We start from the raw sequence: 72,089 nt of genomic DNA, 5'->3' as shown, positions 1-72,089 counted from the left end.
CACTGCCTTCTGTGAATGAGATATTCTGATTAATATCCTGGTGGATACTCTTTGAGCCAGCGCCCACACAACTCCCATGAAAGCTGAGGACCACAGGCCCCTGAAGACAATCACAGGTCTCTACACTCACAGCTCGTGACTGTCCTCTGCAGACACGGCTTCTCCCGAGATGGCTGAGGGTAGTCATTGGCTATGTCCTTCCTTGTGCCTGACAACAGGAGACACAGAAGGTCTGTAAGCAGCCCTGCAAGCCAGGTTCCTCGAAAGCCTTCCTGTGTGGGGTCCTCTTACTTGGACATAGGTATGTAAACCAAAAATGAAACTCTAAGCTCCCTGGCCAACTGAATGAACTCCTCCTCTCAGCCAAGAGCACACCAAAATCAACCTGAAATACAGTACAGTCCATGATGGGAATGGATGATTGGATATGCCTTAACTTACCCTCTTCCCTTTAAAATTCAGACGCAACTGACAATCACTTAATATTAAGACAGAGACCTTGAGACTGACAAAGCAAACTCTCTGTTGCAATAAGATACCAACATGACAGATACCAGGCCCAAGGAGAAATCAAAGTATTTTCCCCAAGATATTGTTATTTGGTGTATTTTAAAAATGCCTCTGCAAAGCTGTTTCTTGTGGGGAAAATCTGCATTTGGTAGAGATTCCCAACCCTTTTAAGTCTCTTTCCTGACCCAGAGCGATTTAACTGATTTAATTAAGAGTTTGGCACCTTTTACATCTGCTAAGAAACAACTACAATCTATTCTCGCTGAAGCCTGCTCCCTGGAGGCTTCATCTTCATGATGAAACGTTGGCTCCAAAACCCTTTTTCTAGACCCAGAAACTCCCTTCTGTTGATTACAGGTCATTAGATAAACTCTTTCCACCGTCTATGAAATCTTTGAATCCACCTATGACCTGGAAGTCCCAAACACGCCCCCTCCTTCAGGCTGTCCTGCCTTTCTGTATCAAAGCAATGTACAGCTTACACATATTGATTGATATCTTATGTCTCCCTAAAATGTGTAAAATCAAGCTGTAGCCCGATCACCTTGCGCACACGTTCTCAAGACCTTCTGAGGCTGTTTCACTTATATGTCTTTAACTTTGACCAAATAAATTTCTAAATTGATTGAGACTTTTCTCAGATACTTATTTGTTTATAGGTATCACTGTATACACTTAAGGAAGTGAAGAGATTTATGACCTTGAGAAAATGAGGAAGACAAGATGTGTGGGGAGAGAGAGAGAGTGAGAGAGAGGGTTTGAGCTTGTGATGTGTGTATAGGACTAAAACTGAGACCTTGATCTATGACGGTGTAGTACTGAGTATCATCCCCAAATAGTGAGGTTTCATTCCAAGAAGCATATGCCTGTATCTTCTTTGGGAAATGGACTTTTGCTGGTATAAATTAAGGAACTTGAAACAGGGAGATGATGTTAGACTAATCAAGTGGGCCCTAAATGCGAACACAAGTGTCCTGAGAAAAAAAGAGGTAGAGAGACATTTACCATAGACTGAAGAGGAGAAGGCAATCTGAACACAGAGATAGACATGGCAATAATGTGTCCACATCCAAGAAGAGCTGGAACCACCAGAAGCTGAAAGAGCTAAATCAGACTCCTTCCTAGAGCTTCTGAAGGAGCTAGAAGATGTCTCCAAGATCTTAGCCCATTGAAACTGATTCTGGACTTCTGGTCTCCAGAACTGTGAGAGATTCCATTCCTGTTATTTGAAGCTACCACATTTTTGAGAACTTGTTACAGTAGCCCAAGGACACTAACACAAATGGGGCTCTGGGAAAATCCAGACTACAGGTGCTGTGGTGGTTTTTCAATCTCCTTGCTTAACTTTCTGATATTAGACATAAATAGATTGGTGAAAAATTTTTTTGTTCATGAGAGCACCTGGCTGATTTGCATAAAAGTCACTTGGTCAGCAGTTGTTGAAGCTGAACTTGGAATCTAGGTCTGTCTGACCTTAACTATGTTCCTTCCACAGAGCCACATTCATTCCATAGAGGAACCCACCACCTGTAAAACCAGAGAAGAGACAAAGCCAGAAGTGCAGGGTGGAGTTCTTAACCCAAGCTCACTGCGACCTCTAGTCCTCATCACACTGACACTAAGCTTGAACCCAGACCTTTCTACAGTTTTGGCTACAAAGCACAATTTGCTCAAAGCCTTTACAAACACCAAGAATGTTTCCTTCAGATATGGCAGCAGGGTCACATCTTGCATTGCCCTGACCACATTTTGTCTCCTCCGCCATCCCCATCTCTCTGACGCAGTCCTCGCTTCTCAGATTGGGTCCTGTACATCTAATTTGCCCTAGGAATGTTAAAAAAGCAAACCCACAGCTCCCTCTTCTTCTCATGTGCTGTGAGAGATGACCTCCCGGCTCCCAGATACCAAGATTGTACAAGACCTAACCCACAGAATTACTCAAGACACTTTCTACGTAAGAAGAATTCTGGTGCTAGCTCTCCTCATAGAAAAATATTTTCTGTCTCTTGCTGAAATTGACAGCAAAAGACAACAACACAAAACTATTTTGGAGAACAAAGGACAGTGATACACTAGGGAAGTAAAACACACCCCTTCCCCTTGCACTGGTTTCCTGTTGCTGCTGTAACAAATTACCACAGCCTTACTGGCTCCACATAACACAAGTGTATCATCTTACATTTCTGGAGGTCAGAAGTCTCAATGAAGTAAAATCAAGGAGTAATAGGACTCTATTCATTCTGGAGGCTTCAAGAGAGAGAATCCAACATCGAGCTTTCCATCTTTCTGATGTTCCCATATTCCTGGCTCCATGGCCCCTTCCTCCATCACTCCAGCAACCCTCTCCATTGTCCCAGCTGCTCTCTGGGTGTGACCCTTCTCCCTCCTGATTATAAGGACCCCTGCGACTATGGTTTCACCCAGATAATTCAGGATACTCTCCTGACCTCAAAATTCTTAACCATGTCTGCCAAGTTATTTTTGACATATTCATAAGTAATGATCATAGATTCCAGATATTAGGACAATGATGTCTTTAGGAGGGGCATATTCATTCCACAAACAATTCTCATCATCCCCACAATGGTCTTCCTCTAAGGTAGAATAAAAATATCACAAGGCAATAGATCTAGAAAAAACCTGAGACTCTAGGACTCTCTGATGTGTGGATGTCAAATTCTGGGGGATTCGGACTCTCTGCTCTATGTGGACTCCATAGTGTGCAGTCATTTATGGAAGGCGTCTTTGATTTTGTGACCTAGAAAAAATGAATCTCTGCTAAAATCAAATCAAATCTAAAGAAGACTGGCAAAGGGAATTTAGAGATTTTTTAAATTTTGGAATTTCCCTATGCATTAAAACATGAGAATTGACAATAATTCAAACTAACAATGCCTTCCAAAAATGAGGATTTTTTCTAATGCATTAGGTTGGGCCCCCTCAGTGAAGATACCAAAGATGCAGGCAGTATCTTTACAAAATGCAGGAAACAGGCAAGTGAGCAAGGGAAGAGAGGAGGGAAAGGGAAAGTGAAAGGTACCTCAGCAAAGAGCCACCTTTGAGGATGATGAGAGCTCAAGCCCACATAGAAACACAGGAAAAATGTCTCTGTTATTCCACCTGAGAGGTGAGGGAGCTGGGATGTGTGTACACCTCCCTTGTCATCACTGATAGATAGCCGCCCTAGGGGATGCTAATTCCAGGCCGTGAGATCTGCCTCATATGCAGCCTGAGCTGCCTTCCCCAGGTTCAGATAGAGCAGTGAAGCGGAGAAAGGGCCATAGAGAGTCAGCTGAAGTATAATGACTAGAATCCCCAACGTGTAGTAACGATGACTGCTAAAATTATGCAGAAACAAAAAAATGCATTTGAATCCAGAGATGTATCTCTCTGAATCTGGATATCTGGATCCTGGCAACCTGTTTGGTAGCCATTTCCCAGAAATCCAGTCCCCCAGAAAAGCAGCAGGAGGTTTGTGCACAGGCTGCACTAGCTTGGTCTGGCCACTGGTAGTCGTGCATGAGAACTTCTCCCTGGAATATTTCTCAGTCCACTGATACTGATGTAATCGACCCCACTTCCCCTATTGCTGAGCCAGGCCGACACGCCCTGGGCAAAGGCAGCAGTGTGAGGTATTGAGGTTCAAATCAGTGCTTAAGATATATTTGGATGCAAAAACTTTTTCATCCACATGGGCAGTGTCTTGGCAGAAGATGGAGACTCTCTCTAAACGGATGCGAGACTGGGAGGCTGGCATCTGGGTCAGGATGATGCCCTGGTGCTTGGCAAGAACATGCGTTGGGCAGCAGCCACCCTTACTAAGGAGAGAAGTTCACTGACCTGGCCTTTCCCCAGGGCCTCTCCCTCAACTGCGCTCCAGAAAGCCAGGCTCTAGTGCAGATGCTCCTGAGACCCCAGGAACAGGCTGGTGGGGAGCGCAGCTCAGAGCATTACTCAGGGGATGTGGCCTTTGTCATCCTACTTTGAAACAATAGATTATTTGAGCAAAGATTCAGAGGCTCCTGTAGTGAGCGAGTGAAACAGATATTTTAGTTGAAATAATCAGACCTGGTATCACTAGTCAGCTCTCCATGCTACAGAACCATAAGAAATTATACCAAAGGCGGGAAAGGGGATAGAATATGGGGATTGTCACGCCAAGAATAAGGTGCAACCCATTTAGCCCCTGGGCCTTAAAGAGACCCATAGCTCTGGATAACGGCAGATCTATGCATGACACAGTTATCAACTTTGTGCATCTTCAGCGAAATGTTTTTCCTTGTACTGCTAAGAACAATGTCTTAAGTTTATTAGTAAATTCTATTGAATTTATTAAAGATGCTTCTGATAAATTCTTTTTATATTCATTTCAAAAAAAGAAGCAATGTCACACTGACAGAGACATTGTTAGTATCGCACTAAATACTTTCACACTCATCACATTCCTTTGAGAGTAACTGAAAGTTCTGACAGACCCACATTCTATGACTTTATTATGAATTTTCTGCCAAAAATAATGCTTTCCTATACACTCCTAACACAAGTATAAAATATATCATTTAATCTAGTGGTATGTTCTTTTAAAATTTTGAAAATTCACTCCAAAAATATGTTCTGTAACCAAATGGCCCCAAGGAGAAATGTATTCTCTCAAGGTAAATCTGCACTGCCCTGGTCAGACCTGGGACTCTGGGGATACTGCCCCTGTGCTGAGTTACTGAGCTGAGCCAGCCCTGCAGCTGTGCTCAGCCTGCTCCATCCCCTGTGGATTTGCATGTTCCCAGAGCACAACCCTCTGCCCTGAAGACTTTTTTATAGGCTGGTCACACCCTGTGCAGGAGTCAGTCTCAGTCAGGACACAGCATGGACATGAGGGTCCCCACTCAGCTCCTGGGGCTCCTGTTGCTCTGGCTCCCAGGTAAGGAAGGAGAACACTAGAAATTTACTCAGTCAGTGTGCTCTGTACTGTCTGACTCTTCAGGTAAATCCTCTGATAACATAATTAACTGTAAGAATATTTGTTTTTATGTTTCCAACCTCAGGTGCCAGATGTGACATCCAGATGACCCAGTCTCCATCCTCCCTGTCTGCATCTGTAGGAGACAGAGTCACCATCACTTGCCAGGCGAGTCAGGGCATTAGCAATAATTTAAATTGGTATCAGCAGAAACCAGAGAAAACTCCTAAGCTCCTGATCTATGCTGCATCCAGTTTGCAAAGTGGGATTCCCTCTCGGTTCAGTGGCAGTGGATCTGGGATGGATTTCACTCTCACCATCAGCAGCCTGCAACCTGAAGATTTTGCCACTTATTACTGTCAACAGAGTTACAGTCACCCTCCCATAGTGTTACAGGTCATAACATAAACCCCCAAGGAAGCAGATGTGTGAGGCTGGGCTGCCCCAGGGCTCCTTCTAGTGCCTCTATCTGCTGAGGGAAGTTCTCAAACTCAGTCAGGTTTTGAAAGTCATTGGGAGATTTTCTCAGAGGGGGCCAGGGAGGTTCCCCTGAACCCTAAGTCTCTTTTGCCCTCATCCCCGGGAGAAAAGACATCACAATGCCTGTCCTGACTGAATAAAGAGGAGAGATAAGTCCACCTGAGGAGTTTGTGTTGTGGGATAAGTGGACTTTGTACAGCCAAGGAGAAGCTATTCTCAGTATTTCAAGCAGAAATTGTTCAAGTTGAATAAATTAGAGTCTAAGTCACAGTCTTTCCGAAGCCTACCGTATGTTATTCATGAAGAACGTACTAGAGACAGGGGATTCTCAGGTGGCTGCTTCAGAAGCCAGAGTGCACCTGCTCCTGGTGGTATGTACTGAGTACCATGTGATGATCCTCAGACCTGTCTTGGAAGCCCAGGGCAGGGGAGCTGATGCTCTCAGCTGCCTGCAGCATGTCTCCAGGTGATTCTCCAGTCCACACTTAACTGCATGTGTTTTACTTCAGGTGTCAGTTTACATGACTCCACCACTCTGACTTCCCAATCTCATGACAGTGATAAGTTGTAACTTATTGCAATCTCATTGAGCAACTCTGAATAAACCATAGAGAGAAAAAGAGTTTTGGAAAATGTGCTCCCAGAAGTGATAGTAATGATGGGGAATTGACAGCTGTCAGGGAAGTAAGGTGACTCCACAAGGCTCAACATTTTGCCAGTTACAAATTGTCGCAAAGTACATTTGAATGTGCTTTCAAGAATTACCAGTTTGGGGTCATAGCTGGAAAACTTATTAAGTCGCAGACAAAATGGTAAAATCAGGAAATTGTATGAAATATACAATAAGGCTGTGTGTGATGGCTCGGGCCTATAATCCTGTGATAATTAATACTGACTGTCAACTTGATTGGATTGAGGGATGTAAGCATTGCTCCTGGGTGTGTCTGTGAGGGTGCTGCCAAAGGAGATTAACATTTGAGTCAGTAGGCTGGGGAAGGCAGACCTCCCACTTAATCTATGGGCACCATCTAATCAGCTGCCAGTGAATATAAAGCAGGCAGAAAAAGGTGAAAAAGTGAGTCTGGCCCAGCCTCCCAGCCTACATCTCTCTCCCCTGCTGGATGCTTCCTGCCCTCAAACACTGGATTCCAAGTTCTTCAGTTTTGAGACTCGAGCTGGACCTCCTTGCTCCTCACTCCTGATGCCTGCAGACAGCCTACAGTGGGACCTTATGATCCTATAACTTAATATGTAATAAACTCCTCTATATATATGAGTGTGTGTGTGTGTGTGTATATATATATGTGTGTGTGTGTTTGTCTGTGTATGTATATGTATGTGTGTGTGTATATATATGTGTATGTATATATATATATATCCTGTTAGTTCTGTGCCTCTAGATGTCACTGGCTAATATAGGAAGTTTATTAAGTAGTAACTCACTCAATCACCAGGTCTCACAATAGGCTATCCGCAGGCTGAGGAGCAAAAAGAGCCAGCCAGAGTTCCAAACCTGAAGAACTTGGAGTCCATGTTCGAGGACAGGAAGCATCCAGCACAGGAGAAAGATGTAGGCTGGGAGGGTAGTCCCGTCTCTTTTCCCAGCCCACTGACTCAAATGTTAATCTCCTTTGGCAACACCCTCACAGGTATACCCAGGATCAACACTTTACACCCTTCAATCCAATCAAATTGACACTCAGTATTAACCTTCACAAGCCCACCCCTTATCAACTAGAACCCATACACATCTCCTGAGATCAAACATAACCTTAAAATACAGACAATAGTAAGGTCATGGTTACCCCTAACATAATACAACTATCCTTCCTACAACTTGAAATGCACCAATCCCCAAACAAAAACTATTAGGTAAAGTGAACAATACTTAAATGCTCATATGAGGTCAATAAATCTTATGTCACCTGATAAAGAAACGGAAATGAAATGAAGATATTTTCTGAGTACAAGTGTATACATGCACAAACATGTTTTTAACAAAAGAAGAAGGAAATACTCATGATAGTTCCAGTCCTCCTTTCTGCAGCTGGTCACATGGTCGTAGCTGGTATTGATGACTACCTTCTTCCACTATTCGTTCTGTATTGCCTTTGCCTTCAGCAAGCACCTCAGCAGGTCGTGGCCCGGACAGGATCTGGACTATTTGTAGTCCTACTTGGATTGGGTATAGCTTCCCATTGACCTTAATCAGAGTGCATGATAATACCAAGAGATGCCCTAATGGATATCCTGTATTCCATACATACTCTTTGTCACTTCCATTGTGGAGTAGTGGACTGAGTTCATCTTGATAGTCTGGGCCAATCACCACAGCCAACACTGTAGCTCCATTCGTAGCTTGTTGACTTAAAGGTAGGAGAAGTCCAAAGTGTCCAGGTGGCCAACTTAACTTCCGGTTGAATGGAATCATTATTGTGTCTACTGTTGGCAGCGTTCTTCCCTCTAGAACTAAGATGTCTAGCCCAGCAGAACATAATATCGCGGGAACAGAAAGCAAACATTTTGCTAGTGGATCACTAGGTATGATAGTGAATGGTTGCACTTTCACTTCCACCCCTTGAATCCTGGATCTGTGAATCCTGGCTATGGGAGAAACAGTACCATACATTGGGTGCTGATTCAGAGCATTCATGGCCTTCTGGAGTACCTTGCTCCAGCTCTGCAAAGTATTGTAACCTAGTTGACGTAATTGTGACCTCGAAAGGCTGTTCCACCATTCTGTCAAACCAGCGGCTTCAGGATGATGGGGAATATGGTAAGACTAGTGAGTTCCATGAGCGTGAGCCCACTGCCCCACTTCTTCACCTGTAAAGTGAGTCCTTGGTCAGAGATAATGCTGTGTGAAATACCGGGATGGTGGATAAGACTTTCCTTGAGTCCATAAATGGTAGTCTTGGCAGAAGCCTTGCGTGCAGGTAGGAAAATCCATATCCAGAATAAGTGCCTATTCCATGGAGGACAAACCTCTCTCGTTTCCATGATGGAAGAGGTCCAATATAATCAATCTGCCATCAGGTAGCTGGTCAATCACCCCAGGGAACGGTGCCATACAAAGTGTTCACTGTTGGTCTCTGCTGCTGCTGGCAAATTGGGCACTCAGCAGTGATCACAGACATATATATATATGTGTGTGTGTGTATATATATATATATATATGTAGGGGAGTCTATTAACTTAAAGGATCGTAAGTTCCACAACGGGCTGTCTGCAAACCGATGAGAAAGAAGCGACAGTCCGAGTCCCAAAGTGAAGAACATGAAGTCCAATGTTTGAGGGCAGGAAGCATCCAGCATGGGAGAAAGATGTGGGCTGGAAGGCTAGGCCAGTCTCTCCTTTTCACATTTTTCTGCCTGCTTTATATTTACTGGCAGCTAATTAGATTGTGCCCACTAGATTACGGGTGGGGTCTGCCTTCTTCAGCCCACAGACTTAACAAATGTTAATCTCTTTTGGCAACACCCTCACAGACACACCCAGGATCCACACTTCGTATCCCTCAATCCTATCAAGTTGACACTCGCTATTAACCATCACATTCCCATTCATATATATGTATATAGTCCTTTAATTCTGTCACTCTAGAGAACCCTGACTAATACATCTACACTTCTGATGGCCTGTTTCTTTTATTTTAGGTTATTTGTTTTCCATGGGTTGCCTACACTCTCTTCTTCCCACTCCCTTATGAAGGATATATAAGCCTCTGGACCTCACTGGGTGAGGACATGTTCCTGCCTTGCACTATCAATGAACACTTTCCCTTTACTCTTTAGCAATGAGGGAACGTCTTCCTTACCCAGATGCCAGCCACCTGTCTCACATCCAGGACAGAGATTCTCCATCTCCTGTCCACCAAATACCCATGCATGTGGGCACTGTGGCACGCCCCTGTGATCCCAGCTACTCCATAGGCTGTGGGAGAATCACTTGTGCTTGAGAATTCAAGGTTGCAGTGAGCCATGATCACACCACTGTACTTCACGCTGGGTAACCGAGTGAGACCCTGTGATTTTCCCCCTGCTTTTACAGAACTTTTTTTTGTTGCCTCTTTCTCCTATTAGTTTGTGTTTTGTCCATTCATTTTCTGCAAACCTTTAGAGGGCAAATAGGAAGTTTCCATTTTTCCCTCTAAATGAGTAAGTTCCTCAAAATTCAGGCCCCTCAATAGGCAACATGAGGGTCTGTGCAGGGGATCAGCCACAGTGATTTGACCACTCCCGGTCAGGTATCAGTAATACTCCCCAGAACCCAGGCTGAAGCCCACTGATGCTGATGCTGTTCAATCCACTTCCTCTGCTACTGCACCAGGCTGAGATGCCTTGGCGCCTGCTAAAGGTGTGAGACACAATGGGTGCATATTGTGTTCAGTTTTATTCAAATCCAAGTGTTTTCCTACTTTTTCAACTTCCTTGTTTTTCTATTTGACACTCATTGCTCACTCCATAAGACAGTAGAGATGGTATTCTCCACTAGTCAACCTCAGAGGGAGCTGGCTGAGGACAATTAGTAACAACTTGGTTGTCAATGTCAAATAGATTTTCTAATTTCATGTCAGATGCAAGGTCATAATACTAAATTCTTGTAGAGCAATAGCCTCTCACTGATAGAAAAACAGAGATTTTGAAATTCCAAAAGTTGTTTTTAATAATAAAATGCAAATCCTGAAAGATGCAGTATATTAAAGATGTAGTATTTTCCATGAATCACTAGGAAAATAAAGGATGATATAAACTTTCTATTCCCCATAGTGCAGAATTCAAGATTTGGCAGACTGCAGGAATGGGAGCATGAGGGGAATACAGGAGAGGTCAGCTATTTTTCAATTAAACTGCCTTGGCTTATGGTGGGTGGGGATGTGGATGGTGGTGGGCATAGCAGTTGATGTGGACCCACAAAGGAGCCAAATACGATACTTGGGAAGAACCACAGAGTTGAAGGCATTGCTTCTGGCTTCCTGGATGAAGCCTGTGTCACTGGGAGTCTCACAGGAAAGTAACGACGTGAATAGAGCTTTAGGTCTGTAATCACCAAAGGTTTAGTGAAGACCCTGTGCAAGGAGACCTAAGGTCACGTCACTCAGTCCTAAGCCAAATCATGGCAACCAAGCAGAGCTTCTGAAACTCATTCTGCCCCTAGAGGAGGTCTAGCAGAGACCACTGGTTGGTTCTGGAGATGTCATAAATCCTGACATGCTGAGCAGAAGGCCAGGCAGGGTCTACACCTGCAGGGAGTCAATGGGTGTTGAGGTTGATGTTCATGATTCAGACATGTGTTCAGGATGCTCTGTTCAATCTTGTGGATTCAGAAGGACATGCTGAGTCTGTGGGAGTTTTATGTTCTTCTAGCCATCTCCTCCAGCCTACCTGATGAGTCAGACCTCAGCAAATGCCCCATGGAGGACACAGGCCATGTATAGAGGCTGCCCTGTGCAACCGCTCAGGGTCAACCTGATTCTCCATTCTCAAGAGAGTTCCTCTGCTTGTGCCAAGACAGAGCTTGTGTCCACATGCAAACTTGGCAGATATGGCAGGAAGACAAAGAGTCAGGCCGGCGCCGACCGAACTAGAAGGGGTGCTTTTCACTTTGGATTTTTAGGTCACTTAGTTCTCATTTCTTCTCCTGTTCTCTGATGTTATTAATATAAACTTTTGCATTGTTTTATCTCCAGCTTCTTGCAGTGGTTCTTTTAGCCTTTCAACCCCTACATCATTGCCCCAGAATAGGAAGATTCCTTTTGAAACTTACTAGTCACTTAGAAATGACAGTTTGGGTATGAAATTATCAGAAAATAAAAGGTATTGAAATAAGTAAATGTATAATTTTTACACAATATGATCAATATCTGAAAATATGTCTGACTCCAATAGTCTAATAGTAATGGGATGGAAAAAGTATGTTTTATGTGGTGTCACTTAAAATAATTCTTCAGAAATATTTATGAATGTCATGGACAAATCAGTTCCATTTCATGAGGTGATATAATCAACATGTAGAATTATTTGTACCCAAAGGACAAAATAGCTTTTTTCTCGTTAAAATAATCAACCCCATTAGAAATGAGTGTCTATTCTAGAATGATCCACACCATGGTAAATGACATTAAAACTGTATTCCCCAGGAGAAATATCAAAAATAAGTGAATAATGAAAGCAAGGAATATAGGAAAGAAACTGTTACACATACAAAGATAGGCAAGTCTTCAGAGGACTTCTCCACACATATTGCTGAGTGATAACACACATCCAACCAAAAATACATTGATTTCACTTCCACAATCAGTAGTGTGGATCTAAAGATAGTATAATTTAAATTACATTCTTAACACAAAAGTCCAAAAACAAAGAATAGACAGTTTACAGAAAAGAGTTTGTAAAGCACAGAATGACAGGTCTACAGAAGGTATTCACAAGTGAGAAAACACATCCAACCAAAATTCTCAAGATTTCACCATCACAAACACCGTTTTGGAGCCTGGAGATGCTGCACAGCCTCCTGTGAGCAGGACACTGACCAGGACCCTGCACAGTGTGATGGCCCCAAACACAAACCTCAAAGGAAGTTCAACCTCTCAGTGTGGCAGGAGCAGCTGTGGTGCCAGGGGATATATCCCCAGGAGTTGGAGTCAGGTGGGCTCAGGGAGATGACTGGAAAGCCTCTGAGGAAGGAATAGGCCATGAGGCCTTAGTCACAGGCATAGGCTCCTCTTCTATGTGAACAGGGCCAGGGTCCTCCAGGACACCTTCCAATGCCTCCTCTTTCCTCCACACATAAGGCCCTGAAGCCCCACTGATCTTCCAGTGTCGGCTGCCACTTCATCCCTGGATCAGCCCCTAACGTTCCCTGCTATTCTCATGACTGTAGGGATGCTCAGTCATGTCACTGTAGGAGGACCCTAGTGTGTCCTGCCCTCACCTGCTACCACTGATGACCTTCACGGCATTTTCCCATGCCTTTCCCAAGTGACCCCACTTTCACCAACTATCAGGAGGATGGACGGTGGCCCGCACTCCATGATGGTCGGCTTATGAGTAAGTCAGGGCTCCAGGTAGTCTCATGTTTGCGCAGCTTATCACATAGGAATGATAGAAATATCACATAGGAATCCTATTTTGACATTCCCTGGCTCCTCATTCTCTCTGAAGAGTTACTCACTCTGATCGTCCACTCTAAGACTTTATTCTTGTGCAGCTGCTCATGGTGTTTACATTCGGACTCTATCGTTGGAATACCAGATGTGTGCTTGTCACATCCTCACATTTTTAAGAATAAAAGACCCTTCTTTTGAGTAGCATTTGTTTTTTTCTTCCTAGTTTGCCAGGATTACATTTCCGGTGATTGATGTGAAAACTTCTTTGCTAAAATGCATTCATATTGCTATAAATTAACTGCATGTTTTTGAATCTCATAAATTTGGATATGTGATATTTACTTTCAGACCAAAGTACTCTGTAATTTCCATTTTTGTTGTTTCTTTGCCCCAAACTACATTTAATAGTACTTTACTTATTTTCCAAATATTTAGATTCTTTTGGCAAAATTTTAAAATTAAATTTACTATTTCAGTGGGTTTATTTGTACGAGTGGTTTTTGATTACAGTGATGAATTGTGTAGTAGTAAACTCTGGGCTTTAGTTACCCATCACCCAAATAGTGTACCTTGTCCCCATTGGCTAGTTTTTCATTCCTCCTTCTTCTCCCACCATCCCCCTTCTGATAACTTTCTCTTTCTGATTTGTAATACAATCTTCTCAGTTATGAATAATTTATTGTTTATTATTTAATCAGCTTGATTTTATTGAAATATCCTGTTGCCTAAAATATAATGTATCATTAGCCAATGTTTCCAAAGACCATGGAATCTGCTGTGGTTTGGTGGAGTGTTCTCTAAATATCAGTCTTGTCCAGATGGTTGATAGCGTTGTTCAAGTCATCTGTATCTGCACTGGCCCAAGGGGCTGGGCTGTTTGCAACCTGGACCTGCTACAGAGCCCTTTTGTGCCCTGAGTCCCAATCAAGACTGGCAGAATTTCATGTCTCCTGATGGGCCAAACCTATATTCCGAGGGGTAGAATATGTAGCCTCCAGAAACCAAAGTCCTATTTGTGGCTTCCTTCTTTGAAAGACAAAAACACCTATTAAAACACTGGAACAAAATAAATATTCCTGTAATTCTGAACTCTGATTCACTCCGTCTTTATGTTACATGCATTACAATGGTCTTACTAATGGGGACACCATTTAGTGGCATTTGATGGCAGTTGTAGAGACGAATGCCCAACTTCAAGGTGCAGGGCAATACCAGCCAGGGGAAATCAGCCTCCCAACCACAGCCACGATAGGACTAGGCAGCCACAAAGAGTTCCCAAGTCATTTTCTGATCATTTACCTGGTCGTGGTGCAGTATCTGGACTTGCTCTCTAATGAGGAGGGTCTAAATTTAAAGTTATGATGTCCTTGATTCTATTGCACCAAATTTCATCTGGTCTTTCTGTCAACCACTCACAAGGGCACTCAAGTCAAATTCTCTGAAGATATGATTGTCTTCTTACAAACCTAGAGAAAAGGTTGATTTTAGATTTGCCTAGCAAATTAAATGTTTTAATGCCATCAATATGGTCATTTAAATGGTATCCTTCTCTTAGTCTCTCTGCTAATGTTAAGTTGGGGCAAATTTCCCGACAGATTTCTCTTTATTTTCATTTTCCTCTACAATTTCTGAGTAAGATGACCTACTCTGAGAAAACCTATGAAGTTAGTTTTAACCCTAAACAAAATCGTTATTTTGAAATTTAATACCATCACAAGCCAGAGACAAAAGATAATGCTCTCGCTTTATGGCTTACTTAGGATTGTTTTTTGACTCGTTAAGTAATTTGCTTCAGTTGTTCATAGTCCAACAGGGTTTTCTTTCTTTATTTTGTCTTACCATGAATAATTGTTTATAAACAGTTTTCCTAGGGTAACAGGATTTGTATACCTCTTGTTTTTCAGTTTAATTTCACCTAGGCTGCTAGGTTCCAGATACCAAAGAAGCTTTATCTAGTTCAAGGATGTTTGTATTTAATAGGTAAGATTAATTAACTATAGTGAGATCCAGCTAAAAATCCAGTGGTCTAGCAGAGATTATGTCCTCTAGTCTTGTTAATGTGGACAATTTTTCTCTCTGATGGCTTCCTGGGAGGTCAGGTTTATTTCTTCTTAATACTGATAGTCATTGTTCTGCATAGTAGATATATTAGAAGGGTTGATATCTAGAAGTTTTCAACGTAGGGCAATTGGCTCCTCATAAAGAGCACTTAAAACTTTGGTGATCTTAGTCCTGCCCAGTAGACCAATATTAATAAAGGTTCACTACCGTGAGTGAAGCTGCTGCTTCCAGAAGGGTAGAGTCAAATAATTCCAAGGTGTCAGTGCAGAGGCTGTATATTATTATTTTATTATTATGAGCAAGAAATGGAACTAAATACTTATTCAGCGTATTTCAGGTTCAGTGCGGAGGGTTGTATTGTTATTATTATTTATTATTTATTATATTATATGAGACAGAAATGACTAAATACTTGTATTCGCCTTGTCTGTTTCCTTTTCTGTAGTTTTAATTTTTGCTACAGGAACGTGAAAAGAAAGGCAGTTTAAAAGAGAAATTCAACTTACTTTAGAACTCAGTTGATTAGTTGATCCTAATTTCCTCTAGACCTTAAACATTATCTTAATTTAATTTTATAATACTTGATTGTTAAATGTTAACATGAAAAAACTATGAGTCTGAGAATTTGCAATTCTACTTCCTTTTTTTTCTACAGGTAAACTATCTTTTTCTAAGTTAAAAGTAAATAAGTTACTCCACATTATTTTCTTGTTATATTCATTGAAGTTCTTATATCAACTGCAGCTTCTACAACAGTTTAAATGGCTAGAATCTCCAATTCAGTCTCTAGAAACTTCGTGGGATCTTCATTTCCCATCTCTCAAGTCAACCAGGTTTTACTATAAGGCTTCAAGGCTAACTTCACATTCAAAGAGTAGAAAAATTTTACTAACTCTCAGGCAATCAATGGTTTTACGGAGTTTTACTTTTGAGGACAGACACCCTTTTTTTCAAGGGTGAATTCAAAGGGAACCTAAGAGACACAGAAGGCTCAGGAAGAAAACGGACTCATGCCTTCACTTTGTGCAGTTGGTGGGTGTGGTGGATTCTGCAGAGATATTACCAAGAACAGAGGAGAAGCCCACCACTTAATCCCACAGCTGTGTGGATAGTTTCATAGGATTGCTGAAAACCTTTTCCAAGGAAGAGTAAAGACCAAAATGGAAACATTTGGAAACAGGTTCAGATGAAACAGATCTAGAATAGGGTCTGAAGATTCAGAAAAGTCCGATAGGGAAACAACGCTGTTTCTTTCAACGTTTGGAGACAGAGATTCTCAGAAGCAGATGATACACATTCATGGAGCCTACATTCCCTGTGCTCTCTCCGTGTGTTCCAGAATATTTATCCATGAACCTATGCACCAGTGAGGGACAATTTCAGCTAGTGAGACAATGCAGACAGCTTCAATCCCAGGTGCTGAGAGCCAGGAATCCATTCTCAGGACCTGCAGTTTCACAGATGGAAGCTCCATTTGTGGGTGACTTGGTCTTAATTCTCATCCAAGAACATACTCTCACCTTTAATTGAAAAGAAGGTTCATTGATGCTCAGGTAGGGAACAAGCCTCTGTGTGTCTCAGCCTCATCCACAACAGTGTGGGTTTGCACTATCTGGACTAATACAGTCTGTAGAACAAAGTCTACACGATGTGCAACAGTGATCTATAAATGAGAATGTTATGTTGTTTATTTCAAAACTGTAGGCTTAGTTCTCAATACTCTGTGCCAAACTCAAATTTTAAAATGTAATTGTTTTAAAAACAACCCAAATAAGAACACTTTTAACCTTTTAGGAAATACCTACTCTACACATCCAGAAATCCTCACCCACATCTGCTAGCAGTAGGTAAGATAAGCCCGAGTTTATGAAAACCTTAAACTTAGTACTGTCCTCTGTAATTCTCTGACACAGAAACTCCCCACTGTGCTGCTGTGTGGCATCCCCTAGATGCATATCCCTTCTCCAGTGTCCTGCCCATTTTGTGAAACAAACTTGGCACCTTAATCTCTGGACCACCTCCTGCTGTGAGGGACTTCTCGCCGCAAACCTGTTCAATCTTCACCCAATAGAGATCACATGTGCTACTGCCGTCTGTGGTCATCTGTTTTTCCTTGGCGTTGGTCATCCCACAAATCCCTCAACCCCCCTACAAACAGGATCACAGTGTCTACCCCATAAACACTGATTCCCAGTAATGAACACAAACAATTCCACTTTCAAGACTCTCTTCCCAAGTCATATGAGTAATACAGTTGCTTTCAATTTTATGGATCCCAAACTAACTGCATCAGGAAAAGGAGACACTCAACCCTGCCTGTAGAAGTCCTGCTTCATTTAGGTGACCATGGTTCGGATGAGAGACACACAGAGGCCTCCTCCCACCCTGGTTCAAATGTAGGCTGCTCTTCCATCTTGTCTGTGTCCACTGTGGACTGACCAGCTTTGTCTGCTGTTCTGAAAGCCCTGGCATGATGTGTTAACAGATAAGAGAGGGAGGTTTCTGTTTAGAATTAGTAATAGTGTTCTTTAAGTCTACAGGTTATATCAGGTAATTTCAAAGCCTTTTCTGACTGAAAAGGATTTGTACAATTTTACATTTTCTGGATGTGTAAGGCGACACATCACGAAATTTTTGTTAAAAATCCCAGGGGTAGCCTTTTTAATGGTTTATTCATTCTCATATAAAATAGCAATACTTTCTTAAATGCAAGCCATCTAAATATTTTGTGAAAATAACATTTTCAAGAATTGGCTTATATTAAAAGAAAACAGGACAAATTCTTTTACTGTTATTCACTTTCCTGCAATTCAAATTTTCGTATTAGATAACTGATAAAACTGATTATTCATTTAACGCCCTTTCAGAACAATTATTTAAAACTCACAATAAAATAGACCATTTTGTCCTATTTTAGTTAAGCTGTTGATGTTTTATGTCTCCTTATTCTATTCCTTCAACTTCTGATATTTCTGACTTTTTTCACTATCATGATTAAGAGTCTGACCTTTTCAACGCCAAGAAGTAGATCAGAATTTGCTGACATTATAATAAAAAAAGTTGTGTAAACAAAATTTGCAAAATGTAGTAAGAGAAAAGAGTAAATAAAATTTTAACAGTGACATATGAGATTTTTATTTCAATCCTACCTCGTAGCTACTGTTTGATATCATCAGCCCATATTATTGCCACGGAGTTCAACACTTGAAGGTCAATATCATTTTTACTCAAGTAGGTTTTCCGATCTTATTTAAAAATGAGATTTTAGTAGATTCCCCAGATGATATTCAGACCAAGCTTTCCTCGCAGTCTTACCTACAATGGCATTGATTTGTGTTCTTGGGCAATTAAAAGTGACTTTGTGTTAAATTACCCAAGATTACATCAATCACACTACAAGCTAGTCCTTCATTGTTCCTGGATTTGTATATTTTTTTCATAAATGTGACTTTTCCTGTGAAAGTATTTATTATTGGAACCATTATTCAGGGGCTGTTCAGTGGGATATTAAACACATCACTGACACATAAAGAGGAGGGCGGTTGTTTTTCCATTTAATGACCAGCTGAATGCGAGATTCACATCCCTAAACTCTGAGTATTTTTACATAAAGTCAAGAAACAATCAGTTACAGGTACAGGCTACCTAGAGATGTAAAACTGTGAATGCAGTTCTTGCTCTTTATACATAGAGAATTTCCTTTTGATCTGTGGACTCACAGTTGTGGCTGTACCACATCCAGGGTGGGGGAGACTCACGTCTCACTCAGAGTTGACAAAACCTAGAAGCTCTGACAGGAACTGATTCCACATGACCAGGGAGACTGCGTGAGAAGAGCTTGTCTAATCACCACTTGAAAAAACATCATGCAAAGTTATTTCTTATTTGTTCTGTATCGTTAACCTAGAAGGTTCTTCCCTTAAGAGAGTCCTCTGGGACAGGCAAAATCGCTCACTCCTGTAATCCCAGCACTTTAGGAGGTCCAGGCAGGCAGATCTCCTGAGGTCAGGAGTTCAAGACAAGCCCGGACAGCATGGCGAAACCCCACCTCTACTAAATAAAAAAACAAAATAAAATACAAAAGAGCCCTCTGGTTAGCCTTGTATATGTGGGATGATTATGATGAGATAGATCACAGACTGAGCAACTGGTCACAAGGACTTTTCTGTTTGCTGCCTGAAGCACAAAATTTTGTCTTTCTTTCCTTTTCCTTACACTGGGCTCTTGGCTCTAAATGTAGAGGCACACATCATTCTCCCGGTGAGGCCCTTGGACAGAGAACTCTTATGCAGTTCACTCACCAGGTGGCAGGGCAGGGTAGAATCTAATATTTGAGTTGAACATTCTTGAACAGTTATCCTGGAAACAGCAGATACCAGACAGCCCTTGAACTCTCTCTGACAACTTTTTATTTGCAGGCTCTCAGTCCAGCAGTGCTTGTGGGGATGGGGCTGATTCCTTCCCTAGATTGACTGGGAGAAAGTCAAGCCAGATGGCATTCACCTCCCAGAGATGCATCCTGGACACACATTTCCACATGGTCAGGGTTCTTGTGCTTTCTTACAGTCATGCCCCACACAGTGCGTCCCTACAAAAGGTCCCAACTTTCCCCTTCAGATCCTTCTTCCTTTGATTGTGGGCAAACTTGACTGAATCTCTCTCTGTTTTGTTCCAAGGGACAATTTATGTCACATTGTTCACAGAAGAGACATTCCCCCTGCCCCATCAAACTTTTCCACGTCACTGCACCCACCAGGGGATTTGCATACTGTCCCCTAGGGAGGACCTTCCCTTGTGAGTCTGAGATAAAAGCTCAGCTCTAACCTTGCTTTGACTGATCAGGACTCCTCAGGTCACCTTCTCACAATGAGGCTCCCTGCTCAGCTCCTGGGGCTACTGGTGCTCTGGCTCCCTGGTAAGGACAGAAGAAGATGAGGGAGGAGAATTGGGTGGGAGGTGAGCTCTGTGGGCTCCACAGCTTCACATGTTTATTCCAATAATGTGATAGAGTCGCATGGTCCATGCTCCAGGGAATGGAATTCATGTGTGTCTGATGAATAATCAGGATTTACCTCCAGAGAACGATGACCAGTGCTCTGATTCAGAACTTGAAAATGAAGAGTTTCCTGCTGGCTAGTAAATAATGGGTTTATTTTAGAAAGTCTACTTTTCATGATAGGAAATCAAAACTTTAAAATGTAACTGTAAATTAAAATCAGAAGATAAATTATGAAAGTTGCTCATAATATACCTATATAAACTTGCACTACTCTGTTGTTTTTTCAGGGACCAGTGGGGATATTGTGATGACCCAGACTCCACTCTCCCTGCCCGTCACCCCTGGAGAGCCGGCCTCCATCTCCTGCAGGTCTAGTCAGAGCCTCCTGCATAGTGATGGATACACCTATTTGCACTGGTACCTGCAGAAGCCAGGCCAGTCTCCACAGCTCCTGTTCTATTTGGTTTCCAATCGGGCCTCTGGAGTCCCAGACAGGTTCAGTGGCAGTGGGTCAGGCACTGATTTCACACTGAAAATCAGCCGGGTGGAGGCTGAGGATGTTGGGGTTTATTACTGCATGCAAGGTACACAGCTTCCTCCCACAGTGCTACACCTCCGAGCAGAAACCTCCCTGCTGGGTTGGCCCAGCTGCCCAATTCTACGCTTGTCTTGGGGAGCGGCTGAGCAGAGTCTCTGAGTCCGCAGAAGAGAAGGCTGTTGGAGACGTCAGGGCGGCGTTTGCTGCTGAGGATGCTGGTCCATGAGAACCTCAGTAGCACCTCAGATCCCACATGTTAAGGCCCCACCAGCAACCACAGCCTGGGGAAGGCATCAGGAGGAGGAGAATTCATGGAGGCCACGTGCCCTGGGAGCAACCAGCCGCGATGAAGGGAGAGTGAATGAAAGCTCACATCCTCACCCTCCCCGTCTTGCCCACATTTGTCAAGTTCATGCACCTGTCAGAATAACCAGACCATGGATGCAGTTTATTGACAACACAAGTAGAATACATATGGGAAATGACTAGCTTGGGGTTTATTTCACACACGATGACACTTAGTCATATTGGGAAACTCATTGTCTCTCGTCTCCCTAATTCTGCTCTCTGACTTGCACTAAACCCTCCTCTCCAGTGTCTTACAGGAGAAAGCATTCTACACAAGCTGTGTGCAGGGGAGTATGGCTAAAGACACTCAGTAAAAATGTTTGATTTTGGATTATTCAAATAAACTTTGTAAACTCACGGCAGGTATGAAATCCTGATGTCAAAAAATGATTACTCTTAATTATTATTTGGCAAGTGGAAAGCGAGTTTTCACAATTCCAAAAGTGGCCTTTAAAAATAACTGCATAATCTCAAAGATAAAAAATAAAAGTTTATTTCAAGTACAAAGGAAACATTCAGAATTATGTGAGATTTTATTTCTCTTCCAAATTCTAAAAGTTTTGAAAGTATGTAGGCTAAGTTCTATTTTAGAGTGGAAATTTATTAGTGTGTTTTCATAAGAAAAGGTTTCAAAGAATACAGAAATGCATTCTTTTTTTTTTTTTTTGAGACGCAGGCTTGCTCTGTTGCCCAGGCTGGGGTGCAGTTGCGCGATCTGGGCTCACTGCAAGCTCTGCCTCCTGGGTTCAAGCCATTCTCCATCCTCAGCCTCGGGAGTAGCTGGGACTACAGGCGTCCGCTACCATGCCCGGCTAATTTTTTGTGTGTTTTTTTTTAGTAGAGATGGGGTTTCACTGTGTTAGCTAGGATGGTTTCGATATCCTGACCTCATGATCCACCTGCCTCTGTCTCCCAAAGTGCTGGGATTACAGACGTGAGCCACCACGCCCGGCCAGAAATGCATTGTTTTCACATGATTACATCATTAACTGAAAAGGAATCTGAATTGTATGTTTCAGTTGTCAATGCATGGAGCATCTATGCTTTTCATAGATTTTATTAAACATGGAATAAAAGTGATATGTGATATGGAACCCCATAATGAGTCATGTGAGCTACATGTCATAACACCATGTGATAGACACAAAATAATGACTGAATCAACAGAAGAAGATCCACTTCAAGTTAAGGGTATACAGTACACTTGAGATGATTGTTTATTCCAAGATAATGATTCCTTAGTAAGTGCAATTAGAATTCCGAAGTTCCATTTCTGTTAGGTTTAAAACTGTATGGCAAAATTTTATTCATATCAATCACACTGGAGTCCTCAAATGAAAAAAGAAGTGACACAATATGTTTCTAAAAGTACTGATAAATGCATCATTGAGCTTAAAAGTCATTATAAAGAATGTAGTTAAAGAACACAAAGTGTGATGGGGTGCAGTGGCTTGCGTCTGTAATCCAAGCACTTTGAGAGGCCGAGGCAGGTGAATCCGCTGAAGTCAAGAGTTTAGGACCAGGCTGGCCAACATGGTGAAACTCTTTCTCTACTAAAAGTACAAAAATTCGCCAGGCGTGGTGGCATATGCCTGTAATTCCACCTACTCAGGAGGCTGAGGGAGGAGAATCACTTCAATCCGGGAGGCGTAGGTTGCAGTAAGCTGAGATCATGCCACTTCACTCCAGCCTGGTCAACAGAGTGAGACTCTGTCAAAAAAAAAAAAAAAAAAAAAAAAAAAAAAAAAAAAAAAAAAAAAATTGTAAGTAGTATGACCCAGAGCTAAGCAATGCTATCGTCATCTTTAGCTCTCATGTGATTGACAGCATCTAGCGATCTTGAATTTCTGCTTTGCCATGAGACACAAGATTAGTGCCAACCCATTCAAGATGGTTAGATATATTTAACGAACAAAGAAACAACTTATGTAATGCTGATGTAACAAACGGCTATGCTGTGAAAACAAATGGTGAAAGGTGAACTATCCCCTAAACCTGAGAGAAGATAGAAGGAGAATCAAAATTGGGTGGTACAAAAAAGCCTCTAGTTGCAGTTGACCAAGTGTGACCAGGTTTCTCTGTCTGTGCTATGGCAGTGCAGAGACAGTCAGATGGCCTTGGTGGTGTCGTCGGCTCTTCTCCATGAAGTCACTCAGGTAGGCAGGAGGCACAACCACCCTCAGCGCAGAGCTTCCTCCGTTCTCACAGTCGCTGCCCCCACGCTCATCCTCAGAAGCATGAGTGGAACAGAGTGAAGGGAAAGTTGTTTTCTTCTAAAGATCAAAAATCTTGAACTTGCAAGTAGAAATAAATGTTATTTTTGCTCCAAGTACACATTTGAGAAATCTTCTGTTGAGTGCACCTGATGATAAGCCCACATTTTTTTGTGTCTTTTAATCAGAAAATGTATTTATATGATTCTTGGAAATAATTTTTGAGTATAAAATTATATTTTAGCAGCTTGTTTCAAGTTGTTATTTACCACATGAGAATTCCTCCCAAAATGTCGTCAATTTAAAAAATAATAATCTGTTGCTCTGTCCTCCACTTAATTTCTCTATTTAACCTCATCAGATTCCTGTTAAGCTCTTAAACTCATCTTTTTTTTTTTTTACTGATTTGAAACATTAAGTCAATTTATTATTTATGATGAATTTACTTATGTAATTATTTTCAATATCACAAGTAGAAAAAGCCTATAATAAACTGCTATGCCAAAAACCTGCCTCTAGATGGCAAACAAACCCCACAATACACAAAAGAGAACCAAGTTCTAACAAACCCTGGGAAAGGAAGAGGGCTAGTGTCCCATTAACAACTTGGAGCCCTTAAAGCAAGAATGAGGTGGAACATCTGGAACATCTGAGAGGACACATCAGAGTGTGGAGTAGTGGGGAACCTGCTCTGTGCTCTGAGACTGAAAGCCCAGCCTTGCCTCTCACCGCTGCCTTGACTGTGTCCCCATCTGTTGTGAAGTGAGTGGTGTCTTCTAAATTCATCCTGAGCCCTAATGGCTGAAAAGTGTGAGACATGGAATATGGGGATTATGTGCATCTTCCTGACACCAACATGATGCTCAGGAAAGAGACTCTTGTTTTCTCTTAGGATTCTTTTACTAACCAAGATTTTGCCTCTTCTGCACATTTCCCTTTCCTGATTGTCCCTCTCTATTGACAGAAGATGGCCCAGGGGATTCACTACTGAGTCTCAACCTCTTACCCAAAGCCCTCTGTCTAGGGTTGCTCTTTTCCTTCACACTATTTTTGTTTGTTTGTTTTCTTGTAATCATCTTAGTAATAAAATATCACATTATTATTCCTAGCTATTACAGATGTCATCTTAGTTAGTTGCAGTGGTTGCCTTCTGAATAATAAATGGTCTTTCATAGTGATGTTAAGAGATCCAAATCCATGTGCTTCAGAAGTTGCAAGAAGCTCTGTTTAGCACAGGTGCCAGTGACTCTCCCAGAGTGCTCCATGCAGCTGGCCCCACAGAGTCCCTCTGTGCTGTCATATCACCCACCGCCTTCTGTGAATGAGATATTCTGATAAGAATCCTGGTGGGTGCTCTTTGAGCCAGTTCCCACACAACTCCCATGAAAGCTGAGGACCACAGGTCCCTGAAGACAATCACAGTTAGCTGGACTCGTAACTCATGACTGTCCTCTGCAGACACAGGTTCTCCCCGGATGGCTAAGGGTAGTCATTGGCTGTGTCCTTCCTTGTGCATGACAACAGGAGACAGAGCAGGTCTGTAAGCAGCCCTGCAAGCCAGGTTTTGTGCAAGCCCTCCTGTGGGTCCTTCTTACCTGGACATAGGTGTGTGAACCAAAAATGAAACTCTATCCTCCCTAGCCAACTGCATAAACTCCTCCTCTCATGCAAGAACACACCAAAATCCACCTGAAATACAATACAGTCCGTGATGGGGATGGATGATCAGATATGCTCCTCCCTTTAAAATTCAGGTACAACTGACCAGCGTTTAATGTTAAAACCGAGATCTTGAGACTGACAAAGCAAACTCTTTGTAGCAATAAGATGCCAACATGACAGATACCAGGCCCCAGGGAAATCAAAGTATTTTCCCCAAGATATTTTTATTTAATGTATTTGAAAATGCCTCTGCTAAGTTGTTTCTTGTGGAGAAAATCTACCTTCTGTAGAGAATCCTGTGCCTTTTCAAGTCTCTTTCCTGACCCAGAGAGATTTAATTAGCAGTCTGGCACCTTTTAAGTCTGCTAAGAAACCATTACAGTCTATTCTTTCTGAAGCTTGCTATCTGGAGGCTTCATCTGCATGATGAAACCTTGGTTCCACAACCCTTTGTGTTAACTCAGTAACAGGACTGTATTCTGGAGGTTTTCAGAGAGGAAATTCAATATCCGGCTTCCCATCTTTCTCATGTTCCCATATTCGTGGCTCCATGGCCCCTTCCTCCATCACTCCAACACCCCTCTCCTTTGCCCCAGCTCCTCTCTGGATGTGACCCTTCTCCCTCCCTGTTATAAGGACACTTGTGATTGTGCTGGTCTCACCCAGATAATTCAGGATACTCTCCTGACCTCAAAATTCTTAACCATGTCTGTCAAGTTACTTTTGGCATACTCATAAGTAATAATCATAGATTCCAGATACTAGAACAATGATGTGTATAGGGGGTATATTATTCATTTCACTAACAACTCTCATTACCCCACAATGATCTTGCCCTAAGGTAGAATAAAAAATATCACAAGGCAGATTTAGGAGGCAATAGACCTAGAGAAATCCTGAGACTCTAGGACTCTCTGACATGTGAATGCCAAGTTCTGGCGGATTCTGATTCTCTGTTTTTAGTGGACTTAATGGTGTGTAGCCATTTGTGGAAGTCTTCTTTGATTTTGTGACCAAGAAACAAACGACAAATCTCTGCTAAAATCAAATCTAAGAAAGATTGACAAAGGGAATTTAAGTATTTCTTAAATTTTCTGAGTTTCCGTAGGCATCAAAACATAAGAAGCGGCAATAAGGGAAACCAAAGATGCCCTCCAAGGATTAGGAATTTCTCAGTTCCTTAGGTTGGATACCCCAGTAAGAAGGATGACAAAGATTCCCATGGAGGCAGTACATTTACAAAGTGCAGGAAACAAACAAGTGAGTAAGGGAAGAGAGGAGGGACAGTGAAAGGTGTTTCAGCAAGGAATCACCTCTGAGGATGACCAGAAGTCATGCCCACATAGAAGCAGAAAAAAAAAAGGCCTCTGTTATTCCACCTGAGAGGTGAGGGAACTGGGATATGTATACACCTCTCTTGTCATCACTAATTGATAGCTGTCCTAGGGGATGCTAATTCCAGGCCATGAGGTCTGCCACATTTGCAGGCTGAGCTGCCTTCCCCAGGTTCGGAGAGAGCAGTGAGGGGTAGAAAGGACCATAGAGAGTCAGCTAAAGTAGAATGAATGGAAACGTCAAGGTGTAATAACAATGACTGCCAAAATTATGCAGAAAAAAAAGTGCATTTGAATCCAGAGTATCTCTCTGAATCTGGATTTCTGGGTGCTGACAGTCTGTTCAGTAGCCATTTCCCTGAAATCCAGTCCCCTGGAAAAGCAGGAGGAGGTATGTGCACAGGCTGCACTACCTTGTTCTGGCCACTCCTAGTTGTGCATTTTTTCAATGCCACGAGCGCTAGTTCCTCTGCAGACAACTAATACTTCACAAAAGAAATACTCTCTGGAGTCCTTCGGCTTAAGTCCATTGATACTGATGTGGTTGACTCCACTTCCTCTGCCGCTGAATCAGGCTGAGATGCGCTGGGCAAAGGCAGCTGTGTTAAGTATTGAGGTTCAAATTAGTGTTTGAGGTTTATGTGGATTCAAAATATTTTTTCATCTACATGGGCAGTGACTTGGCAGGAGATGGAGACTCTCTCTAAATGGATGTGAAACAGGGAGGCTGGCATCTGGTTCAGGATGATGCCCTTACTCACTGCTAAAGAGTATAAGAGCAAAGCGTGCATGCAAAAACACGCACCGAGCAACAGCCGCTGTCACAAAGGAGAGAAGGTTCACTGACCTGACCTTTCCCCAGGTCCTCCCAATCACCTGCTCTCCAGAAAGCCAGACTCTAGGGCAGATGCACCTGAGACCCCAGGAACAGACTGGTGGGGAGCGCAGCTCAGAGCATTACCCAGGGGATGTGGTCTTTGTCATCCTACTTTGACACAATTGATTATTTGGGCCTAGATTGATCGAAGGTTTCAAGTTGATCCTAATCCAGGCTCTTATCATTAGTGAGTGAAACAGAAATTTTAGTTGAAATAATCATACTTGGCATCACTAGTCAGGCCTCCATGCTGGTGAACCATAAGAAATCATATGAAAGTCAGGAAAGGGGATGGAATATGGGGATCCTCACAGCAGGAATAATGTGCAGCCCTTTAGCCCCTGGGCATTAAAGAGACCCGTAGCACTGGATAATGGCAGATCTATATATGGCACCGGTATCATCTTTGTGCATCTACAGTGAATTGCTTTTTCTTATACTGCTGAGAACAATGGCTTAAGTTTATTGGTAAATTCTATTGAATATATCAAACACACTTCTGATAAAGACTTTTTTATTTTCACTTCAAAAAAGAAACAATTTCCAACTGATAGAGACATTGTTAGTACATTTTGAGAGTAACTGAAAGTTCTGAAAGCCCCATATTCTACAACTTTATTATGAATTTTCTGCCAAAAATGATGCTTTCCTATACACTCCTAATACAAGGATGAAATACATTATTTAATCTAGTCTTAGGTTCATTTACAATTTTGAAAATCAATCCAAAATATATTCTTTAACCATATGGCCACAAGAGAAATATATTCTCTCAAGGTGAATCTATGCTGCCTGATCTGACCTGGGACCCTGGGGACACTGGCCCTGTGCTGAGTTACTGAGATGAGCCAGCCCTACAGCTGTGCCCAGCCTGCCCCATCCCCTGCTGATTTGCATGTCCTAGAGCACAGCCCTCCGCCCTGAAGACTTTTTTATAGGCTGATCACACCCTGTGCAGGAGTCAGTCTCAGTCAGGACACAGCATGGACATGAGGGTCCCTGCTCAGCTCCTGGGGCTTCTACTGCTCTGGCTCCCAGGTAAGGAGAAAGGACACTGGGAATTTACCAAGTCAGTGTGCTCAGTACTGTCTGGAACTTTAGGGAAGTCTCTGATAACATGATGAATAGTATGGATGTTTGTTTCTATGTTTCCAATCTCAGGTGCCAGATGTGATATCCAGATGACCCAGTCTCCATCTTCCTTGTCTGCATCTGCAGGAGACAGAGTCACCATCTCTTGCCAGGCAAGTCAGAGCGTTTATAGTAATTTAGCATGGTATCAGCAGAAACCAGGGAAAGCCCCTAAGCTCCTGATCTATGCTGCATCCAGTTTGCAAAGTGGGAGTCCCTCTCGGTTCAGCGGCAGTGGATCTGGGACGGATTTCACTCTCACTATCAGCAGCCTGCAGCATAATGATTCTGCCACTTATTATTGTCAACATTATTACAGTACCCCTCCCACAGTGTTACAAGCCATAACATAAACCCCCAGGGAAGCAGATGTGTGAGCCTGGGCTGCCCCAGATGCTCCTCCTGGTGCCTCCATGTGCTGAGAGCATTTCTCAAAGTCAGTCAGGTTTTGGAAGTCATTGGGAGGTTTTCATAGAGGGGGCCAGGGAGGCTCCTCTGAACCCTAAGCCTCTTTTGCCCTCATCCCCAGCAGAAAAGATGTTACAACGCCTGTCCTGGCAGAATAAAGAAGAGAGATAAGTCCACCTGAGAAATCTATGTTATGGGATAATTGGAATTCATATAGAAAAAGAGAAGCTACTCTCAGTATTCTGAGGAGAAACTGTTCAAGCTGACTAAATTAGAGTCTAAACCACAGGCTTTCTTAAACCTACAGCATGTCATTTATGAAGCAGGTACTAGAGACAGGGGATTCTCAGGTGCTCCTCCAGAAGCCAGCGTGCACCTGCCCGTGGTGGTATGTGCTGAGTACCTTGAGATGATCCTCAGACCTGTTTGGGACGCCCAGGGCGGGGGTGCTGATGCTCTCAGCTGCCTGCAGCACGTCTCCAGGTGATTCTCCAGTCCACACCTAATTGCATGTGTTTTACTTCAGGTGTCAGCGTACACGAATTCACCACTCTGACTTCCCAGTGTCATAGGAGGGCTACTTGTTGATCAACTCTAAAGAAACCATAGATAGCAAAGGAGCTTTGGAAAATGTGCTTCCAGAAGTGATAGTAGTGATGGGGAATTGACAGCTGACAGGCCAGTTAGGTTACTCTTTCCACAAGGCTCAAGATTTTTCCTGTTACAGATTGTCCCAGAATACACTTGAATGTGCTTTTGAGTTTTACCAGCAGGTCTGGGTTCATAGCAAGAAAACTTCATTAAGTCGTAGATGAAACAAAAACATCAGGATATTGTATGAAACATATTATAATGCAGTGTGTGGTAGCTCATGCCTATAATCCGGAGAACTTTGAGAGACTAAGGCAGGAGAATCGCATCATCCCAGGAGTTTGAGATTGGACTGGTGTTGGGAAGAGGCCCCCAAATCTGGCCATAAACAGGCCCCAAAACTGGTCATAAAAAAAAATCTCTCCAGCACTGTGACATGCTCCTAATGGCTATGATGCCCATGCTGAAGGTTGCTGGTTTACCAGAAAGAGGGCAAGGAGCACCTGGCCCACCCAGGGCGGTGGAAAACGCCTAAGGCATTCCTAAATGACAAACAATAGCATAAGCTCTCTGTGCCTTAAGGACATGTTCCTGCTGCAGATAGCTAGCCAGAGCCCCTCTTGTTGTGTCCCATAAGGAATGCCTAAAATTAATCTATAGTCTATAGAGACAATGCTCATCACTGGCTTGCTGTCAATAAATATGTGGGTAAAACTCTGTTTGTGGCTCTCAGCTCTGAAGGCTGTCAGTCCCCTCATTCCCACGCCACACTATATTTCTGTGTGTGTGGCTTTAATTCCTCTGATGCCACTGGGTTAGGTTCTCCATGACCAAGCTGGTCTAGGCAAGTGGTGCCCATATGTGGGGGTCAAAACTGGGTCGATGGGTTGCTAGAGTGATGGCTGGAGAACATGGAGCTATGCTAGAGGCCACCCGAGTACTCTTAAGCAATCCCTATGGTGAGTAAGAAGGGGAACTCGGAAGCATCAGGGTAACAATGGGACAAGTGTCAGCTCTGGTTTGTTCCACCTTGGAACATTTTCACACTGATGGTAAGGAAGAAGGAGAGTATAACAACGTAACAGAAGAGGTGACAGAGCAGGTTTGTTTGCCAGCTAAATCTAAAGTGGCAAAAGTGGGAGAGGTTTATCCCCCGCTTTCTGCACCCCCTCATTAGTTGGAAGTAAAAGAGTGGCTTGGCCCTCCAGATTCTTCTTTCCCAGAGGACACTGGGTGAAAAGTAGTTGCTCCAGTGACTGTTCAAGCTGACCTCAGGTGATCATTCTCATTTCTATTCAGGCAGGAATCCAGCAAGCTAGACATGAGGGTGACATAGAGGCTTTGGAGTTCCCTGTTAGAATACACCCCTCAGATCAACAGGGAAATATTATAGCTACATTTGAGCCATTTCCTTGTAAATTACTCAAAGAATTTAAACAAGCTGTTAATCAATATGGACCAGGTTCTCCTTTTGTAATGGGACTGTTACAGAATGTTGCTGTCTCCAGTTGGATGATTCCTCCTGACTGGGACGCTCCTACCTGAGCTTGTCTATCTCCTGCTCAGTTCCTACAATTTAAAACTTTGTGGGCAGATAAAGCTTCCATTCAGGCTGCTCCCAATACCCAGGCCCAACTACAAATTAATAAAACTGCGGACCAACTTTTTGGGGTCAGCGGCTGGGCTCGTTTAGATGCACAAGTGGTTATGCAGGATGATGCCATAGAGCAGCTTAGAGGAGTGTGCATTAGAGCTTGGGGAAAAAAATCACTTCAGGAGGAGAACAATACCCTTCCTGATACCCTAATTCTCTTTGGCAAATGAATGTCACACATGTTCCTTGTTTGGGAGACCAGCTTATGTACATGTATGTTTGGGCACCTTTTCTCACTTTGTCTGGGCTACATGCCGCTCAGGAGAGTCTTCTGCCTGTGTTAAACATCACCTTTTGCAGTGCTGTGCAGTGATGGACATTCCATCTTCTATTAAAACAGATAATGCCACAGGCTATACTAGCCAAGTTCTAGCTACACTTCTGTCTATATGGAATATTAAACACATTACTGGTATCCCATATAATTCTCAAGGACAAGCCATAGTGGAAAGAATGAATCTCTCCCTGAAACAGCTGCTGCAAAAGCAGAAAGTGGGAAACAGGGACTATGGGACACCCCATATGCAATTGGATCTAGCATTATTGACTTTTAATTTTTTGAGCCTCCCTAAAGGCCAGATGCTATCAGCAGCTGAACAGCATCTACAGAAACCAGCTGCAAAGACAGAAGTAGAACAACTGGTTTGGCGGAGAGATCTGATAACAAAAAGTTGGGAAATAGGTAAAATAATAACATGGGGTAGAGATTATGCTTGTGTTTCTCCAGGACCGAATCAATAGCCAATTTGGATACCATCAAGACACCTGAAACCTTATCATGAGCCAGATGCCAAAGAAGAGATTCTGGGAGGAACCTGAGGACTCCCAATTTCAGCTATGTTGAGACTGACACTGAGGAGTCTCAGTGTCACAAGCAACACCCGTCGAATGCAGCCACCCACCTGGGAACAGACCAAGAACCGGTCATAGATGGTGGAGTGAAACCTGAGGAAAGCAGGACAACCAGTCACAATGAGTAATTTAATGATAGCTGTGATAGCAGGGATCACCATTGCGGTGAGTATTACTTCAGCAAGGGCTGACACAGAGAACGATTATACTTATTGGACATATTTACCTTTTCCACCACTTCTATGGCCTGTAATTTGGCTGGACCCCCCACTGGAGGTATACACTAATGACAGCTCTTGGGTGCTTGGTTCTGCAGATAAAAGAGGCCCATCTCACCCATATAAGGAAGGAACTGTTATGAATATTTCTTTAGGATTTGAACATCCACCTATCCGTTTGGGAAAGGACACTAGTTGCCTATCCCCTTGCTATCAATCTTGGTTGGCAATAATGCCTGGATGTAATCACTCTATAACCCAAGTATACATACTTTCTGGTCTCAGTATTTACCATAAGAAATCTGCTCCTATAATTGAGGCATACTGTCCTGAAAAACCTGTTTGTAAACAGGATTAGACCTGGTCAGAAAAATTGAACGTACTTCTTTAGGAAGGTTGCATTGCAGAACAGGCAGAGGTGTGGTGCAAGAATTCCTATGGAATCATTATTGATTGACCCCCCAAGGGGATGTTAAGCTTGAATTGCAGCTCTCAGTCTGCATGCCATGGCTACACTGTGTTCAGATGGTCTGAACGAAACAGTCAGATGATAGAAATGATAAGAAGTATGGCAAGAGTTGCTATTATCTGGAAACATGGTGGTATAGTGGCACCTCAACCTCAAATGATATGGCCTGCTGTAGGAGCTAAAAATAAGGATTGGTGGAAGCTATTAATGGCTCTTTATAAGATCAAGATTTAGGAAGAAAAATATACTATGCCATCAAAATATAATCCTAAGTACATTTCAGAACTTGCTGAAAACAACACAATTTGGATACAAAGTTGTGTTTGTCCTCCTTTTCTGTTGGTAATGGGCGATCTAAAGTTTGACATCCCTAATTATCATGGAACTTGCTAGGAATGTAGATTGCTCTCTTGTGTAAACTCTTCCTTGTTTAATAATAATCATTCTATCCTAGTAGTGAGAGCTCAAGAAATAGCATGGGTACTCATGAAGTTTTCCCGTCGTTGGGAAGTGTCTCCCTCTGTACATATTATTACAAAAATTCTTCATAAAATTTTGAGATGCTCTTGGCATTTCATTGCTACTTTAATCTTGGTTACTATGAGATGATTCCTGTTACAGCTACTGCTGCAGCAGCTGGACTTGCACGACATTCATCAGTGCAAACAGCAGATTTTGTAAATAAATGGCAAAAGACTTCTACTCTGCTGTGGAACTCTCAAACTAAAATAGACCAAAAGATAGTTAATCAAATCAATGATCTCCAACAAACTCTAATGTGGCTAGGAGATCAGGTAGCTAGTTTGGAATATAGAATGCAGCTAAAATGGAACTGGAATGCTTATGACTTTTGTATCATTCCTCATCCTTATAATGAATCAGACATGAATGGGAAAGAATAAAAAAGCATCTAGAAGGACACTCTGGAAATTTGTCTTTGGATATTGCAAAATTAAAAGAATGAATATTTAAAGAATCCCAAACACATGACCTTAATGCCAGGAACTGGAGTGCTTGCAGGAGCTGCAGACAAATTAGCAACTATTAACCCATTGAAATGGATAAAAACACTTGGAGCATCTGTGATTTCAATGATGATTATGCTTTTAATCGGTGTTGTTTGTCTTTGTATAGTTGGCAGATGCAGATCCTGATTCCTGAGAACAGTAGTTCACCTTGATAAAGCAACTTTTGCTTTTAACGTCTGGCAAAAACACAAGAGGGGACTTATTGGGAACAGGTGCCCAAATCTGGCCATAAACCACCTCCCAAACTGGCCATAAAAAAAATCTCTGCAGCACTGTGACAGGCTCGTTATGGCTATGAGGCCCATGCTGAGGGTTGTTGGTTTACCAGAATGAGGACAACGAACACCTGTCCCACCCAAGGTGGAAAATGCCTAAGGCATTCCTAAACCACAAACAATAGCATGAGCCATCTGTGCCTTAAGGACATGTTCCTGCTGCAGATAACTAGACAGAGCCCATCCCTTTGTTTCCTGTAAGGGCTGCTTTTAGTTAATCTATAGTATATAGAAACAATGTTTATCATTGGCTTGCTGTCAATAAATACGAGGGTAAAATTCTGTTTGTGGCTCTCAGTTCTGAAGGCTGTCAGCCACCTGAATCCCACTCTGCACTCTATATTTCTGTGTGTATGTCATTAAATCCTCTACGACTGAGCTAGTCTCGGCAGACTGGGCGACATAGGAAGACTCTGTCTCCACATGCATGAAAAAGATAGATAGATGATAGGTAGGTAGATAGATAGATAGATAAATAGATAGATAGATAGATAGATAGATATAACAATAATTTGACAACCAATAAGCCTTCTTTGACAAACAGGAAGACAACAAGAGAAAATCCTAATCATGGATATAGTATTTTTCCCCTTAGTGTGAAAGTCCTTTGCTTCTCAAAATTACCCAGAACCCAGCAGCACCTCAGCATCCCCGTGAGGGTGTTTTGCATGACACATAGCAGGCCCACCTCAAATTTCCTGACAGACAATCTTCATTTTAACATGATAACAGGTGGTCTATATAAAGTTTAACAGGCTATGTTTTAGGTGACGTTTTAGGTAAAGAGATTTATTTTTTTCTCAGTGAGGCCATTTAAGAAAATTTCAAAGGGAGGTCACATGTTGAAAATACACCCAGCTTTACTTTCAAATTGATGCAACAGTGCATTTGAAAACATTTTGAAGATTTCAAAGGTTGAAAAATCATTATTATGTATCCATGGAATTATCAAATAACTGGATGCTTAAATGGAGTAAACATTTTTTGAAAGTTTAGTAATTACCAAGTGAAAGAACCAATTAAAATTGTGTGTGCCTATGTTAGAGATTCTTGGACCTAGTTGTACCAAGTCAGCTTGGTTTGGGATGTTGTCTACTCCTGAGATCTGCCATGAGAATCTTCTGCCCTGAGTAGTTACTGTTCTCAGCCTTGGTCTCATAAATGCAATCCATAGGCTGGAGACAAGCTCAGTTCCCTGTAGCCAAACCAACCAGCTGAGCCCTGCCTTGATCAGCCAATTGATTATTAAAATGAACCATTCAGGAATGTGAATAAATATTTTCGTGTAATAAGACACTAAGAGTTTAAGTGGTTGATTGGTCATAATTTTTGTGCAAAAACTGAACCAATACCAGTATTTTGATACATCTACCTATTGTAGATAGATGCAATTTTTTATTAAATGATGACATAAATATGAATATTTATTAATTCATATACAGAGATACTAAGACAAATTATAAAACATAAAACTTAATACAATAAAACATGAAATTGATATATTTTGGGGAAATGTACATATTTGAGTGTATATACTGTCTATTTGGGTGGCATTTATGTTTTTGAAAATTTTTACTTCATATACTTATATGTACACATATTTATGTCTAAATAAGGCTATTTAAGGTATATTATATATACAGTTTACTAGGCAACACATGAATATTTACAAAATAGATTATGTAAAAAGTTAAATCCTGTGAGGTGATTTCAGTTTCCCCCCATAAAAACCTGTGGTGCCCAAACATAGTATAGTATCTGCTGGCTACAGAAATTTCCTTTACAACTTTTATAGTTATTAAACACTCACCTAATGGATATGTACACCTTGAAATATTTTTCTAACTCAGTGGAGAGGTAAAGGGTTTGAATGGGGATAACCGCCTAATGTTAAAAATTAATCATTGCATCCTGTGGAAGTCCAATCATGCATATGCCCACAATGATGCCATGCTGGATGGAGTTCCCATAAGTGGGTGCTGTATTGACGTCACAAAACTGCTGTTATCAAGGATGCTCTGGGAGACTAGAAGTCATGATATTGGGCAAACCCTAAGGGCGAAGTCACTGTACACTTTGCAATGAGAGATTAGCAATTCCGTGACATTGCTATTGATTTGGAGAGATCATCAGGCCTCAGAAGAAACAAAACTGAAGGACTGGAGACAAAGTTGGTTTGGAAGAGCTATGACTGAACCTTTGAAAATAGGTCGAGATAAAAAATAAATGCTTCTCAAATGAATAGTCATCTCTATTCCATTACTGAAGACCAGTTTTTAGCAATTTACAGGATCAAATACTAGGACTTCAGTCAGTCATATTTCCCAGTTTTTTAAAGAAGTCACGTGAACCATAGAAATCCATGCATGAGTGCAAAAATATGAATTTTAGTTGATGAAGCTTGCATGCCTATGACTTTTCTGAGCATTCGACTTGCCAGGTAGCATAACCCCTCCTGAACCACTAACATTATACCACACATCAGTGGTCATACTAAAAACGCGTGTCCAATGAGTACAGTGCAGTGGGGATGGAGGTCGATGTTTGTGATTCAGACATGTATTCAGGATGCTCTGTTCAGCTTCGGGGATTTGGAAGAACATGCTGAGTCTGTGGGAGTTTTATGTTCTTCTAGCTCTTTTCCTCCAGGCTGCTTGATGAGTCAGACCTCAGCCTATGCCCTACAGAGGACACAGGTCAGGTATAGAGGTTGCCCTGTGCAACCCCTGAGGGTCAACCTGATTCTCCGTTCTCTGGAGAGTTCCTCTGCTTTTGCCAAGAGAGAGCTTATGTTCACATGCAAACTTGGTGGATATGGCAGGAGGACAAAGACTCAGGCCAGTGGCAGTTAAACTAAAAGGAGTGTTATTCATTTTGAAATTTTAGATCACTTAGTTCTCATTTCTTCTACTGTTCTCTGATGTTATTAGTATAAACTTTTGCATTGTTTTATCTCCAGGTTCTTGCAGTGGTTCTTTTAGCCTTTCACCCCCTACATCGTTGCCTCAGAGTAGGAAGATTCCTTTTGGAACATACTAGTCACTTAGAAATGACAGTTTGGGTATGAAATTATCAGAAAAAATAAAAGGTTTTGAAGTAAGTAAATGTATAGTTTTTACACGATATAGTCAATACCTGAAAATATATCTGAATTCAATATTCTAACAGTGATGGGATGGAAAAAGTATGTTTTGCATGGTGTCACATAAAATAATTCTTCAAAAATATTTATGAATGAATCATGGGCAAATCAGTCCATTTCATGAAGTGATATAATCATCGTATGGAATCGTTTGTATCCAAAGGAAAAAACAACTTTTTTTCAGTTTAAAATAATCAACCCCATCAGAAATGATTGTCTATTCTAGGATGATCCACACCACTGTAAATGAAGTTAAAACTGAATTCCCCAGGAGAAATATCAAAAATAAATGAATAATGAAAGCATGGGATATAGGAAAGAATCTGTCACAAATACAAAGATAGACAAGTCTTCAGAGGACTTTTCTACACATATTCCTGAGTGATAACACACATCCAACCAAAAATATGTTGATTTCACTTCCACAGTCAAGAGTGTGGATCTAAAGATAGTACAATTAAAATTATATTCTTAACCCAAAAGTCCAAAAACAAAGAATAGATAGTTTACAGAAAAGAGTTTGTAAAGCACGGAATGACAGGTCTACAGAAGGTACTCACAAGTAAGAAAACACATCTAACCAAAATTCTTGGGATTTCACCAAACACAACCACCACTTTGGAGCCTGGAGATGCTGCACAGCCTCCTGTGAGCAGGACACTCACCAGGACCCTGCACAGTGTGATGGCCCCAAAAATAAACCTCAATGGAAGTTCAGCCTCTTAGTGTGGCAGGAGCAGCTGTGGTGCCAGGGGATGTGTCCCCAGCAGTTGGAGTCAGGTGGGCTCAGGGAGATGACTGGAAAGCCTTTGAGGAAGGAAGAGGCCATGAGGCCTCCGTCACAGGCACAGGCTGCTCTTCTATGTGAACAGGGCCAGGGTCCTCCAGAACATCTCCCAAAGCCTCCTCTTTCCTCCACACACAGGGCACTGAAGCCCCACCGACCCTCCAGGGTTGGCTGCCACATCATCCCTGGAGCAGCCCCTAAAGTTCCCTGCTGTTCTCATGGCTGTAGGGATGCTCAGTCATGTCACTGTAAGGGGACCATAGTGTGTCCTGTCCTCACCTGCTGCTACTGATGACCTTCACGGCACTTCTCCATGCCTTTGCCAGGAGACCACACTCTCACCAACTATCAGGAGGAAGGACGGTGGCCCGCACTCCATGATGTTTGGCTTATGAGTAAGTCAGGGCTCAGGGTAGCCTCATGCTTGTGCAGCTCATAATCATATCACATAGGAATCCAATTTTGACATTCCCTGACTCCTCATTCTCTCTAAGTAGTTACTCACTCTGCCTATCCACCCTAATACTTTCTTCTTGTGCAGCTACTAATGATGTTTTCATTTGGAGACTGATATGACTGTATTGGTGGAACACTAGATGTGTGCTTGTCACATCCTCACATTTCTAACAATAAAAGACCGTTCTTTGGAGTAACATTTGTTCTTTGTTTCCTAGTTTGTCAGGATTACATTTCCAGTGATTGATGTGGAAAGTTCTTTGCTAAAATGCATTCATATTGCTATAAATTAACTGCATTTTTTTGAATCTCATAAATTTGGATATGTGACATTTACTTTCAGATCAAAGTACTTTGCAATTTCCATGTTTGTTGTTTCTTTGCCCCAAACTACATTTAATGGTACTTCACTTATTTTCCAAATATTTAGATTCTTTTCAGCAAATTTTTAAAAAATTAAATTTAGAATTTCAGTGGCTTTATGGGTATGAGTGGTTTTGGTTACAGCGATGTATTGTGTAGTAGTGAACACTGGGCTTTAGTTGCCCATCACCCAAATAGTGTACCTAGTGCCCAATAGGTAATTTTTCATCCGTCCTTCTTCTCCCACCAACACCCTTCTGATAACTTTCTCTTTCTGATTTCTAATACAACTCCCCTCAGTTATGAATAATTTATTTTTTATGATTTAAGCAGCTTGATTTTATTGAAATATCTTGTTGCCTAAAATATAAAGTATCATTAGCCAATGTTTTGAAAGACCATGAATCTGCTGTGGTTTGGTGGAGTGTTCTCTAAGTACCAGTCTTGTCCAGATGGTTGATAGCCTTGTTCAAATCGTCTGTATCTGCACTGGCCCAAGGGGCTGGGGTGCTTGCACTTCAAACTGGACCTGCTGCAGAGCCTTTTCTATCCTGAGTCCCACTCATGACTGCAGAATTTCTTGTCGCCTGGTGGGCCAAACCTGTATTTCAAGGGGTAGAAAATGTAGCCTCCAGAAACCAAAAAAGTCCTATTTGTGGCTTCCTTCTTTGAAAGACAAAGACATACACTAAAAACACTGGAATAAAATAAGTACTCCTATAATCCTGAACTCTGATTCACTCTGCCTTTATGTTACACGCATTACAATGGCCTTATTAATGGAGACACCATTTAGTGCCATTTGATGGAAACTGTAGAGACGAATGCCCAGATTCAAGGAGCAGGGCAATACCAGCCAGGGGAAATCAGCCTCCCAACCACAGCCACAACAGGACTAGGCAGCCACAAAGAGATCCCAAGTAATTTTCTGATCATTTACCTGGTCATGGTGCAGTATCTGGACTTGCTCTCCAATGAAGAGGATCTAAAATTTAAAGTTGTGATGTCCTTGATTCTATTACACCAGCTTTCATCTGGTCTTTCTGTCAGCCACTCACAAGGTCACTCAAGTCAAGTCAAATTCTCTGAAGATATGATTGTCTTCTTACAAATTCTAGAGAAAAGGTTGATTTTAGATTTGTCTAGCAAATTAAATATTTTAATGCCATTAATATGGTCATTTAAATGGTATCCTTCTCTTAGACTCTCTGCAAATGTTAACCTGGGGTAAACTTCATAATAGGTTTCTCTTTACTTTCACTTTCCTCTACAATTTCTGGGTAAGATGACCTACTCGGAGAAAACCTATGAAATTAGTTTTAACCCAAAACAAAATCATTATTTTGAAACTTAATACCATCACAAGCCAGAGACAAAAGATATTGCTCTTGCTTTATGGTTTACTTAGGATTATCACTGACAAGTAAGTATTTGCTTCAATCTTCCATAAAATTAATGGGTTTTTTCCTTTTATTTTGGCTTACATGAATAATTGTTGTATAACAGTTTTCCTGGGGTAACAGATTCGTATACCTTCTTATTTTCAGTTTTAAATTTCCCCTAGGGCTGCTGGGATTCCAGAATACCAAAGAAACCATTTTCTAGGTTAAGGATGTTTCTAATTTACTTACTGGGTAAGACTATTAAATATGAGTGAGATCCAGCTAAATCAGTGTCAAGCAAGAGATTATGCCTCTAGTCCTTTGTTAAACATGACAGTTTTAATCTTGACTGCTCCTGGGAAGTCAGAATTTATTTCATTTTTTTACTGATCCTTCATTTTTTTTTTGCTAGTAGATATTCCAGAAGGGTTAATATCTAGAAGTTTTCCAACGTAAGGGCAATTGGCTCTTCATAGAGCATTTACACTTGGGTGATCCTTAGCTCCTGCCCAAGAATGACCAAATAATAATAAAGTTCACTACCGTGATGTGAAGCTGCCTCTTCCAGAAGGGTAGAGTCAATATTTCCAGGTGTCAGTGCAGAGTTTATTATTATTATTAATTATTATTATTATAAGACAAGAAATGAGCACTAAATACTTTATTTGGCTCTTGTCTGTTTCCTTTTCTGTACTTTTGATTTTTGCTAACAGGAGGTGAAAAGAAGCAGTTAAAAAAGAAATTCAACTGACTTTAGAACTCAGTTTGATTAATTTGAACCCTAATTTTTCTCTAGTGCCTTAAACATTATTAATTATATTTTATATAAGTATTTGCTTGTTTCTTAAAATTGTTTAACATGAAAAACACGATGAGTGTGAGATCTTACAAATTCTCTTTTCATTTTTCCTACAGGTAAACTATCTTGTCTAAGTTAAAAGTAAATAAGTTATTCCACTTTATTTTCTTGTTATAAACATTGAAGTTCTTACATTACCTGCAGCTTCTACTACAGTTTAAATGGCTAGAATCCCCAATTCAGTCNNNTTTTGATTTTGCTAACAGGAGGTGAAAAGAAGCAGTTAAAAAAGAAATTCAACTGACTTTAGAACTCAGTTTGATTAATTTGAACCCTAATTTTCTCTAGTGCCTTAAACATTATTAATTATATTTTATATAAGTATTTGCTTGTTTCTTAAAATTGTTTAACATGAAAACACGATGAGTGTGAGATCTTACAAATTCTCTTTTCATTTTCCTACAGGTAAACTATCTTGTCTAAGTTAAAAGTAAATAAGTTATTCCACTTTATTTTCTTGTTATAAACATTGAAGTTCTTACATTACCTGCAGCTTCTACTACAGTTTAAATGGCTAGAATCCCCAATTCAGTCTCTAGAAACTTCTTGGGATCTTCATTTTCCATCTCTCAAGTAAATTAGGTTTTACTGTAAGGTCTCAAGACTAACTTCACATTCAAAGAGTAGAAAAATTTTACTAACCTCTTAGGCAATCTATGGTTTTATGGAGTTTTAGTTCTCAGGGCAGGGACCCCTTTCGTCAAGGGTGTGAATTCATAGTGAATCTAAGAGACACAGAACGCTCAGGAAGAAAATGGACTCATGCCTTCACTTTGTGCAGTTGGTGGGTGTGGTGGATTCTGCAGAGATATTAGCAAACATAGAGGAGAAGCCCACCACTTAATCCACAGCTGTGTGAATAGTTTCATAGGATTTCTGAAAACCTTTTCCAAGAAAAAGTAAAGACCAGAATTGAAACGTTTGGAAACAGGTTCAGATGAGACAGATCTAGAACAGGGTCTGAAAATTCAGAAAAGTTCAACTTGCACATACAGTATTTAAAAATGCATATCACCTTGCATTTAAGTAATATTAGATCAGAATGATCTTTCCATATAGAATATTCATATGCCAGCAGAAGTATACATATCTACTCTAGAGATAGTGAACATAGGTCAAATAGCAACTCTGGACCACATATATTCACAGCATAAAGAAATTCTCACATTGAGGACATTTTATTTATTTGCATTTTAATATTGTTCTATTGCATGATGGATAACATTTAGGTGTTAATTACCCAATTATTTTCCTTTAAAAATAATAAACATATGTAATTTCTGTGAAAAGGAAAAAAAAAAAAAAAAAAAGAAAAGTTCAACTTGGAAACAGCGCTGTTTCTTTCAATGTTTGGAGAGAGAGATTCTCAGAAGCAGAAGATGCACATTCATGGAGTCCAGACTCCCTGTGCTCTCTCTGTGGTCCAGGATATTTACCCATGATCTATACTCCAGTGAGGTACAATTTCAGTTAGTGAGACAATGCAGAGGGTTTCAATCCCAGGTACCTGGAGCCAGGAATCCGTTCACAGGACCTGCAGCTTCACAGATGGAAGTTCCCTTTGTGGGTGACTTGGTCTGAATTCTCATCTAAGGACAAAATCTCACCTTTAATTAAAATAAGGTTCATTGATGCTCAGGTAGGAAACAGGCCTGTGTATGTCTCAGCCTCATCCATAGCAGTGTGGGTTTGCACTATCTGGACTAAAACAATCTGTAGGAAAAAGTCTACATGATGTGTAGCAGTGATCTATAAATGAGAATGCTATGTTGTTTATTTCAAAACTGTAGGCTTAGTTCTCAATGGCCTGTGCCAAACTCAACTTTTAAAATGTAATTGTTTTAAAAACAACCCAAATAAGAATATTTTTAACCTTTTCGAAAATACTTAATCTATGTATCCAGGTGGCCTCACCCACATCTGTTAGCAGTAGGTAAGACAAGCTCCAGTTTATGAAAACCTTAAACTTAGTACTGCCCTCTGTAGCTCTCTGACACAGAAACTCCCCACTGTGCTGCTGTGTGGCATCCCCTAGATGCATATCCCTTCTCCAGTGTCCCGCCCATTTTGAGAAAAACCCTAGCACCTTATTCTTTGAACTACCTCCTGCTGTGAGGGACTTCTCTGCAAACCTGTCAAAGCTTCATCCAATAGAGGGCACGTGTGCTACTGCCGTCTGTGGTCATCTCTTTTTCCTTGGCCTTGGTCAGCTCACAAATTCCTCAACCCCCCTACAAACAGGATCACCGAGTCCATCCCATAGACACTGACTCCCGGTAATGAACACAAACAATTCCACTTCCAAGACTCTCTTCCCAAGTCATATGAGTAATACAGTTGCTTTCAATTATGTGGATCCCAAACTAACTGCATCAGGAAAAGGAGCCACAGCCACACTAAACCCTGCCTGTAGAAGTCCTCTTTCATTCAGGTGACCATCGTTCAGATGAGAGACACGCAGAGGCCTGCTCCCACCCTGGTTCAACTGTAGGCTGCTCTTGCATCTTCTCTGTGTCCACTGTGGACTGACCAGTGTCTATGGGATGGATCACCCATATTGCTTGCTGTTCTGAAAGCCCTGGCATGATGTGTCAACAGACAAAAGAGGGAGGTTTCTGTTTAGAATTAGTGATAGTCTTCTTTAGGTCTACAGGTTAAATCAAGTAATTTCAAAGCCTATTTCTGACTAAAACAGGATTTGTGCAAGTTTTTACATTTTCTGGATATGTAAGGCAATAAATTATGAAATTTTGTTAAAATCCCAGGGTTAGGCCTTTTAATGGTTCATTCATTCTCATAGGAAATAGCAATGCTTTCTTAAATTCAAGCAATCTAAATACTTTGTGAAAATATCATTTTCAAGAATTGACTTACAGTAAAAGAAAACGGGACACGTTTTTTACTGTTATTCACTTTCTGGAATTCAAATTTTCATATTAGATAACAGATAAAACTGATTATTCATTTAACACCCTTTCAGAATAATTATTTAAAACTAACAATAAAATAGACCATTTTTTTCTATTTTCCTTAAGCTGTTTATATTTTATGTCTCCTTATTCTATTCTTCACCTTCTGATATTTCTGACTTTTTTCACTATCATGATTAAGAGTCTGACCTTTTCAACACCAAGAAGCAGATCAGAATTTGTTGACATTATAAAAAAAAAGTTGAGTACACAAAATTTGCAAAGTGCAGTAAAAGAGTAAATAAAATTTCAAGAGTGAAATATGAGACTTATTTCAATCCTACCTCATAGCTACTGTTTAATATCATCAACTCATACTGTTGCCACAGAGTTCAACATTTGAAGGTCTATATCATTTTTACTAAAGTATGTTTTCCAATCTTATTTAAAAATGATAGTTTGGTAGATTCCCCAGAAGATATTCAGAACAACCTTTCTTCGCAATCTTACCTACAAAGGCATTTATTTGTGTTCTTGGGCAAATAAATATGACTTTGTGTTAAATTACCAAGCTTACATCAATCACACTACAAGCTAGTCCTTCATTGTTCCTGGATTATTAGTTTTTTTCATAAATGTGATTGTCCTTGTGAAAGTATTTATTGTTGGTACCATTATTCAGATGGCGTTCAATGGGATATTAAGCACATCAATGACAAATAAAGAATAGTGCAGTTGTTTTTCTATTTAATGATCAGCTGAAGGGGAGATTCACATCCCTAAGCTCTGAGCATCTTTACATAAAGTCAAGAAAATATCAATTACAGGTACAGGTTACCCAGGGACATAAAACTGTGAATGCAGTACTTGTTGTTTATACATACAGAATTTCCTTTTGATCTGTGGATTCATGACTGTGGCTGTACCACATCCAGCCTGGGGGAGACTCATGTCTCACTCAGAGTTGACAAGAACCTAGAAGCCCTGATAGGACCTGATGCCACATGACCAGGGAGACTGTGTGAGAAGAGATTTTCTAATCATCACTTGAAAAAACATAATACTAAGTTATTTCTTATTTGTTCTGTATCATTAATCTGGAAGATTCTTCCCTTAAGAGAGTCCCCTGGGCCAGGCACAATGGCTCACACCTGTAATCCCAGCACTTTAGGAGGCCAAGGCAGGCAGATCTCCTGAGGTCAGGAGTTCAAGATAAACCTGGACAACATGGTGAAACCCCACCTCTACTAAATAAAAATAACAATAATAAGAAAGGAACTCTCTGGTTAACCTTGTATATGTGAGATGATTATGATGAGATAGATCCCAGACTGAACAACTGGTCATCAGGACTTTTATGTTCACTGCCTGAGGCACAAAATTTTGTCTCTCTTTCCTCTTCCTTACATTGGGCTCTTGGCTCTAAATGTAGAGGCTCACGTCATTCTCTCTGTGAGGCCCTTGGACAGAGAGCTCTTATGTGGTTCACTCACCAGGTGGCAGGGCAGGGTAGATTCTAATATTTGGGTTAAACATTTTTGAACAGTTATCCTGGAAACAGTAGATATCAGACAGCCCTTGAACTGGCTCCAGGCCACTTTTTATTTGCAGGCTCTCAGTCCAGCAGTGCTTGTGGGGATGGGGCTGTTTCCTTCTCTAGATTGACTGGGAGGGAGTCAAGCAAGGTGGCATTCACCTCCCAGAGATGCATCCTGGACACACATTTCCACATGGTCAGGGTTCTGGTGCTTTCTTACAGTCATGCCCTACACAGTGCGTCCCTACAAAAGGTCCCAACTTTCCTCTTCGGATCCTTCTTCCCTTGATTGTGGGCAGACTTGACTGAATCTATCTGTTTTGTTGCAAGGGACAATTTATATCGTATTGTTCACAGAAGAGACATTCCCCCTGCCCCATCAACTTTTTCCACTCCACTGCACCCACCAGGGGATTTGCATACTGTCCCCTAGGGAGGACCTTCCCTTGTGAGTCTGAGATAAAAGCTCAGCTCTAACCTTGCCTTGACTGATCAGGACTCCTCAGGTCACTTTCTCACAATGAGGCTCCCTGCTCAGCTCCTGGGGCTACTGGTGCTCTGGCTCCCTGGTAAGGACAGAAGGAGATGAGGGAGGAGAATTGGGTGGGAGGTGAGCTCTGTGGGCTCCACAGCTTCACATGCTTATTCCAATAATGTGATAGAGTCACATGGTCCATGCCCCAGGGAATGGAATTCATGTGTGTCTGATGAATAATCAGGATTCACCTCCAGGGAATGATGACCAGTGCTCTGATTCAGAACTTGAAAATGAAGAGTTCCCTGCTGGCTAGTAAATAATGGGTTTATTTTAGAAAGTCTACTTTTCATGATATAAATCAAAACTTTGAAATGTAACTGTAAATTAATAACTGTAATTAAATGTAACTGTAAATTAATGTAACTATAAATTAACTGTAAATTATGAAAGTTGCTCATAATGTATTTATAAAAACTTGAACTACTTTGTTATTTTTTCAGGATCCAGTGGGGATATTGTGATGACCCAGACTCCACTCTCCCTGCCCGTCACCCTTGGAGAGCCGGCCTCCATCTCCTGCAGGTCTAGTCAGAGCCTCCTGCATAGTAATGGATACACCTATTTGGATTGGTACCTGCAGAAGCCAGGCCAGTCTCCACAGCTCCTGATCTATTTGGGTTCCAACCGGGCCTCTGGAGTCCCAGACAGGTTCAGTGGCAGTGGGTCAGGCACTGATTTCACCCTGAAAATCAGCAGAGTGGAGGCTGAGGATGTTGGGGTTTATTACTGCATGCAAGCCCTAGAGTTTCCTCCCACAGTGCTGTATCCTCGAACAGAAACCTCCCTGCTGTGCTGGCCCAGCTGCCCACATGTGCTGCCTGTCTAGGGGAGCAGCTGAGCAGAGTCTCTGAGTCTGCAGAAGAGAAGGCTGTTGGAGACGTCAGGGCGGCGTTTGCTGCTGAGGATGCTGGTCCATGATAGCCTCAGCAGCACCTCCAATCCCACATGTTATGGCCCCACCAGCTGTCACAGCCTGGAGAAGGCATCAGCAGGAGGAGAATTCATGTGGGGCTACATGCCCTGGGACCAACCGGCTGTGATGAAAGGAGAGTGAATGAAAGCTCACATCCTCACCCTGCCTGTCTTGCCCACATTTGTCAAGTTCATGTAGCTGTCAGAATAACCAGATCATGGAAGCAGTTTAGTGACAACACAAGTAAAAGGCATATGGGAAATGACCAACTTGGGGTTTGTTTCATACACGATGACACTTAGTCATATTGGGGAACTCATAGTCTCCCATCTTCCTAATTCTGCTCTCTGACTCACACTGAACACTCCTCTCTAGTGTTTTACAGGAGAAAGCATTCTACACAAACTGTCTAGAGGGAAGTATGGCTAAAAACACGAAGTAAAAATGTTTGATGTTGGATTATTCAAATAGACTTTGTAAACTCATGGTAGGTATGAGATCCTAACATGAAAACTTGATTACCATTAATTATCATTTGGCAAGTGAAAAGTAGGTTTTCATGATTCCAAAAGTGGCGTTTAAAAATAACTGCATAAACTCAAAGATAAAAAATAGAAAGTTTATTTCAAGTACAAAGGAAACTTTCAGAATTATGTGAGATTTTTATTTCTCTTCCAAATCCTAAAAGTTTTGAAAGTATTTAGGCTAAGTTCTATTTTAGAGTAGAAATTTATTACTGTGTTTTCATAAGAAAAGGTTTGAAAGAATACAGAAATGCATTCTTTTCACATGATTACATCATTACCTGAAAATGAATCTGAATTCTATGTTTCGGTTGTCAATGCATGGAGCATCTATGCTTTTTATAGATTTTATTAAATATAGTGTTCCAAATGATATTGAACCCCATAACGAGTCATGTGAGCTACATGTCATAACTCAATGTGATAGATACAAAATAATGACAGAATCAACAGAAGAATATCCGCTTCAGGCTAAGGGTATAAAGTACACTTGGATGATTGTTTATTCCAAAATAATGGATTCCATGGTAAGTGCAATTAGAATTCCAAAGTTCCATTTCTGTTAGGTCTTAAAATTGCATGGCAATATTTTTATAGATATCAATCACACTGGAGCCCTAAAATGAAAATGTTTTCATTTTTTTTTAAAATACTGATGTTTTTAAATACTGATAGATAAATGCATCATTGAGCTTAAAAGGCATTACATAGAATGTAGTTAAAGAACACAAAATGTGATGGAGCACAGTGGCTCACGAGGTAATCCCAGCACTTTGGGAGTCAGAGTCAGGGGAATCCCCTGAGGAGAGGAGTTCAAAAGCAGTCTGGCCAACATGGTGAAACTTTGTCTCTACTAAAAATACAAAAATTAGGCAGGCATGGTGGCATGCACTTGTAATTCCAGCTACTAGGGAGGCTGAGGCAGGAAAATTGCTTGAACCCGTGAGGCAGAGGTTGCAGTGAGCTGAGATCATGACACTTCACACCAGCCAGGGCAACAGAGAGAGACTCTGTCTTAAAGAAAAACACACACACACACATAAACTGTCAGTAGTATGATCCAGAGCTAAGCAATGCTATCATCATCTTTAGCCCTCATGTGATTGACAGCATCTAGCGGCCTTGAATTTCTGCTTTGCTATGAGACACAAGATTAGTCCCAACCCATTCAAGATAGTTAGATATATTAACAAACAATCAAACAAACAAGTTACATAATGCTGATGTAACAAAGGACTGCAATCTCAAAACAAAACGGTGAAAGGTAAACGATCCCCTAAACCTGAGAGAAGATATGAGGAGAATCAGAATTGGCTGGTAAAAAGAAGCCTCTAGTTGCAGTTGACCAAATGTGTCAAGGTTTCTGTGTCTGTGCCATGGCAGTGAAGAGACAGGTGGGTGGCCTTGGTGGTGTTGGTGTCTCTGCTCCATGAAGTCATTCAGGTAGGCAGGAGGCGTGACCACCCTCATTGCACAGCTTACCTCCTTGCTCACAGTCGCTGTCCCAACGGCCCATCCTCAGAAGCATGAGTGGAACAGAGTGAAGGGGAAGCTGTTTTCTTCTAAGGATCAAAAATCTTAAACTTGTACATAGGGATAAATGTTATTTTTGCTCTGAGTACACATTTGAGAAATCTTCCATTGAGCAGACCTGTTGATAAACCCACATTTTTTCTTTGTTTTAATCTGAAAATGCATTTACATGATTTTGGAAAATAACTTTTGAGTAAACAGCTATATTTTAGCTGCTTATTTCAAGTTGTTATTTACCATTTGATAATTATTTGTAAAATGTCATCGATTTAAAAAAATCATCTGCTGCTCTAACTGTCTTCCACTGAAAGTAATTTGTCTTTTTTACCTCATCAGATGCCTTTTCAGCTCCTAAAGTGACCTTATTATTTTTTTACAGGTTCTATGCTTTAAGTCAGTTTATTATTTATGATTAATTTATTTATGTATTTGTTTTCGCTATCACAAGTAGAAGCCTGGAAGTTGCTATGCCAAAGAAGTTCCTCTAGACAGCAAACAAACCCCACCATACACCAAAGAGAGCCATGTTCTTACAAACCCTGGGAAAGGAAGAGGGCTACTGTCCTTAACAACTTGGAGACCCTAAGGCAAGAATGGCTGGGAACATCTGGAACATCTGCTGTGAAGTGAATGGTGTCTTAAATTCATGCTGAAGCCCTAATTGCTGAAAAGTGTAAGACATGGAATGTGGGGATTATATGCATCTTCCCGACACCAACATGATGCTCAGGAAGGAGACTCTTGTTTTCTCTTAGGATTCTTTTACTAACCAAGATTTTGCCTCTACTGAACATTTCCCTTTCCTGATTGTCCCTCTCTATTGACAGAAGATGGCCAAGGGATTCACTACTGAGTCTCAACCTCTTACCCAAAGCCCACGGATACAGTTACTCTTTTCCTTCAAGCTAGTTTTGTTTGTTTTCTAGTAATCCTATTGGCAATAAAAAAATCACTTTTTTATTCTTAACTATCAAATATGTTATCTTAGTTAATTACCATGGCTGCCTTCAGAATGATAAATGAACTTTCACAATGATGTTAAGAGATCCAAATCCATGTGCTTCGGAAGTTTCATGAAGCTGTGTCTAGCCCCGGTGCCAGTGACTCTCCCAGAGTGCCCCATGCAGCTGGCACCATAGAGTCCCTCTGTGCTGTCATATCACCCACTGCCTTCTGTGAATGAGATATTCTGATAAGAATCCTGGTGGATGCTCTTTGAGCCAGCGCCCACACAACTCCCATGAAAGCTGAGGACCACAGTCCCCTGAAGACAATCACAGTTAACTAGACTCATAGCTCATGACGTTCCTGTATAGACACAGCTTCTCCCCAGATGGCTGAGGGTTGTCATTGGCTGTGTCCTTCCTTATGCATGACAAGAGGAAACACAGCAGGTCTGTAAGCAGCTCTGCAAGCCAGGTTCTGAGCAAACCCTCCTGTGTGGGTCTCTCTTACCTGGACATAGATGTGTAAACCAAAAATGAAACTAGAAGCTCCCTAGACAACTGGTAAACTCCTCCTCTCAGCCAAGAAGACACCCAAATCAACCTGAAATCCAAGTACAGGCCATGATGGGAATGGACGATTGGATATGCCTTAACTGACCATCCTCCTTTAAAATTCAGGCACAACTGACAAACTTTTAATGTTAAAATAGAGACCCTGAGAGTGACAAAGCAAACTCTTTGTAGCAATAAGATACCAACAGGACAGATATCAGGCCCTAGGAGAAATTAAAGTAATTTTCCCAAAGATATTTTTATTTAATGTATTGGATAATGCCTCTGCAAAACTGCTTCTTGTGGGAAAAATCCATTCTGTAGTGAATCCTATTCCTTTTTGAGTCTCTTTCCTGAGCTAGAGAGATTTAACTAAGAGTCTGGCACCTTTTAAGTCAGCTAAGAAACAATTACCATCTATTCTCTCTGAAGCCTGCTACCTGAAGGCTTCATCTGCATGATGAAAACTTGGCTCCACAACCCTTTTCTAAACCCAGAAACTCCCTTCTGTTGATTACAGGTCATTAGATAAACCCTTTCATCCACCTATGAAATCTTTGATTCCACCTATGACCTGTAAATCCCCAACACGCCCCCTCCTTCAGGCTCTCCTGCCTTTCCATATCAAAGCAATGTATAGCTTACACATATTGATTGATATCTTATGTCTCCCTAAAATGTGTAAAACCAAGCTCAACTACCTTGGGCACACATTCTCAAGACCTCTTGAGTCTATTTCACTGATATGTCTTTAACTTTGAACAAATAAATTACTAAATTGATTGAGACTTGTCTCAGATACTTATTGGTGTAGAAGTGTCATTGGATACACTTAGGGAAGTGAAGAGATTTATGAGCTCGAGAAAAGGAGAAAGCCAGGAAGTGTGGAGAGAGAGAGAGAGAGATTGTGATGTATGTACAGGATTAACACTGAGACCTGCTTGCTTCTGTAGTGGTGTAGTACTGAGTATCATCCTCAAATAATGAGGTTTCATTACAAGAAGGCTATGCCTGTGTCTTTTTTGGGAAATAAAGTTATTTGGGAAATTTGCAGGTGCAAATTAAGGAGCTTGAAACAGGGAAATGATCTTAAGTTAATCAAGTGGGCCCTAAATGCGATCACAAGAGTCCTGAGATAGAAAAGAGGTAGAGAGACACTTAACATAGACTGAAGAGGAGAAGGCAATGTGAACACAGAGACAGAGATTGCAGTGATATGTCCACAGCCAAGGAGAGCTGAAGCCACCAGAAGCTGGAAGAGGTAAGTCAGACTCCTCTCTAGAGCTTCTGAAGGAGCTAGACCTGACGTCTTCAAGACCTTAGCCCAGTGAAACTGACTCTGGACTTCTGGTCTCCAGAACTATGAATGATTCCATTCCTGTTGTTCAAAGCGACCACATTTTTGAAAACTTGTTACAGTAGCCCGAGGACACTAACACAAACGGGACTCGGAAAATCCAGACTGAAGGTGCTGTGGTGGTTTGCAATCTCCTTGCTTAACATTCTGATACTAGTCATAAATAGATTGGTGGAAAATTCTGTGATTGAAGAAATGTACATGAAACCTACAGTGTACAGAGAGGCATCTCTTAGTTACAAGACAAATATTGATAATTTTAGTTGAAAATGACATATGACTAGTAATATCTGACATAACATTCTGAGTTATTCAAGGACCCACAAAAGGAGCACTAGATACTCTTCTCATGTACGTGTGTGTGTGTGTGTCTGTCTATACATGTATGTGAACTTCTTGGTGTGTCAGCTGGTGGAACCCTCAGGACACCCCTTCATATCCTCAGTGCCCCATTTTACACATGAGGAAACTGTTCATGAGAGCACATGGCTGATTTGCATAAAAATCACTTGGTCGGCAGTTATTGAAGCAGAATTTGGAACCTAGGTCTGTCTGACCTTAACTATGTTCCTTCCAAATAGCCACATTCATTCCATAGAGGAACCCACAACCTATAAAACCTAAGAGACAAAACCAGTAGTGCAGGGTGGAGTTTGTAATGCAGGCTCACTGCAGCCCTTCGTCCTCATCACACTGACACTAAGCTTGAATCCGGACCCTTCTACAGTTTTGTCTGCAAAGCACAACTTTCTCAAAGCCTTTACAAACACCATGGCAGCAGGGTCACATCTTGCATGGCCCTGACCACATTTTGTCTCCTCTACCACTCCCATCTCTCTGACTCAGTCCTCGCTTTTCAGATTGTGTCTTGTACAGTTAATGTCCCTCTGAATCTTAAAATAGCAAACCAATAGCCCCCTTCTCTTCCATGTGCTGTAAGAGATGACCTCCAGGTTCTAGATACCAAGATTGTACAAGACCTAACCCAGAGATTTACTCAAGAGACTTTATACTTAACAAGAATTCTGGTGCTAGGTCTCCGCATAGAAAAATGTTCTCTGTCTCTTGTTGAAATTGACAGCAAAAGACAACAACATAGAACTGTTTGGGAGAACAGAGGACAGTGATACACTAGGGAAGTAAAACACACCCCAACCCCTTGTGTTGGCTGCCTGTTGCTGCTGTAACAAATTACCACAACCTTACTGGCTCCACACAACACAAGGGAACTATCTTACATTTCTGTAGGTCAGAAGCCTTAATGAAGTAAAATCAAGGAGTAATAGGGCAGTATTCATTCTGGAGGCTTCAAGAAAGAGAATCCAATATCCACCTTTCAATTTTTCTGATGCTCCCAGCTTCCTGGCTCCATGGCCCTTTCCTCCATCACTCCAGCATACCTCTCCGTTGTCCCAGCTCCTCTCTGCCTGAGACCCTCCTCCCTCCCTACTATAAGGAACCTTATGATTATGCTGGTCTCACCCAGATAATTCAGGATACTCTCCTGACCTCAAAATTCTTAACCATGTCTGTCAAGTGACTTTTGGCATATTCATAAGCAATAATCATAAATTCCAGATATTAGAATAGTGATGTGTTTAGGGGGTGTATTATTCATTTCACAAACAACTCTCATTATCCCCACGATGGTCTTGCCCTAAGGTAGAATAAAAATATCACAATAGATTTTTGAGGCACTAAACCTAGATTTATTTATCTGGGTCTGTTTGAGCCAACAGACCCAGATTTATGGGCAATAGAACTAGAAAAATCCCTGAGAGTCTAGTACTCTCTGATGTGTGGATGTCAAATTCTAGGGGATTCTGATTCTCTGCTCTATGTGGACTCCATGATGCACAGCCATTTTGGAGGAATTCTTTGTTTTTCTGATGAAGAAAAAACGAATCTCTGCTAAAATCATATCTAAGAAAGATTGGGAAAGGGAATTCAAATATTTCTTAAATTTTCTGACTTTCTCTGTGAATTAAAACATGAGAAGTGGCAATAGTTCAAACCAAAAATACCCTCCAAGAATGAGGATTTTTCCAGTGCCTTAGGTTGGGTCCCCCCGGTGACAAGGATGACAAAGATTCACCTGCGGGCAGTATATTTACTAAGTGCAGGAAACAAGTGAGCAAAGGAAGAGAGAAGGGACAGTGAAATGTGCCTCAGCAAAGAGCCACCTCTGAGGGTGAGGACAACTCAAGCCCACAAAAAAAACACAACAAAAATGCCTCTATTATTTCACCTGAGAGATGAGGGAGCTGAGGTATGTATACACCTCACTTGTCATAACTGATTGATAGCTGTCCTTGGGGATGCTAATTCCAGGCCATGAGGTCTGCCTCAATTGCAGGCAGAGCTGCCTTCCTCGGGTTCAGTGAGAGTACAGTGGGGCAGAAAGCACCATAGAAAGTCAGCTGAAGTAGAATCAATAGAAAAGCCAAGATGTAGTAACAATGGCTGATAAAATTACACAGAAAAAAAAAAGTGCACTTGAATCCAGAGGTGTAAATCTCTGAATATGGATATCTGGATCCTGCTAGGCTTTTCTGTAACCATTTCCCTGAAATCCAGTCCCCTGGAAAAGCGGCAGGTTGTTTGTGCACAGACTGCGAGAGCTTGGTCCAGCCACTGCTAGTCATGCATTCAGATTCAAAATATTTTTTCATCTACATGGGCAGTGGTTTGGCAGGCGATGGAGACTCTCTCTAAATGGATATGAAACAGGAAGGCTGGCATCTGGGTCAGGATGATGTTCTCACTCACTGCTAAAGAGTAAAAGAGGAAAGGATTACTGATGCTGCACAACAAGAATATGCACTGGACAGCAGCCACTCTTGCTAAGGAGGGAGGGTTCACGGACCCGGCCTTTCCCCAGGGACTCCCTCTCATCTGCTCTCCAGAAAGCCAGGCTTTAGGGCAGATGCACCTGAGACCCCAGGGGAACAGGCTGATGGGGGAGTGCAGCTCAGAGCTTTACTCAGGGAATGTGGGCTTTCTTATTCTACTTTGAAACAATTGATTATTTGAGCCTAGATTGATCAATGGTTTACGATGATCCTAATCCAGGCTCTTATAGTTAGCGAGTGAAACAGAGATTTTAGTTGAAATAACCAGACCTGGCATCACCAGTCAGCTCTCCATGCTGGTGCACCATAAGAAATCACACCCAAAGGCAGGAAAGGGGATAGAATACGGGGATCCTCACGCCAAGAATAGGGTGCAGCCAATTTAGCCCCTGAGCATTAAAGAGATCAGTAGCTCTGGATAATGGAGATCTATGCGTGTCACAGCTATCAACTTTGTGCATCCTCAGCAAATCTCTTTTCTGTATAATGCTAAGAACAGTGGCTTAAGTTTATTAGTAAATTCTATTGAATTTATTAAACATGCTTCTGATAAACTTTTTATTTTCATTAAAAAAAATACAATTTGACACAGAAAGAGACATTGTTAGTATAACAATAAATACTTCCACACTCATTAAATTCTTTTGAGAGTAACTGAAAGTTCTGACAGCCTCACTTCTATAACTTTATTATGAATTTTCTGTCAAAAGTGACGCTTTCCTATGCATTCCTAATGCAAGTATATAATACATGACTTAATCTAGTCTTAGGTTCATTGAAAATTTTGAAAATTCACTTCAGATAACCGTATGTCCACCAAAGAGAAATGTATTCTCTCAAGGTTAATCTGCGCTGCCCTGGTCTGACCTGGGATCCTGGGGACACTGCCCCTGTGTTGAGTTACTGAGATGAGCCAGCCCTGCAGCTATGCCCAGCCTGCCCCATCTGTGCTGATTTGCATGTTCCCACAGCACAGCCCCCTGCCCTGAAGACTTTTTTTACAGGCTGGTCACACCCTGTGCAGGAGTCAGTCCCAGTCAGGACACAGCATGGACATGAGGGTCCCCGCTCAGCTCCTGGGGTTCCTGTTGCTCTTGCTCTCAGATAAGGAAAAAGGAAAAAAAGAATTTACTCAACTTTTACTCTCTGGAACTTCAGGGAAGTTCTCTTACAAGATGATTAATTGTGTGGACATTTGTTTTATATTTCCAATCTCAGGTGCCAGATGTGACATCCAGATGACCCACTCTCCATCCTCCCTGTCTGTATCTGTAGGAGACAGAGTCACCATCACTTGCCAGGAGAGTCAGGGCATTAGCAATTATTTAGCCTGGTATCAGCAGAAACTGGGGGAAACTCCTAAGCTCCTGATCTATGATGCATCCAGTTTGCAAAGTGGGATTCCCTCTCGGTTCAGTGGCAGTGGATCTGGGACGGATTTCACTCTCACCATCAGCAGCCTGCAGCCTGAAGATTTTGCAACTTATTATTGTCAACATTATTACAGTGCCTCTCCCACAGTGTTACAAGTCATAACATAAACCTCCAAGGAAGTAGATGTGTGAGGCTGAGACACCCCAGATCCTCCTCCTGGTAGCTCTATCTGCTGAGGACATTTCTCAAACTTAGTCAGGTTTTGAAAGTCATTGGGAGATGTCTGTAGAGAGGACCAGGGAGGCTCCTCTGAACTCTAAGCCTCTTTCACCCTCATCCCCGCAGAAAAGACATCACAATGCCTGTCCTGACTGAATAAAGAAGAGAGATAAGTCCACCTGAGGAGTCTGTGTTATGGGATAATTGGAATTCATACAGCAAAAGAGAAGCTATTCTCAGTATTCTAAGGAGAAATTCTTCAAACTGGACAAATTAGAGTCTAAACCACAGTGTTTCCAAAGCCTATGGTATGTTATTCATGAAGCAGGTACCAGAGACAAGGGATTCTCAGGTGCTCCTCCAGAAGCCAGAGTGCACCTGCCCCTGGTGGTATGTGCTGAGTACTGTGTGATGATCCTCAGACCCATCTGGGAAGCCCAGGATTGGGAGTGCTGATGCTCTCAGCTGCCTGCAGCACGTCTCCAGGTGATTCTCCAGTCCACACATAACTCCACGTGCTTTACTTCAGGTGTCAGTGTACACGAACCCACCACTCTGACTTCCACATTTCATGGGAGTGCCTCTCGTTGACCAATTCTAAAGAAACCATATAGAGAAAAGGGATTTTAGAAAGTGTGCTCCCAGAAGTGATAGTAATGATGGGAAATTGACAGCTGACTGGCCAGTAAGGTGACTCTTTCCACAAGGCTCAAAATTTTGCCAGGTACGAATTGTCCCAGAATAGATTTGAATGTGCTTTCAAGTATTACCAGTTTGGGGTCATAGCAAGAAAATGTTGTTAAGTCACAGATAAAATGTGAAAATCAGGATATTGCATGAAATATACAATAAGGCTGTGTGTGGTGGCTCTGGCCTGTAATCCTGTGATAGTTAATAATGAGTGTCAATTTGATTTGATTAAAGGATTTAAATATTGTTCCTGGCTGTGTACTTGAGGGTGTCGCCAAAGGAGATTAATACTTGAGTCAGTAGGCTGGGGAAGGCAGACCCCCCCACTTAGGCTATGGGCATCATCTAATCAGCTGCCAGTGAATATAAAGCAGGCAGAAAAAAGGTGAAAAAGTGAGTCTGGCCCAGCCTCCCAGCCTACATCTCTCTCCCGTGCTGGATGCTTTCTGCCCTCAAACATTGGACTCCAAATTCTTCAGTTTTGAGACTTGAGCTGACTTTCCTTCCTCCTCAAGCCTGCAGACATCCCATTGTGGGACCTTGTGATTCTGTAAGTTAATACATAATAAATTCATACACACACACACACACATATACACATCATGTTAGTTCTGTCCCTCTAGAGAACCCTTACTAACAGAGGTCTTGGTACCAGGAATGGTTCTACAGGAACAGAATATTAAGGATGGAGTTCTTCCATTGGTCTTGGGGTTTCTGGAAGTGGCTGCTTAATATGATTAGAACCCAAAATGCTAAAGATTGTACTTCTAATAGTATGGAGAACACTGATAGTTCTTGGCATGCCCAGTTTAGACAGTTATGCAAAATAAATGCATTAGACACTCCTGAATCATCACTCCTGAGAAGCAAGGAGTTTAGTGACTCTATACTTAATACCCTTGACAAATGCCTTGCAAAATAGCTTTGTGTGGGCAGCACCTGCATCTTTGAGAGCCCTGTAATGGCTCTTCTCTGTATGTCAGATCTAATAGTGAGAACTGTAGTCACTCAATTACAAAATTTAAATACAATTAAGAATAACTGAATCCTAAGGTGTAAGGGGCCAAGTGGTGGCACTCAACCCTCAAAGGCAAGGTGGCATAGTTACTATAATGGACAGAAGAGACAAAACAGCAATCTGAATAGTCTGACTCATGTAAAGCTCTGGCACTGCTAATTAATCATGGTGTTCCTAGATGTGAAATTGATATGAAGTCTACTGTCATGTCTAAATGACAATTTGGGTACTAAACTGTCATAAAAAATAAAAAGCTTTGAAATAAGTAAATATGTAATTTTTACATTATATGGTCACTACCTGAAAATAAATCTGACTCCCATATTCTAATACTGATGGGATGGAAAAAGTATGCTTTGCATGGCTTCACTTAAAATAATTTCTCAAAAATATTTGTGAACTAATCATGGGCACATCAGTTCCAATTTCATGAGGTGATATGATCAATGTAAAGAATTGTTTATACCAAAAGGACAAAATATCTTTTTTTTCTGGTTAAAATAATAAACCCCATCAGAAATCCTTGTCTGTTCTAGGAAGATGGATTCCATAATGAGTAAAGCTAAAATTATATTCCCCAGCAGAAATATCAAAAATAAATATATATTAAAAGCATTGTGTATAGGAAAGAATTTGTCACACATACAAAAAAGACAAGTCTTCTGAGTACTTTTCTTCACATATTCCTGAGTGAGAACACACATCCAACCAAAAATCTGTTGACTTCACTCCCACAATCAGCAGTGTGGAGACTAAAGATAGTACAATTAAAATTACATTCTTAACCCCGAAGTCCAAAACAAAGAATAGGTAGTTTACAGAAAAGAGTTTGTAAAACAAAGAATGGCAGATCTATAGAAGGTATTCACAAGTAAGAAAACTCATCTAGCCAAAAGTCTAGGGATTTCACCATCACAAACACCACTTTGGAGCCTGGAGATGTTGCACAGCCTCCTGTGAGCAGGACTCTGATCGGGACCCTGCACAGTGTGATGGCCCCAAACACAAAACTCAAAGGAAGTTCAGCCTCTCGGTGTGGCAGGAGCAGCTGCAGTGCCAGGGGATGTGCCCCCAGCAGTTGGAGTCAGGTGGGCTCAGGGAGATGACTGGATAGCCTTTGAGGAAGGAAGAGGCCGTGAGGCCTCAGTCACAGGCACAGGCTTGTCTTCTGTGTAAACAGGGCCAGGGTCCTCCAGGATGCCTTCCAGAGCCTCCTCTTTCCTCCACACATAGGGCGCTGAAGCCCCACCGATCCTCCAGGGTTGGCTGCCACATCCTCCCTGGAGCAGCCCCTAAAGTTCCCTGCTGTCCTCATGGCTGTAGGGATGCTCAGTCATGCCACTGTAAGGGAACCCTAGTGTGTCCTGTCATCAGCTGCTGCCACTGATGACCTTCACGGCACTTCTCCATGCCTTTCCCAAGTGACCCCACTCTCACCAATCATCAGGAAGATGGAAAGCAGCCTGTACTGCATGATGTTCGGCTTATGAGCAAGTCAGAGATCGCAGGAGTCTCGTGTATGTGCAGCTCATACTATCACAAAGAATTCCTATTTTGACTTTCCCTGACTCCTCATCCTTTCTGAGCAGTTACTCACTCTGCCCATCCACTCTAAGACTTTCTTCTTGTGCAGCTGCTAATGGTGTTTTCATCTGGAGATGGATGTGATTCTAATGGTGGAATAGTAGATGTGTGCTTGTCACATCCTCATATCTCTAAAAATAAAAGTCCCTTCTTTTGAGTGTATATTTAGTAGTACTTTACTTAGTTTCAAAATATTTGAAATCCTTTTAATAAATTTTTTAAAAATTAATTTTAGCATTTCAGTGGTTTTAGAGGTACGAGTGGTTTTTGGTTACAGTGATGAATTGTATAGTAGTGAACTCTGGACTGTAGTTACCCATCACCCTCATAGTGTACCTTGTGCCCAAGAAGTAATTTTTCATCCCTCCTCCTTCTTCCACTGCCTTCTGACAACTTTCTGTTTCCAATTTCTAATACAATTCTCTCAGTTATGAATAATTTGTTTTTTACGATTTAATCAGCTTCATTTTATTGAAATATCTTGTGGCCACAAATATATGTATCATTAGCTAATATTCTGAAAAGACCATGGAATCTGCTGTGGTTTGGTGGAGTGTTCTCTAAGCATCAATCTTGTCCAGATGGTTGATAGTGTTGTTCAAGCCGTCTGTATCTGCAGTGGCCCAAGGGACAGGGCTGTTTGCACTGCAACCCGCACCTGCTGCAGAGCCCTTTTCTATCCTGAGTCCCACTCACGACTGCAGACTTTCATGTTACCTGGTGGACCAAATCTGTATTCGAAAGGGTAGAATATGTAGCCTCCAGAAGCTAAAAATGTCCTACTTGGGACTTCTTTCTTTTAAAGACAAAGACATTCATTAAAAACACTGGAATAAAATAGATACTCCTGTAATCCTGAACTCTGATTCTCTCCGTGTTGATGTATCACACATTACATCCAGTGGCCTTGTTCATGGGGACACCACTTAGTGTCATTTGATGGCAGCTGTAGAGACGAATGCCAAGATTCAAGATCTGAATTGAGAGGGAACTTTCAAGACACAGAATGCTCAGGAAGGAAACAGAATCATTACTTCACTTTGTGCAGTTTGCTGGTGGCTGAGGTGGGCTCGGCAGAATGTTTAACAAGCACAGAGGGAAAGCTCACTATTTAATCCCACAGCTGTGTGTACAGTTTTATAGGATTTCTAAACATTTTACAAGAAAAGTAAAGAACAATAATTCAAACATTTGGAAACAGGTTCAGCTTAGACAGGTCTAAAACAGGGTATGAAGGTGCAACATACAAGCAACCCTCTTTCTTCCAGTGCTGGAAAGATGGATTCTCAGAAGCAGAAGACACACACTCGCAGAGGCTTCATTCCCTGAACTCTTTGGGTTTCAGAATATTTACTTGTGAATCTATGGTCCAGTGAGTGACAATTTACAGTTAGTGAGATAATGCAGACAGCTGCAACCCCAGGTGCCTTGCAGCCAGGAATCCAGTCACAGGACCTGCAGCTTCACAAAGGCACACTTCGTGGGTGGCTTGGTCTCAATTCTCATCCAAAAAGAAACTCTTCCCTTTACTCAAAATAACCTTCATTGCACCCCATGTGGGGAACAGGTCTCTGTATTTCTCACCCTCATCCATGGTAGCGCTTGTTTGGACAATATGGGCCAATACAGTCTGTAGAACAAAGTCTACAGAATTGGAAACAGTGACATATAAATGAGCTAAAGATGGCCTGTGTGTCCTGGCCCTTACGTTGTTTATTTCAAAAGAAAAGAATAATTCAGCCTTTCAGAAAACACTCTGCATGTCCAGAAAATGTCAACCACATCTGCTAGCAATAAGATAAACCCCAGTTATGGAAACCTTAAACCAGAAACTCCCCACTGTGCTGCTGTGCGGCATCCCCCAGACACACAGCCCCTTGTCCAGTGATCCATCCGGTTTGAGAAGCAACCCTGGGACCTTATTCTCTGCACAGTTTCCTGCTGAGGGGCTTCTCTTTGCAAACCTGACAAAGCCTCATTCAATAAAGTCATGTGTGCAACTGCCACCCTGTGGCCATCTCTTTCCCTTGATCAGCCCTCAAGCCCTTCCCTACAAATCGGATCAAAGTGTCCACCCCAAACACTGACGCCAGGGTCATGAACAAAAACAATTCCACTTCCAACACTCTCTTCCCAAGTCTTTTGAATAAAGCATTTGCTCCCAATTCTATGGACCCCAAACTAACCGCATCAGGGAAAGGAGACACAGCCATAATAAACCCCACCTGTAGAAGTCATCCCTCACCCAGGTGACCATGGTTCATGTTAGAGATGCTCAGAGGCAGAGGCCTGATGCACACCCAGATCCGAATGGAGGTGGTTCTGAAACCTTCTGATTTGTGTCCACTGTGGAGTGACCACAGTGTTGCTGTCAAAGCCTTGGCATAAAGTGTCAACATATAAGAGAGGGAGGTTTGTAATCAGAATTAGTAATATTATTCTTTAAGTCTATAGGTAATACATGGTAATTTCAAAGTCCTTTTCTGAACAAAAAAGATCTTTACAAGATTTCACATTTAATGATTATGTAAGGCAACAGATCATGAGATTTGTCTTAATCACAGTGGTAGCCTTCTTAACAATTTATTATGAAGTCTCACAGGAATTAGCAAGCCTGTCTTAAATTCAAGCATCTTAAAGAATACTTTGCAAAAATAATATGTTCAAGAATTGACTTTTAGTAAAAGAAAAGATGACAACATTTTTACTGTCATTCACTTTCCTGCAATTCAAATTTCTGGATTGAATAATGGATGCAACTGATTCTTCATTTAACACCCTTTCAGGAAAATTATTTAAAACTTGTGATAAGATGGATCATCTTGTTCCACTTTAGTTAGGCTGATTGTGGTTTGTGTTTTCTTTTTCTTTTCCTTCAGCCTGTGATGTACCTTTTTTTCACTATTATGATTAATTAGTCTCTGATGTTTTGAAGACTGAGAAGCAGATTAGAATTGGTTAATTACATAAGAAAAGAAAAATCACATACACAAAAGTTACTAAATTTAATGAGAAAAGGGTAAATAAAATATGAACCTTTATTTCAATCCATTCTCTTAAGTACAATTTGATCTCCTTAACCCACATTATTGAAATAGAATTCAATATTTAAAGGTCACTGTTGTTGGTTTTTCAATTATCTTTTCCAATCTTGTAAAAAATGTTATTTTGTTAGATTTCCCAGAAGATATTTAAACCAAACTTTCCTCTGAAATATTACCTAGAATTTCATTTGTTTGTGTTCTTGGGCAATTAATTATGAATTTCTGTTAAATTTCCCATGATTACATAGTATTTCAATTACAATTCAGTCTTTCCATTGTTCCTGTATTTTTTTGTTTTTTTCCAGAAATGTGACTGTCCTTGTGACGGTATTCGGTATCGGCACTATTATTCAGGAACTCTTCAATTAAATACTAAGCTCATCACTAACAAGTGAAAAAAAGTGAAATTGTTTCTCTTTCTCATGATTAGCTGTATGACAGACTCACATCTCTGAGCTGTGAGTATCTTTTCAGGAAACCATGAAAATGTCAGTTTCAGGTACAGGTTACCCTGAGACATCAAACTGTAGATGCAGTCCTTGCTCTTCTCACACAGACAATTTCCTTCTCAACTGCAGATTCATGGCTGTGGCTGCAGCACATCTAGGTTGGGCGAGACTCAGGTCTCACTCAGAGTTGGCAAGAACCTGGAAGCCCTGATAGGACCTGATCCCACATGACCAGTGAGACTGTGTGAGAAGAGTTTTCCTAAGCACCACTCGGAAAAACATCATGCAGTGTTATTTCTTATTGGTCTGCATCATTAACTGAGGAAATTCTTCTCTATGAGAGCCTGCTGGTTAATCTGGTATATGTGGGATGATTTTGTTGGGATATATCCCAGATTGAACAGATGGTCACCAGGAATTTTATATTCACTGCCTGAGGCATAACATTCTTGTCCCCTTTCTTCTTACTTACGCTAAGCTCTTGTCTCTAAATGTAGAGACCCACACCATTCTCTGTGAGGTGTTTGGTCAGAGTGCTCTTATGGGGCTCACTCACCAGTTTCCAGGGTAGGGTAGATCTTAACACTTGCTTTGAACAATGTTGACCAGTTATCCTGGAAACAGCAGACACCAGGCAGCACTTGAGCTGGCTCAGGAGCACTTTTCATTTGCAGGCCCTCTGCCCATCAGTGCTTGTGGGAATGGGGCTGTTTTCTTCTCTAGACTGACAGGAGGGAGCCATGCAGGATGGTATTCACCTCCCAGAGATGCATGCTGGAAATACATTTCCACATTGTCAGGGTCCTTGTACTTTCTCAGTGTGGCACACACTGCACAATGTGTCCCTGCCCAAGGTCTCAACTTTCACAGTCAGAGACTTCTTCCCTTGACCACAGGCAAACTTGACTTGATCTATGTTTGTTTTGCTCCAGTGAACATTTTATGTCACACTGTTCACAAAAGAAACATTCCCCTGCCCCATCAACCTCTTCCACACAACTGCACCCACCAGATGATTTGCATATTGTCCCCTAGAAAGGTCCTTCCCTCGTGAGTCTGAGATAAAAGCTCAGCTTTAACCTTGCCTTGACTGATCAGGACTCCTCAGGTCACCTTCTCACAATGAGGCTCCCTGATCAGCTCCTGGGACTGCTAATGCTCTGGCTCCCTGGTAAGGACAAGATTAAAATAAGGTGGGAAAATGGGGTGGAAGGATGAGATCTGGGGACCTCACAGTTTCCTATATTTATTTCAACCGTGTGCCCCAGGCACATGGTCTATACTCCATGATAGAGAATTCATTTATTTTTCTCAGGAATAAACAGGAATCACCTCCCAGGAATGAGGACCAGTGCTCTGATTAAGAACTTGAAAATAAAGAGTCCCCTCCTGACTAGTAAATAATGGATTCATTTTAGAAACTCTACCTTTCATTATACAAATCAAAACTTGAAAAACTACGTAACTGTAAATCAATATCTTAAGGGAAATCATGAAAGTTGCTCAAAATGTGTTTAGATAACCTTGCACATCTCTGTTATTATTTCAGGATCCAGTGGGGACATTGTGATGACCCAGACTCCACTCTCCCTGCCCATCACCCCTGGAGAGCCGGCCTCCATCTCCTGCAGGTCTAGTCAGAACCTCTTGGATAGTGATGACAAAAACACCTATTTGGATTGGTACCTGCAGAAGCCAGGCCAGTCTCCACAGCTCCTGATCTATGATGTTTCAAGCCGGGCTTCTGGAGTCCCAGACAGGTTCAGTGGCAGTGGGTCAGGCACTGATTTCACACTGAAAATCAGCTGGGTGGAGGCTGAGGAGGTTGGGGTTTATTACTGCATGCAACGTATAGAGTTTCCTTCAACAGTGGTACAGCCAGGAACAGAAAGCTCCCTGCTGGGGTGTCCCAGCTGCTCACATGTGCTGCTTGTCTGGGGAGCAGCTCAGCAGGGTCTCTGAGTCTGCAGAAGATTAGGCTGTTGGAGAATTCAGGGCAGAGTTTGCTGCTGAGGACTCTGCCTGGGACGACAGGTGCATGACACTAAGCATGGCTAATGTTTCTATTTTTTCGTCAAGTCAGTGCTTCACCATGTTGCCCAGCTTGTTCTCAGACTCATGGGTTCAAGCCACCCACCTGAGTTGGCCTCCCTATGGGCTGGGAGTCCAGTGTGAGCCATTGCTCCAGGTCAGCACCCTGTTTATGTTCCTGTCACCTGCCACAGCCTTACTCTCTTAAGCAACAGGGGAATGAGGAGGTTCTAGGGCCCTGTGAGTAAAAAATTGGGAGGAAAGAGTAAGGAGAATGGAAGCTCATCTGAATCCTCCTTCCTTGTCTGCATTTCTTTAAATTTATTGAGCAAAACAGCCAGAATATTGATCATTTCTGGCAAAACATGTCGAATACATCTTAGGGTTTAACAGTTTTGGGTACCTTTTAAAGAAAATATTTGGTTATATGTAAAATTGGTATTTTACCACTTTTTAAATTCCTGCTTCTTCTATTTACCATTCTTCTCCACTCCATGAGACATTAGAGACAGGATTCTCCACTAGTTCTCCTCAGGGGGGAATTGGCTGAGGACAATCAGTAACATCTTGGTTGTGAGTGTTAAATAGATTTTGTAATTTCATAGCGGATGCAAGTTCCTAATACTAAAACTCCTTAATTACAATTATCTCTTGCTGATAGAAAAAGGGAGTTTTTGAAATTTCGAAAGTTGGTTTTAAAAATAAAATGCATATGCTGGAAGATGCAGTATACTAAAGATGTAGTATTTTCCATGGATCATTGAGAAAATACAGGATGACGTAAACTGTTCTATTTTCCAAAGTTCAGAATTTGAGATTGGGCAGACATCGGGAATGGGAGCATGAAGAGAACACAGGAGAGGTCAGCTACTGTTCAATTAAACTGTCCTTGATTATGGTGGGTGCGGATGTGTCTGGAAGTGGTGATGGCAGTTGATGATGTGGATCCAAAAAAGGGCCAAATATGTTTCTTGTGAAGAACCACAAAGTTGAAGGCACTGCTGCCTGGCTTCCTGGGTGGAGCCTGTGCCACTGGGAGTCTCAGGAAAGTAATGTCGTGAGTAAGCATTTAGTTCTGTAATCACCAAAGTTTTACTGCAGTCCCTGTGCAAAGAGACCTGAGATCATGTCACTCAGTTCTAGTCAAATCACAGCAGCCAGGCAGAGCTTCTGAAACTTATTCTATCCTTAGAGGAGGTCTAGCAGAGACCACTGTTTGGGTCTGGGAGATGTCACAACCACTGACATGCTGAGCAGAAGACCCAGCAGGATGTAATCCAGCAGGTTTTGATAAAAGACAACTTTGATATTAAGTTGTCAAAAACAAACAATAAAAGGGCTTGAGGTAAGTAAATATATTATTTTTACACAATGTGATCATTACCTAAAATAAATTTGATATATATATTCTAGTGGTAATGGTATAGAAAAATGTATGATTTGTATATATTCAGTAAAAATAATGCTCCAAAAATATTTATGAATTATTCATGGGTATGTCAGTTACCTGTCATGAGGTGATATGCTTAAAGAAATGTTTGTATTAAAAGGACAAAATATCTTTTTTTCTGGTTAAAAAATTTAATCACATCAGAAATGATTGTCTTTTCTAAGTAGATGGAACCCTTGGTGAGTGGATTTTAAATTGTATTTTTTTTTTTTTTTTTTTGAGAGGGAATCTCACTCTGTCACCCAGGCTAGAGTGCAGTGGTGCGATCTCGGCTCACTGTAAGCTCTGCCTCCCCAGTTCATGCCTTTCTCCTGCCTCAGCCTCCCAAGTAGATGGGACTACAGGCACCCTCCATGACGTCCGGCTAATTTTTTTGTATTTTTAGTAGAGACGGGGTTTCACTGTGCTAGCCAGGATGGTCTCAATCTCCTGACCTCGTGATCCTCCTGCCTCAACCTCCCAAAGTGGTGGGATTACAGCCATGAGCCACTGCACTCAGACTACAATTGTATTTTTAAGCAGAAATGTCAAAAAAAAAAGAAAGAAAGAAAGAAAGAAAGAAAGAAAGAAAGAAAGAAAGAAAGAAAGAAAGAAAGAAAGAAAGAAAGAGAGAGAGAGAGAGAAAGAAAGAAAGAGAGAGAGAAAGCATGGAATACAGCAAGGAATTTGTCACACTTACAAAGAATGACGTCTTTACTTTTCCATTCATGAGTGAGAACACACATCCAACCCAAAATCTATTGATTTCACTCCCACAATCACCAGTGTGGAGACTAAAGGTAGCACAATTAAAATTACATTCTTAACCAAAAAGTACCAAAACAAAGAAAAGATGGTTTATAGAAAATAGTTTGTAAACTAAAGAATGACATGCCTGTAGAAGGTATGCACAAGCAGGGACTCACATCTAACCAAAATTCTAGAGAGTTCACCATCACAAACACTACTTTGGAGCCCTGAGATACTGCACATCCTCCTGTGAGCAGGGCACTCTTTTGGGACCCTGCACAGTGAGATGTCCCCAGACACAACTCTCCCAAGGAAGCTCAGCCTCTCAATGTGGCAGGAGAGGTTGCAGTGCCAGGGAATGTGTCCACAGCAGGTAGAGTCAAGTGGGCTCAGAGAGTTGGCTAGAGAGTCTTCGGGGAAGAGGACATGAGGTCTCAGTCACAGGTACATGCTCCTCTTCTGTGTAAACAGGGGCCAGGTTTCTCCAGGGCACAGTCCAGAGCCTCTTCCTTCCTAACTCCTTTGGGCGCACAAGCCCCACAGACCCTCCAGGGTTGGCTGCCACATCATCCCCGGACCAGCCAGTAAAGTTTCCTGCTGTCCTCATGGCTGCAGGGATGCTCAGTCACGTCACTGGGAGGAGATCCTAGTGTGTCCTGTCCTCGCCTGCTATAGGCATACTTGACTTGAACTATGTTTTGCTCCAGTGAATATTTTATGTCACATTGTTCACAGTAGAGATATACCCTCTACACCATAGACCATTTCCACACTGCTGCCCCCACCAGGTGATTTGCATATTGTCCTCTAGGGAGGACCTTCCCTTGTGAATCTCAGATAAAAGCTCAGCTCTAACCTTGCCTTGACTGATTATGACTCCTCAGTTCACCTTCTCACAATGAGGCTCCCTGCTCAGCTCCTGTGGTGGCTAATGCTCTGGGTCCCTGGTAAAGACAGAAGTAAAATGAGGTGGGAAAATGGGGCTGGAAGGTGAGTTCTGGGGGCTCCACAGCTTCCCATATTTATTTCAACCATGTGTTAGAGCCATATAGTCTATGCTCCAGGAAAGAAAAATCATATTTTGGTCTTACGGATAAACAGGATTCACCTCCAAGGCACAATGACCACTGCTGTGATTAAGATCTTGAAAATAAAGAGGGAATGTGTCCACAGCATGTGGAGTCAGGTAGACTCAGGTAGTTGGCTGGGGAGTCCCCTGCTGGCTGGTAAATAATGGGTTTATTTTAGAAAACCTACTTTTTATGATATAAATTAAAACTGGAAAATACATGTAACTGTAAATCAGAATCATAAGAGAAATCGTGAAAATTGCTCATAATATGTCTGTATAACTTGCACTTCTCTGTTATTTTTTCAGGACCAAGTGGGGATATTATGATGCCCAGACTACACTCTCCTGGCCTGTCACTGCTGGAGAGCCACCCCCATATCCTGCAGGTCTAGTCAGAGCCTCTTGCCCAATGATGGATACACCTATTTGTATTGATTCCTGCAGAAACCAGGCCAGTCTCCACAGCTCCTGATTTATTTTGCTTCAAACCGGGCCTCTGGAGTCCCAGACAGGTTCAGTGGCAGTGGTTCCGGCACTGATTTCACACTGGAAATCAGCCAGGTGGAGGCTGAGGATGTTGGGGTTTATTACTGCATTCAAGCCCTAGAGTTTCCTTCCACATGGTACAGCCCTGAACAGAAACCTTCCTTCTGGGGTATCTCAGCTGCTCACATGCACTGCCTGTCTGGGGAGCAGGTCAGCAGGGTCTCTGAGTCTGCAGAACAGTAGGCTGCTGGAGAATACAGGGCAGCGTTTGCTGCTGAGGACTCTGGCCCATGGGAGCCTCAGCTGTGCCTAAGTTCCACATGTTAAGGCTCCATCAGCTGCCATGGGTGGCCACGTGCTCTGCAAGCAAGCAGCTCTGATGAAGGGTGAGTCAATGAAAGCTCATCCTCACCCTCCCTGTCTGGCCCACATTTGTCAAGTCCATTTATCTGGCAGAACAATCAGATCATGGAAGCAGCTTAGTGGTAACACAGTGAAATACATGTTGGAAATGTCTGGTTCGGGGATAGCTTTATACATGGTAACACTTGGTCATACTGGGAAATTGCTGTCTTCCCACTTTCCAAACTTTCTCTCTCCTTTACTACTCATACAAAACTGCCCTCTCAAGTATTATGGTGGAGAAATCATTCTGCTTTTTGCACGGGAGTATGGCTAAGAATAATCAGTTAAAATGTTTGATTTTATTTTACTATGTATGGATTTTAAAATCCAGGGCAGATATAAATCCTAATATCGAAATAGTTTGATTTGCCTCAATTACCTTTTGCTGACTGAAAATAGAGTTCTTGCAATTCCAAAAGTGGGCATTGAACACAGACAAAATAATTCAGATGGAGAACATAAAGTTTACATAATGTACCACAGGAACAATGCAGAATTATATGAGCTTTTATTTCCTTCTCAAATTCTTAGAATTTAAAAAATATTTTACTGATATAGCATTTTAAAGAGAAAATATTTAGTGCTATGTTGTTGTAAGGAAATGATTCAAAGAATGAATAATTGTATTATCTTTATATGACACTCTTCCTGAAAATAAATCTGAATCCTCTATTTTAGTGGTAAATGCATAGAAAATCATGCTCTTAAGAGATTCCATTGACGATAGTGCTTTAAATTTATATGTTTCCTTAATTTGACGGCTACAGTCTGATAAATATCTATATACATTTTGCCATGCAACTTTTAAACCCAACAGAAATGCTTTCTGTTAAAAAAGCAATAGTGCTTTCTCCAGCATAATACTAGAGACGGCAGTTTCACGTGACTGGCAAAGGAGAGAGAAAGTCTGGAAAGTGGAAAGATAACAATTTTGTAATATGACCAAGTGTTACCACGTAGAAAACTATCCCCAAACCAATCGTTTCTGACATGTATTTTACTTGCGTTTCCACCAATTTGTTTCCATGATCTGATTGTTCTACCAAATAAATTTACATGAACCCAAGTAATGAGTGATGCCTGTCACATGTGGTAACATAGTGTAGAGACACAAAAGACTGATTGAATCAATAGAACAAGATCCTGATGCAGGTTAAGGGCTTAAATAATACTTGAGATGATTTATTTCAAGATAACAGATTCCATAGGAAGCGCAATTAAAATTCCAATGTATTATTTCTATTAGGTTTAAAAGTTGCATGGCAACATGCATATAGACATTTATTAGACCAGAGCCCTCAAATTAAAAAACATAAATCACTCAATATGTTATTGAAAAATACTAATTAATGGCATTACATAATGCAGTAAAAGAAAATAAAATGTAACAAGAGCACGAGGTAAGGAATGCCATCATCACCTTTAGCCCCCCTGTGATTGACAGTGTCTAGTCACCTTGAGTTTCTGCTTTTCTGTGAAACAGGAGAGAAAATCAAAACCCATTTAAGGTGCTTAGTTATATTTTAGAGAAAGCAAACAAATGTACAACCTACATGATGCTGATATCCCAAAGGTCTATATTCTCAAGTCGATATGGTGAAAAGTAAATGATCCCAAAAACTGAAAGGGGAGAGATAAAAGGAGAATCAGAGCATAATCAAATTTATTACAAAGAAGCCTCATAATATGGAGAACTAAATGTGACAAGGTTTCTGCATCTGTTGCCATGGCAGTGCAGAGGCAGACAGGTGACCTTGGCAGTGTGGGTAGCTCTGCTCCATGAGGTCACTCAGGTGGGCAAGAGGCACGACCACCCTCAGAACACAGTCTTCTTCCTTCCTCACCGTCACTGCCTGCCTAGCCATCCTCAGTAGCATGAGGTGAAACAGAGTGGAGAGAAAGCCGTTTTCTTCTAAAGACTAAAAACATAAGCAAAAACAAAAATACCTGGAGCTTTCCATCAGGGACAAATGTTCTTTTGACTCAATCACACATTTGAGAAATTTTCCATTGAGTGGATCTGTTGATAAACCCACATTTGTTGCTTGTTTTAATCTGAAAATGTGTTTACACGATTCTTGAAAATTTTTTGACTATAAACTTATATTTTGGTAGCCTATTTGAAGTTATCATTTACTATTTCATAATTGCTACTAAAAAATTATTTGTCAAGAAAAACTGTGACTCTAACTGTTGTTTGAAAGGAATATGTCCTTTTAAGATACTCAGACTCCTTTTAAGCTCTTCATTTGGTCCTCCTTTTTTTCTGATTCAATGTATTTATGATTAATTAATCATTAATTAATTTTCACAGTCATAGAATCATATGTCTTGTAAGTTGCTATGTCAGAGACCTGCCTGAAGATGGCAAACATGCTCCACAATAAACCAAAGAGAGCACCATGGTGTTGGGAACACTGGGAAAGTAGAAATGCTACTGTCCCATTATCAAAAAGGAACCCTAAAGTTAGAGTCAAATATTCCCTGTGAGCTGGGCACCTGGCAGGAGCCACCCATGTGCTGAGTTATGGGGAACCTGGCCCGTGCCCTGAGGCTGGAAGTATGGCCTTGGCCTTGTCCCACCTGCTATGGACTGATTTGTGCCCTCAGATTCATATTGAAACCCTGATTTTTCAATGTGACTGTAGAAATCAGAACCTCAAAAGATATAATTGAGGCCATAAGTGGGGGGGGGGTCCCTAATCCAGTAGGATTCATGATTTCATAAGATCCAGAGACCTCTCCTTTTTCTTCTCTCTCTAACTGCCTTCCCCTCTGTGGAAAGGCTGTGTGAAGACATGGTGAGAAGGTGGCATCTGCAAACCAGGAAGAAGGTCTTTACCAGAAAGCAAACCTTGCTGAACGTTGATCTGGGATATTCCAGGCACCAGAAAGGTGAACATTAAATCCTGTGGTTTATGCCATCCTGTCCTGTGTTTTTGGTGTGGCAGGGCAAGCTGACTCATCCACCTTCGCCACCCGCTGTGAGCAGGAGCAGCCTCAGGAGGCCCTCGTGGACATGGGGACCCAGCTTTGCTCCTCTTCCTCCTGCTTTTCCAGCTCTGGTGAGGAAGGAGGACTCAGGATTCATCTTCAGTTTCTGTGCATTAAACACGAATGTTTCCTTCAAGATGAAGTTTTTAGCCCGTTTTGCTTTCTCAGAATATAATCACA

The 72,089-nt window shown here is 41.5% G+C and overlaps 4 gene segments (V, D, J or C); all 4 read left to right on the top strand.

Moving 5' to 3' along the window:
- The first annotated feature begins 5,350 nt into the window (after nt 1–5,350).
- Nucleotides 5,351–5,875, top strand: LOC108514938 (Ig kappa chain V-ID region 16-like). The segment is given in 2 exon segments: nt 5,351–5,428; nt 5,553–5,875. Coding segments are annotated over 2 exon segments (378 nt in total).
- Nucleotides 5,876–19,953: 14,078 nt separating this feature from the next.
- On the top strand, nt 19,954–20,850 carry LOC108514934 (Ig kappa chain V-II region TEW-like). The segment is given in 2 exon segments: nt 19,954–20,031; nt 20,403–20,850. Coding segments are annotated over 2 exon segments (459 nt in total).
- A 7,197-nt stretch (nt 20,851–28,047) lies between these two features.
- On the top strand, nt 28,048–28,571 carry LOC108514937 (Ig heavy chain V-I region 5-like). The segment is given in 2 exon segments: nt 28,048–28,125; nt 28,249–28,571. Coding segments are annotated over 2 exon segments (378 nt in total).
- A 17,050-nt stretch (nt 28,572–45,621) lies between these two features.
- Nucleotides 45,622–64,704, top strand: LOC108514924 (Ig kappa chain V-II region Cum-like). The segment is given in 2 exon segments: nt 45,622–45,717; nt 64,292–64,704. Coding segments are annotated over 2 exon segments (462 nt in total).
- The last annotated feature ends 7,385 nt before the right edge of the window (nt 64,705–72,089 follow it).

The sequence above is a fragment of the Rhinopithecus bieti genome, unplaced genomic scaffold (genome assembly GCF_001698545.2).
Source record: "Rhinopithecus bieti isolate Rb0 unplaced genomic scaffold, ASM169854v2 scaffold_34452, whole genome shotgun sequence".
Taxonomy (NCBI): domain Eukaryota; kingdom Metazoa; phylum Chordata; class Mammalia; order Primates; family Cercopithecidae; genus Rhinopithecus; species Rhinopithecus bieti.
The sequence above is the reverse complement of the archived record's forward strand: the minus strand, read 5'-3'. Positions and strand labels throughout refer to the sequence as shown.